This window comes from Pyrgilauda ruficollis, unplaced genomic scaffold (assembly GCF_017590135.1).
Source record: "Pyrgilauda ruficollis isolate IOZ18807 unplaced genomic scaffold, ASM1759013v1 scaffold151, whole genome shotgun sequence".
Classification (NCBI taxonomy): domain Eukaryota; kingdom Metazoa; phylum Chordata; class Aves; order Passeriformes; family Passeridae; genus Pyrgilauda; species Pyrgilauda ruficollis.
Window position 1 is genome coordinate 23705 of NW_024513766.1, and position 72089 is coordinate 95793.

Below are 72089 nucleotides of genomic sequence, written 5' to 3' on the forward strand. Positions count from 1 at the left end.
ACCTTATCCCAAAAAACAGAGTGGGAAATAGCAGTGTTTCATCCCTTTGATTAAACAGGAAGGGAAATTTCAGTTTTGGTCCTGATCACAGGTGAATTAAAAGCTTGCAATTTTCAGTAAATGTTGAAATAATGTTCATAAAAATATTACATGCAATTTATCCTACCTCATGTTGTTTCACAAGTGAAGGCATTTGTTGGAAAAACACTATGTGTATGAATAATGATTAGATAAATTTCATTAACTGGAGGACACTTGCTGTGGTGTTTTTTTTGTGGAAAAGAACAAAATCTGGTATTGTATAACACTGTCTCTACCAGGCACATGCCACTGAAAGGCTCTAGGTGAGTGCATGAGGTTTTGAATGCAGTTTCTATTTATTTTTTGCACCCCTGCAACTTCCAAACTGCACAGCTGTATTCCTACCTTGAGGGAAGGGAATCTGCTTTAAGCAGAACCCACAGTTTTACAAATGCCAATGCAATCTCAGAAATAAGTTGTATTAAAACAATCCTGTAAGAGTGCAGAACTAATCTGTTACTTTCAAAACAGCAACATCTGGTCATATCTTACAGCAAAATCAATAGGAGCTATAAATTATGGAGCATCTGAAGAGCTTGCATTGCTTCTGAAGTTTTAAGATAGAAATTAATGTTAGATTGCACTTTATGCATGGATTTTTCTCTTAGTATAAATCATATCTGTAGTCAGCCCACGTGGCTGTGTTATAAATTCCACTTTTCTCCACTTGAGCATTTTCAGCTGATGTACCTGGGTAGCTTGGCCAGATCACAGTGTGGGGCTCTCACAAAAACAGCAGTGGTGTTCAAAGAGAGAGGCCATGTCTTTGGGAGGTGCTCTAAAAAAAAGTGTGTATTTAAACCATTTCCCTAAAGGGAGAAAGGCTGAGGGTTTTGTTCTTTACTAAGTAAAAAAAAAAACACATCCTTTTCTAATGTTTCTGTTGAATGGCTGCAGTAAGTTTCTGCTAAAACACTTTCAATGACAACTCCAAGACTGACAGATCACTCAAGAAATGGAGAGTTGAATGTTGATATTTAGTAATTAGAATGCATGGTCCATGGGGGTGTGTGAGTACTCTACATTTTTTTCCCCAAATTCCTCTTTTTTCTCTCTTTTGCAGCGTTATTTCTCATCCCAGTCCTCCTGCGTGCTCATTTTGCTGCTACATTCATGTTTAAATCTCCCTTTTGCTTCTTTTTGTATTCAGTTCTAGTCTTAACTACTCTCCCTCTCTCACATTCTACTCTTGGCTTTGTTCTCTGTCCTTTCATTTATTGTTCTCTGCTGTATCCTAATTACTTATATTGCTCCCAAGTTGTAGGTTAGCGTTGTAAACAGTGTTCAATCCTTCCTTGCCATCTTCCTCTCTTCTTTCACTTTCCTCACCTTTTCTCTTTTGCCCCTCTGGAGGCCTTTCCTTCTTTTAACAAGCCACTATAAAGTGATTCCCCATTTATTTGATGTTTTAGCTCACTGAGTTTGTACAACTCAGTGCCATTTCAAATATGTTAGGCTGCTCAGTGGCATTCTTCTCTGGTACACTGTCTTTTTTCTTTAAATACTCCCCAGCTAATGGATTGCCAATTAATTAGAAATAGTTAATCTTCACAATAAAATAAACACGATGCATTTGTGTCTCTCTGGGAGCTCCTAAACTAATTTTTATGACTGTGATGGTAACCATTCTCACTGCTTGGCAGCTTGTCAATGGAAATAAGAGTTCTCTGAGCAGATACCCCAGCCATCGTTTGGAGAATGTTTTCTTTGAGCATGATGCTTCTGCATCTGCTGCCTTTCTTTTCCCTTCCTGCACTGCTTGTTCCCAGCTCTTTAAAGGATGCCAGTTTTGGGGGCGTCATCCAGGTGACTGAGTTTTGCCAGCATAAAGACAGGAGAAAAATCTAACATAAAAAAAAACCAAAAAAAACCAAAACAAAACAAAAAAAAAAAAAACCCAAAAAACCCCCCCCAAAAAACAAAAAAACAAACAAAAAAAAAAAAAAAAAAACCCACATAAAAAAAGAAAACAACAAAAACAAAAACCCCAAAAACACTGTTTTTTTGGGTTTTTTTTCAACTCCTGATTGAATCATTCTGTTATCTGAAGCTTGACATGCCAGTTTAAGCATCTAAGAATGAAGGAAGGAACGTGCCTTTTATATTTTTAAATGCTACAGGATTATATTTCCTACTGACTCCAAGTTGAGGAGAAGGAGAAAAAAAAGGAGGGAACAGAGAAAAGAGGATATATCCCAGCTGTGATATTTACCAAGTTATACACAAAATGAAACAGGCTGAAATTACTTTAATAAAGGCAGCTCTCAAGAAATGGTTACCACAATGCAGATGTAAGGTAAATAATTCATACCTGCTGAAGTTGGGTCCTCTTCAATGGAGGCTGTGCAAAAAGGGGTCAGGAGTGGGGAGGGAGGCAGGGACAGGGAATGGGAAGAGGAAGGAAGGGAAAGAGAGAGAGAAAAAGAGAAAAAAAATACAAATGAAGAAATCCGTGTAATGCTAATGCTTGTATTATTTACATTTTCTTAACACAAAAGCAATTAGATATAACGAAAAACTTTACTCTCATAACCCTCCACCCCTTCTGCTCCACTCAGCTTCTTCCCAGCCTGGTGGGAATTGCTGATTCTGAAACGGGGCAGTTAGGGAGCCAAAGTGGCAGTTTTGGGGTGGGTTGTGTGTACATGTGTGTGTCTGTCAAGCACACAGTTAGCACTGGGCTCCCCATTCCAGATGTTTATTTTTCTGGGAAAAGCAGTAAAACTCCTGTCTTCACCTCTCGCTTTTGTTGACAGATATCCATTAAATTGCCTTAAGTTACCATCAAAAAGCACTAATGGCTCTGGACTATCTATTACTCTCACATTCAAAAGAAGGAAAGAGACATATTCCCAGCAAAAGTGAACTTTAAAAGTACATCAGTGACCTAATTCTTTCTCTTCTTTTAGTCAGTGTGGGTTATATACACATGCATCACAAAAATGGTCTCTTCACAGCCTTGAAAAACTTCTGGATGGCAGTAAAAGCTGAATTAAAGTGTTTCTCACTTGGATGCTGCAAAAAGGACCCAGAAGTGAGAGAACTCTCCATAAATGTGATACACAGGCCCTTTTGAGATATTAAACAGGTGTATCCATACTTTTGCTTTTTCTCTCTTAAGGATTGCCTGCTGCCATTTGAGATGAAAGCTTCTCTTGTTTTGATTTCTTGAAGAACCAGCTCACGCAACACTCCTTCACCCATGCCAGGCATTGATCCACCCTGACAGACCTTGCACATGGCATGGCCAAACATTTCAAACATTTCCTTAAAGACCACCACCACACTTGGTAAATTTCCTTTTTTTTTTTTTCTTTCTTTTGCTATCACCCCATGTTTTACACAGGCAGAATCTAGGACAGAACCAGGGCGATCTTCCCTTTTTTTGGCAAAAAAAACCTGTCAACAGACACCAAGTGCAATTGAGAGAGGCCATAAACCTTGGTTAATTCAGCACAATATTCTGCATGCAACTGTATGTGACAACCAGTGCTGAACACATCAGTTATTCCTAATTGCAGAGTAGCATGGTGTCCTTTTGGGGACTGTCAAATCTAATAGAGAGGAAATAATGAATTACTCTCTCAAGTAATTCAACCATCTTGTCTCTAACCACAGTCGTTGGAGGTAAACAGGTGATTTTTATTTCTAAAGTTTGGCATTCAGATAAACCCTGAAGAAGGCTACACAGAAAAAACATTACATTATGTCAGACATAATTTAAAATGACCTAAACATGGTACTTAGAGCCTTGCCTTCTGTAGTGCCTTATTTAATGTTTGAATGTGTGTTTCGAGACTAGATTAATCCATTATGCATTGTACATATGTAAAGATCACATCAAGCTTTAACATGTTCTTTTACTACTTAAACTAAATTTAAATAAAATGTGTTTGTGGTAGCAGAGGATTTCAAGGTAATGAAAGAAAAAAGGGAAAATACCATATCACTGGTTTTAACTTGAAGCAATCAGCTAAATTATTAACTTAGCAATATGAAAGCTGATTATAAACACACACAAAAACCCCCAAAAACCAAAGAAAGCAACCAACCAATCAAAAAAAGGCCAAAGAACCTCACTTCCCCAAACCCCACAAAAACAACAAAACAACAAGCCCCCAAAGCAGAATATTTGGAATATTTAAATCTTAGAAAAACAGAATCTGAAGTAAATAAACAAACTACAAATTAAGTCAATAAAGTAGGTTGCAATTTCTCAGGGTACCGTGGAAGAGACAACTACACAGACAGAACAGAACATGAAAGCAGGAAGTCAAAATTTTACAAATGCCGCAAATCCATATTAGCTTCCAGCTCTGCTGCTGCTTGAATGAAAAATAATTCACAGTACTGGAGAGTCTGCTTTAAAACTGGTTAAACAAAATTGTCCAATTACACAAGGAATATTTATTCCAGTAACTGTTTCCTCAGCCTGCTATTTGAATAATATTCTGAGACTTAATTATCAGGATGAATAGCAGCATTAGCAATTCAAAGCTGGATTCTGTTGCTACTCTGATGGTTGTTTCAGAGGGACCACTCTGCACTTAGGTACACATCTAAATAAAACAGGATAGCTGAATCTCAGCTGAATATAACACTCAGATGCCAAAATGGCTATGCCAATAATGTTACTTTCCTGTTTATTTAATTAATTTTGGCTACTTGATTGCTGGTTTAAGCTCATCCAGGAATAGACTATGTTCTTTTCCTGTCTCAGTGTGAGTTTCAGTGAGAGCTGCTTTTGCAAAAAGTCCTAATTCTACTTGTCAATACTGCATTTCTTAATCCTGGACAGAAATTAAAGATGAGTATTAAAAATGGAGATGAAAATGTAGTTCTGAACCTGTTCACAATTCAAACAGACTTCTAGAAAAAATTAAATTAACTTAATCTCTTGCTTTTTGTGACAGGATATTTTTACCTCCCTTGAGGTTAATAAACCATGTTTAAAAAACCAGCCTTCAGTAAGATCTTGAGTACTCCAAGAATATATCTACTTTTGCTTTATCATACCAGCTCAAATGCAATATCAGCACTCTGCTTTCCACTTTTTAAGGAAATACACTAAATTACCACACCAAAAATTTCCTACACGACACCACCAATTTTTTTTTTTTTTTTTATTTTTTCCCATCAGCAGTGATTTAAAACACTTAGTTATTTTAAAAATCTATTTATATAGTGACTCATCCCCAGGGTAATTATCTGTAATTTACTCTTTTCTTGTTTCAGAGGAATGGAGAGGGAGTTCAGATGGAGTTGCCTTGCTCAGCTGGGCTGGCAGAAGCTGGTGACTCACTGCTGGGGGTGGTGGGTCCCCATCAGCCTGGTGTCCTCCTCCTGACTCCCACAGGGGAGCCAGTAATTTAACAACAAAAAAAGAAAATAAACCCCCCCAAAAAGTCACAGACATCCCCAAGTCATGGTCTGATTGCAGCACTGCATGATCTCAAGATGCAAATTTCACAATGCAGTTCTTCCCCTTTTAATGCATCGACAAAATATAATAAGATATATGGCAGGAGAGATGTTGGGTTTTGTCTTCTTCAGAATAAATCTGATGTTCACTTGGGGAAACTTAATTCTGTTTTTCCTAGAGGTGAATAATCTAGGATGCATGATGTAAGTGGGATAAAAAACAGCCAAGAAGACACGGGCGGGTTTGGAAAGCCTGTACCAGGTGGCATTAGCTTAAGAGAGATAATGCAGAAAGGCAATGCTTGGATAGTATCTGAACATCTCTGCCAGACTCCTGATTATTCCTGTTACAATGGCAGAAACCTTGACAGGTCTGGAAAAAAAAAAATCTGAATTTTGAAGCATAAATATCTTGGTTTAGGCAGATCCAGTGTCACAGCCTGCTATGCTGTGTCATATCTTATGACACATTACCCTAGATTTGCATTATATTAAAGCTTGTGTTAAGTTTATAATAATGTGAACTTTTTTTAACATTCAAATAAAATGTTAGACTCATATACAAAGGAATGAACTTAGATATATATGGCATTATCCCTACGGAAAATCTTTACAAGAGGTCCACAAAATTATCCAAAGGAACGGTAAGCTCCAAGAGAAAATAACATTTTTCTGAATGCAGATCAAAAATAGATTATAGTCTGCTCAGCATCAAATCTCAGGGGTCTCAGAGGACCTGCGTGCAAGGAAGACTGACTGACTGACTTCCCAAAATCTCAGCTGTAGTTGTTAGGAATGTGATTTTAATGCTGCAGATGTTCCACTGAAAAGATGTGCCTGAGAATCCTGTCTCTCCCCTCTCTCCACATCTGACAGAATTCAGCATCCACAGGCCCTTGGAGCAGCACTTGCTTCCCTCCTGCTTCAGCTGGCCAAGCTGGTTTTGCACTCATTCATGAGAAAAAAAGAAAAAAAGAAAAAAAACCCCAAAACATAACAAACCCCTGAAAAACGCAAGAAACACCCCAAAGAAACAGACAAAAAAGGCACAACAGAACAAACAGAAATGAGCAGAAACAAAGCCAGAAGGAGAACACCAGGCCCCTCACCAGTGCGTGGCAGAGATAATTCTCCATGAACTAATGAAACTCTGCTTGGGTGACAGATGTTCGATGGAAAACAAATATATTAATTAAGAAACCCCAAAAATGGCCCTTGGCACTTAGTAGAGAAGATGTATCACTTCCCACAGGTTTACATCGATTTAAGCACTTAAAATCTATGAAAAAACTTACTCTTTCTTCATTGTTTTATTTCAAGAAAAATAAATTCTAATAAACAAGTGGATTTCTGAGCAAAATGCCATGTATTATTAAAATCTAGAATATGAGTGTCTCAAAAAGACAAACCTAGAAATGCCAATAAAGGCATCTAATCCATTCCTACTGGTCTTCCTTTTTTACCAATCACCAGGGCCATCAGTGCTGAATGAGAATATGTTTAAATATCAAATGAAAAATTTATTTACGTGAAATACTACACTTTGTAGAAAACAAGATTAGATAATGAATTTTTTTTTTTAAGAGCCTTCATATTTATACCTCTCTAGAACAAGGCAGGAACACCCTGATATTTGTCAGGATGATCTTTCTTATGGAAAACAGTGTAAAGAAATTAAGTTTTAAAGTAATTCTTGAGTTCTTAGTCAGCTCCAGTCCTTGCCAAGGATTCCAGTGCTGCCAAAGGCACAACAGTACTGAAAATTGTAATTCTGAAACCAGGAGTAGTCTGCCATGGCTTGAAATATCACAGAATTTTACACACACACTCACGATGCCATATGCAGATTTGAGAATATGTGAATGTTCCGAAAGAGCAAAAAATATAATGAGAAGGTGGCCCTGGCACTTTGGTGTCCAAAAAATAAGTGAACTCAAAAAGGTAAAAGTGGATAAGGCTGCAAATCAATGTGCAAAAGTCTTTGCTTTTTTAAGTGTCAAAGAGCACCCTCCAGCAACCAAATAAATAATCTTAAAATAAAATGTTTAAAAAAGGCTGTAAAATACAGTTACAGAAGCAGGCACCTCCTAGCATCTGTTATTGTGGATGCAAAAAACCTACCTGGGAAATCCCCACAGTCACAGATAGAAAGCTTTGCCTTTCAAGCCAAACGATTTCATCTTTTCATATTGCAGTCACTTGCCTGAAGCTGTTTCACTTGGTTGTTTTGTGTGTTTTAAGGGAAATTTTACTACCTGTTCTTATGTGAATGCAGAATTTTAAAATAACATCACATACCACACTGCAAAGTCATAATGGTGATAATACTTTTTATTTTATGGCTATTCTCCCACCTGGGGGAGAAAACAAAAGACGCAATAAAAGCCCACTCAGATGTTCACTGAATGTTTGCTGGCTCTGGGCTGGTACAGGAGGCTGGATTAGGTCTCTCTGTGTGGTATTTTATCTGCACCACACCACCTGAAAATGTTGAATATACAACATCCAGCAGCATAAAAAAAGGATTCAAAAAGCTATAAAAAAATGCCCCAAACAGGTGAGAAAATAGCAGTTAAGATAAATAAACACCAACTCTATTCAGTCCTGTAGTATCATTCACTAATCTTAATGCATAAGCTTTCTGACACAGTATTTGCTATTTTTAACCCCAAAAATAACTTCAACCAGCTGACCTGCTGCCAGGCAATTGCACCTTGACTGTCCAATTTGCCCTGTGGAAACACATACTGGGAAGTTAATTAAGTACACAGGAAATCCCTTCCAACGAGATTTGAAAGAGACTTTCAAACCCTAAAATTTCAGGATAAATATCAATCCTGAAATTTTCAGTGTTTTCCCAAATGCTTTGTGAGTTTTGGCAAATTACATAATGTGCCAGTAGCAAAGATTGTGCTGGCATCCTTTCTGGGCAATGAAGGTGTACAAACCAGCAGGCCAACAGCAACTTTATCATAAAACCATTAAGATTGGGCAACACCTCTTAAAACACTGAGCCACCAATACTAAAATTCTTTCATTTGAAATTAGACAAAAAGGACTCAATAGCCACAGTTTCACAGAAAATACATCATAATGAATAAAACTGCACAGGACCAGGGGCATACAGTTCTTGGTGGAAATAACTGGCTTCATTATAGGCCCTAAAAAAGAATTAACAGGGTTTTTTTTAAATATATATTTATTCACAATAAGTCTATAGTACCCTGTCCAGCCTGACTGGGGGCTGGCATGCTGCTTCAATAACACAACACGACCTCCATCACAGGAAACCTGAACTGTAAATTGCATGGCGTGCCAAGAGGAGAATTCAAAGGAGCAGATGGCAGATAAAACGAGAGATGTGGTGTTGGAGGGGGTCCTACACAGGGAGACACATTGCTTTAGTTCAATGTGTGGTTTCTAATAGTTTTTTTGTAAATTGGGAAAGAATTTCATGTCACAGAAATTCATTTTAAAGAATTTAATTTCAAAGAAAATAGATAAAGCTGCCCAGCATGAGCACAGGTGTTGGAGAAGAATCAAGTCATGGTGCAAAAAAGGCAAAAAGGATATTCTTAAATGAATAAAACACTATTTTTATTGTTCAGGTGGAGTTTGGAGACTGGAACCTACTGCTTAAGGAATAATAGACACACAAGTACTCTCTTCTATCTTTTCTGGTTGGGCAGAAAGAAAAGAAGATGCTATAAACTTTGCAGCCAATATTGGGTTTATAATCAACTTCAGTACAGCCAAAATAAATGCCTATCTGATTCCATTATTGTTTAGCATTGAAAAATGTACGTTGAAAAATATGTGTGATGTAGACTGGCCAAACAGTGTCAGTAACACCCAGTTTCAATAAAACACTGCCCTAATCTAGATCTCAAAAATTTATTACCGCAGATCTGGGGTTAAAAACAGTAATAATAAGCCATATATCAATTTGTCAAAGGGTATCTGCAGAGGCCATGCTGAAGCCAGAGCTCTTGAAAAATAATACATTGTTCTGCCTTGAAATATGACTGATAAGGAAGTTTACTTCAAAACTTGGCCAATTTGAACAAAATTCTGTGTCCTACACTGGTTTTACTGAACACACAAACTTCTTTGCTCACACCTGTACTTCAACAAACAGGAATGCCAAATGAGAAACATGCTCAAGTGTAAAAGAAGGTGATTTTTTTTCTCTCTTTCTCACATGAGGATGGCTTTACAAGGCAAAAGGACTGTGATAGGACATAGAAAAAATACACCTGCTGTGAGGTTACTTTATTCTTCTCAGAAATCTGCATTTTTCTTCTTAATTTTTTAATCTATGCCATTCTTAACTTTTTCAGAAAAATAACTAGAAATTGAGGTCTTTTCTCATGAAGAAGGGAAGATCATTTAGACTGATTTTTCTCTTATCTTGGTGGATAAAACAGTTGACTAGAAGCCAACACTTTTCCAGCCTCTCTGAATTCACCCCTGAAAGAAGCATTTTCACAGCAGCCATCAGTGAGCACTCTGGTGCTCCTCCATGCCCTTCACTTTTCATTAGTGTAGGAGTCGGGCCTATTGATTTTGAGTTCTTCTCTCCCTTATTTTTTTTTTTTAAAGATGTTTTTATTTCATCCTGAGTGTATGGATTTTTCCGTGTCTCACCCACTTCCCCATACATTTCTCAGAGCACATTTTTATTCGTTTTCAGTGCAGGGTTTTGGGTTTCCAAGGGATGCTTAGCACCCTTTCTCGTGGCTGAAATTCAAAACTGTTCCCAACCAGCACCTCCCACTAGGAGAAAAAAAGAGCTGCCAGGCTCTGGAGTTCTGTGCTAAAATTCTGCCCTTCATTTTGGATATTCCCCTCTTCTGTTCTGCAAACAGATGGCAAAACCTCTCCCTGCTGGAAGGAAATAATCCAGCTGATGTTGGATGGAGTCTAGAAGTCTTCGACACATTCCTGTTTCACCATGCGCTGCCGCAGCCCATCACAAAAACAAGGAGTACTATTATAATCTGTTCTCCTTGGCACTGGAAATGCTGGAAATGCTTTTAACTTGGGCTGTTTTGGGTCAGAACAATGAAAATCAATACTTTTGGTCCTTGCTCTTGGGTTCAAGTAAGGCCTTGTGCTTGTCAAAAAAAAAAAGAAAAAAAGGTGTAAAGAAATGGGGCATGTACTGAGACAGCTGGGCTGGAGCACCAGGACAAGGGGGAATGGCTTCAAACTGAAAGAGGACAGGGTTAGATTGGATATTGGGAAATAAGTCCTGGCTGTGAAGGTGGGCAGGCCTTGGCACAGGGTGCCCAGAGCAGCTGGGGCTGCCCCTGGATCCCTGGCAGTGCCCAAGGCCAGGCTGGACACTGGGGCTGGAGCAGCCTGGGACAGTGGGAGGTGGCCCTGCCATGGCTGGGGTGGAGTTGATTGGGCTTTAAGGTCCCTTCCAATCCAAGCCATTCTGAGATGTTATGGTTATTGAAATATCCTAAATTTAAAGGATTGATTTCCTTTCTTCTTCCATAGTCTTTGTCTCAACTATTCAGGGTAGATACATTAAGTGTGTCATCCTGGAGATCTGGGAAATGACCAGCAGATGCTCCACATCCTCAAGAAAGCCTGGGCTGGAACTTGATTGATTTTCATTACTGTTAAATACACTAACAAAAAAGAAATTGCCACCTTGTTTTCTCCATCAACTGCTCAGTTCAGGACAAAACCTGAAAAATAATCTTTTGTTGTTTGTTTTCCTAGTTTTTTTAGGTTTCTTTTTTTTCCCCCCAACACATATATATTTTTAAAAGTATATATTAAGTAGAAGTGGAAAACTTTTTATTTGGGTCAACCAAAAAAATTTCCATACTTGAAGCAAACTCAACTTCAATCTTTTCAAGAGAAGAAAAAGAAAGACTCAACCATTTTTGAGTAGTTTTAAAAAGTTCAAAATTAGGCACCAATAAACACTGTCTCAAAAAATTAAAATGAAAGTAATACATTTTCATGAATATTTTCCTATTTTTTTTTAGGTTGCACTTCTTTCTGATAGTTTTCAGGTCAAAGATATGTGCTTGTTTTCAAAGTTAAAAATTCCTTCTGAATTTAACACGCGCTCATGAATAATTTGCATGGCCCCCATGGCACTTTCCAGTTAATATTCATGCAAGGAAAAGTTCAGTTTCAGAACTGGGTGATCCAAATGCTAACAGATGCAGTTTCACTGCATTGTCAATTGCTCAACTTTATACAGCATTATTAATGTTAACATTAAATACTGACTTAACTAAGTCAGTGGAGTTGCTGAAACTAACAAGGGCTTAAATTGAAGACAAAGACAAAATGCAAAAGACAGAAATTAATCCCCAACACTAACATTTCCCCCACCAAAACCTTTTTTCACCAGCGATTTTATGTTGATTTCACCAAACAGAAAATATTCCTCTTAATGAAATCCACTGGAATATTAAAATTTACCTTAAACCACCTATTTATAGTCTATATTAATTACTGTATACAGCACTCTGCAAGCTCTTTCTACATCAAAGATTGTTGTGACTAAGTTGAAGGTACGTTGAAGAAATCAGACATAAAAAATATCAGTCATGAAATATTCATCTGCTGAGCAAATTGCTGCACTTCATAAATATTCCATGTTTTAACCTAGTGAATTTTATCCATGACTCTGCATTAAAAGGACACAATGACACACAATAGATTTAAAAAAACCACACAAAAAGCATATACAAACTTACATGCCCTACTCTAAGCTGACAGAGAAAAGTGTCTGCTAAAACTAAACAGCCAATATTTATCTAGAGTTTCTTCACTTATCTGTCTTCTTCCTGATTCTCTGTAACACACAAAGCTCTTTAGGTGAGATGCATTTTGTAAGTATAAAAGTGACTGACTGAATTTATAGTCTCCTGCTGACCTGGAATAAATCAATGAAATACACATTTATATCACTTTTCACTAGCTGTGCTTCTTTTACTGCACTACCTTGCAGCTTGAGAATTCTCCTAATGCCCCTTCACACTACTTTATAATGTAGATATCCACTGAAATCACCCGAGTTAAGTCTAACCAGGACCAAATCCCAGCTTACAACTCCAGGATAATTAATTCCTCTGCAATTAGGTCAGTCTTTCCCAGTAGAAAGTGAGCGTGCAAATTTTGCTGCCATTTTTCCATCGCTAATGCAAACCTCAGTGACTGACAGGCTTAGTGAGGTTGTTTCCAGCTGTTTCCCAAAATATTTCCAATCTCCACTCCACATGCAGCCCCAAAATTCTGGGGGAGGCCAGTAGTTGCTGGAATCTCTACATAAAAGTCATCAGACAGGTCTCAAGGGAAGGGTTTTTTCCTCCCCTATTTGGTTTTCTGTTTGCTTGCTTTATTGGTTTGGTTGTTTTTTGTTTTGCTTTGGGGTCTTTTGTTTGGGTTTTTCATTTTGTTTTTGTTGTGGTTTTTTGGTGGTGGTGAGTTTTTGTTGAGGATTTTTTGGTTGTTGGTTGAGGTATTGATTGGTTGGTTGGTTGGTTTTGTCTCGTTTGGGTTTTGGGTGTTGTTTTTTGGTTGTTTTGGTTGATTGGTTGGATTTTGTTTGTTTGTGGGGCTTTTGTTGGGTTTTTGTTTATTTTTGTTCCTTTGGGGTTTTTAATTTGTTTGTTTTGTTTGGGATTTGTTTGTGGTTTTTGTTTGGTTTTTTTTTTTTTTTTTTTGGTTGGTTTTTTTAATGGGATTTTTTTGGGGTTTATTTGGTTTGGTTGTTGCTTTTTTGGGGTTTTTTAAATACTTCCAGGAAGAAGTTTCTGTTCTCCCTGAGGGACAGGACAGCTGATTTTGATGAACTTTCCTTTTCTTCTTCAGTCTTATACCTGATTTACTAAGCAACTTAAGCACAGACAGTAAATTGGATAACTTGGTAAAAACTAAGAAATAGCAGATGCTCTTTATTTCCAAAGAACATTAAGGAGGAAATATGTTAGTGGTTGTATCCATGTTATCCATAAAAACTGAACCAGTAAACTTAAGGAAAAGAAAGTGTTTTCTGTCCATATTCCTTCTTCTTCAGATTCAAAAGTTCTCTGGCCTTTCTTAGACACCTTGAAGCCTTTAAAGGATATTTCTGATCAATTTTCTTGTTCTCCACTGCATAGTGGCGTAGGGGATGCTGTTTCTTCCTTTAAAAAAAAAATCTGAATTATTGATCAAAAAAAATCCAATCAAAATCTTGAAAATCAGTTAGAATTTCTTACTTCTGCAATAAAATTATGCTTAGAAGTTGCCACAACCTTATATTATGTTTTCACAGGTTGTTTTTCTCTCTCTCTTTTTTTTTTTTTTTTTTTTTCCAGTAAGAACATCACCACCACAGTGCCAGTTGTACCTGGTGTTATGATACCTCAAGGATTCATTTGGACCCACAGCAAGCCCATGTTTAAGAACACCTTCCAAACTGTGTTGAAAACGCTCATCAGTACTGAAAAATTACAATTTCTCGTCCAGTTTTATATTGAATTACAGCCACTGATAATATTTGGGTTTGAATAATGTCTGCAATATCCAGTTGCCTACATGACAGTGGTTCTACTGAGTGTCTGCAGGCCAGATCAACACCTTTTCCTGCTTAATGCCTTTTTCTTCAGCAATTTATGTTGTAAATATAGTATTTTATATTGTAAATATCTCATATTTGCCCACTGATCAAATAATTGCCAGTATCACAAAATCATTTAGGTTGGAAAAGACTTCCAAGATCATAGAGACCAATCTGTGACCTAACCCCACCTCGTCACTTCCCTGGTCTTTCTTTTTTGATACAAATCCTGCTGCTGTTTTATGTACCATCCATTTTCCATCATCTCACCCACTCTTTCTCAATAATAATAATAAATATTGCAGTCAATGAGATCTCTGAATATTGAGATATAAGAGATCATAGGGGGAAAAAAAAACAAAACAAACAAACAACCCCACATAAAATTAGTCTGGTACCTCCTATAATAATTTTTAAACAGATTTGGGTTAAGGTTTCTGGTTCTTGTGTCGACATTTAAAAAAGGCTTGAAAATATCAAAGAAAGAGAAAATTAACAGAAATGTTACCAGAACAAGAAACAGTAGAAATAATCAGTGGTAAGGGTTAGAGTGTTCTGTATGTTGGTTGATGAAAACATAAATAGAGAGGCACCTGAGCACTATTTATATATAGAAAATAAATCCAGTGCTGAAAAGCTGTTTTTGTTTGTTATTTGTTTAATTGTTGATGCTTACCTCAAAACAAGACATGATATTTGTAGATGAAATTGCAACTGCAGATTGTACCACAGTGGCACTCAGATAAAGGAACAGGGAAGGAAAAAAAAATAATCCCTGAAATACTCACAATCTAAACAATGCCATTTTCCAGCTACTTCTAGAGCAGAGGCTGCCAGCTAGATCATGCTAGAAGATGGGCTTCTCTCACCTTATCAAAATCCCTTCTCTAAATCCCTTCTTCTTCCTGGATTTATCCTATTTGTGAGATTCCTGGGGAAAGCAAACCTTGGGGGTGGCTCTCTGGACTGCAGGCAGCAATATTTGGGTGTGAGGGCACGCTGAGATTCACAGGAGGTCACCCTGCATGTCCTAATGGTGGCTTGCTCTGCTCCTAGTGTTGATGAATCCTCACAGACAGCCACAAATCTAACTGTATTCAGGTTATAACCAGTGAATAATGGGCCCTGAACGCCTGTTAAAAATGTTAAAGGGCAAGCAGACTATTTTTTACATTTTTTTGTTTGTTCTAGTCTCTGTGAATGCATGGCACCTGTGTCCTCAGCTCCTCTGCCAAAGGGTTTGGTAACCCTTCCCCGGTCTCAGAGGATATTTGCTCTGCTCCTAAACAGTGGAAATGTGTGGTCCTGCAGCTGATATAGTCCTACAGATCCCGTTAAACTGCCAAAAAACCTCAATTTCCCTGAAGTTTCCCTTGAACTGTGCAGTCACTTCCCTCTCCCTGTCTTGTGATGCTGCTCAGCTGCTTTGCTAGGCTGTTTTGAGTCCTTTTAATCAGTCTCCCTTCATCACTTTGCTCTCACCAGGCAGGCCATCACTGCTATGTTTCACTGTACTGCACTCTGGTTTGCTACTAATCACATCCCCTTTGCTGCCCCAGTTCTCAGCAGACAGGGTGTTGCCACTGTGATTTGGGTACCACACACTGGCTAACAATGTCAAATTTTTTTTTCTATGTTTATGTTGCTAAATTGTCTGTCTCCTATCCAAATATGGCCGTGAAGGCTGTAAAAATGCAAATAAACTAGATTTATAGTGTCACCCACAAGTCCTGTCTCCTCTCCTACTCAACCTGTAGAGTTCTCAGGCTCCAAGCAGAACAGTCACATCAAGCCAAGTGCTTTCAGCACAGAAAATCCAGATTTTAGGGCTGCCAAGTCAAAGCAGAACAGAGCAGCTACTATGGACCATTTTTGAATGAACACAGTTAATGAGAAATGTAAATGCAACACTCCCTGTTACAGAGTATGAAATTAACTGCAGTGGCAAATGAAATTATATAAAAAAAGGCCACTTAATTCAATGCTCATTGGCCAGATTATGGTATTTTTAAAATATATTTTTCTTAAACAAGGGTCAAGTATTTCTCCTAAAGTATTGCCACCCATTTGATTTCAGCCAGACCAGACAAAACCTGTGTAATTTAATTCTTTCTGTATTTTACTGTAAGATGCATGAAAGAAATGCTTGACACATCCCAGTTCTAATCAGTATCAAGATTCACAGCCCGCTAGTTTAATATTTACATTCCTTATTTTAGTAAACTTTTTGTTTCATGGTCTTTGGGCATTCATTTATTCAGCTGCAATGCTCAAAACACAATTAATCTATTTTACTTTGAGTTACTGATTCTTTTAAACTGCTCAGGTTTCCTCCCCCGTGGGAGGATGGCATGAGTGTTTCAGAAGCATCCACCACCTTGCATTCAGATTGATACATTTATTTATTTTGTTCATGCTACATTGGTCAGGATCTGTTGGTTTAATATAAGTGAAACTGATCCCAAAGTCGCCGCCAGTGAGGACAAAGTTAATCCACTGCTCACTTTTGTTGCTGACTTAGGCTAATGTATTGTTCAGCTACAAGCTAATGACTACTGCAGATGTTTCTTATTTCATGCCAGGAAAAGCAGAAGCTGAAATTAAATATTTTCTTTTTATGACTGTCATCGTTCCCCTTATAAATTACAGCCCATTCAGTCATATTTTTGAATAAATCAAATGACATTGACAACGCAGTTTTCCTATCTGCAAAAATTAATCTTTAAGGACCAAATTCTGGCCTCATTAGACTGTTCATAATGAATAATATAACTGATGATTAAAAAGTTGACCTGCCTTAGAAGGAGAGGAAAGTAATAGGAATTTTTAATCAAGACATGCTTCTCTCTCTCAATTGCAGCAAGATTACATTTGTACTTGAATATGTTGGCATACATCTGTCTTCATGTTATTTCACACCCTTACAGCCCTCATCTTAGTTAACACATGGAGAAAACCAAGACATCTTCAAAAAGTGATTTTTGTTTGATTTAATGTCAGCTCAAATTGAATTTGACAGAACTGGATACTTAATATGAACTGGATGCTTTATATTGCTAGATAATGGTAACACAATACACTAAGATTTAGCTCTTAAAAATGTTTTTTCCTACTGGGTTCTCAGGGTTTTAAGTCTTTATCCACAACCAGGATTCTGTTGCAAGCCTTGATGTCATCACTGCCTGTGCAAATGCAGATCTTGTGCTAACACAGGGTTGCAAAAACTTCTCATAGCCTTTTCTCAGGTGTATCTAAGTAGTTAAGACTCTTTAATAATGATGAAAACTCCTCCTTGCCACAGTAGGAATGTTTGTAGTTTGCATTGCCCCAAAAGGAGAAAGCTGGTTAATGTAGCGGAAAAACACACCTGCCATAACAACATGGTGTTGGTGTGCAGAACTAAACTCAAAAACATGGTTTGGAAAACCTGAAAATGGTGTGGCAGTGTGTTATGATATCTTTTAATCACCATTAGTACTTAGACAATTATATTCTGCTGAGTCCCATAATACTCACTGTAGGTTCTCACTGATAATATAATTTTCATCTTATTAAATGCAAGTTGTTTGAAATGAGCTTTTCGTCCTTTCTAAAGCTCTAGTCACTGCAACTGCTGAATAAATTAGGAAACAAGAAATGTTTTTTAATGACATTGTGGATAACATAATAATATGTTAGTATCATGTTGGAGAAGAAATGGACATAAAATACCTCAGTTAAATACCTCAGTTCTTCAGCACATTTCTAATAACATGCTACCTTTTCTTCAGTACATTCATTCTTTTCACCTCCTCATTGATGGCTTTTGCAACAACACATCTGTCAGTCTGGGGATTAACATACTATTTTTTCTTCTTGCTTTTTTTTTTTTTTTTTTTTTTTTTTTTTTTTGTTTTGTTGTTGGTTTGGTTTTATAATGGATACTAAATGTTCGTTCATAACCAATTCACTTAACTTTAAATGTGCATTTGAAGCAACTGGAAGTTGCTTCCAGTCCGTGTTGGAAATGAGACAAAGACATCATCAACAAATGAGAAATTTTATTTCTGCCCTGTTTCTGTCTGCATTGTGAAACACATCAGACTCCATGAAAACTCCTAAGTGTGTTTAGAAGGAAAAGTAACCTTTCCTTCCTTTTCCTTCCAAGGCAGTTACCACAGCAGCAGTGGTTCTTTCCTCTCTAGTTTTCCCTACACCTGCATTTAGAAGGACCAGTTAAGCAAGCAGAGTCAGCAGAAGTCAAATATTAATTGCTGTTCAAAGCCATGAGGAGCTACAAAAAAAACTGACTGGGATTTAGAGAAAAGACTCTGGAATTTACAGATATCATGGACTTCCCCTTTGAAACTCTGAATTCACATGCACATCACTGCCGACCCTGCCTTCCAGAGTGTGGGATCCCACACAGGATAAATATCTGCAAGCCCTGGAACTTCTTTCTGTGATCTTTTTTGCTGGATAAAAGGAGCAAAAAATTGCATTACCCAGAGGACACACCTTTCTGCAACAACCTATGTTTGTGTGGATACAAAAGGAAAGAGCCAGGAAGAATTGTCTATGAATGGAAATGCAACATGTGAAGCATCTCCATGAGGATTTGAAATCTGAGCTTCTTTTGCATTCTGCTGTCTATGCAGAAGATGGCAAAACTAAATATTCCAGGATATTTTGACCACTTCTGTTAGTCTGTTAGGAGGCAAATGTAGGACATCATTAAAGGTGGGAGAATTTGGATTGTTCAGCCTGGAGAAGAAGATTGGGTGTGACCTCGTTGTGGCCTTGCAGGGCCTGGAGGAACCAATGAGAAAGATGGAGAGAGACAATTGACAAGGGCTGGAGGGACAGGACACAGGGAATGGCTTCAAACTGACAGAGAGTAGGTTTGGGAATAGATAAAAAAATAGATATTAAGAGGAATTAAATGAATAGATAATAGATATTAGGAGGAATTTCTCCCCTGGCAGGGTGGGCAGGGCTGGCACAGGGTGCCCAGAGCAGCTGGGGCTGCCCCTGGATCCCTGGCAGTGCCCAAGGCCAGGCTGGACACTGGAGATATATCATTCCACAGTATTTTAAGTGCTTAAGTGAATTTTGAATCTGGATGATGAACACCAAGGACCCTTAAGTAAGTGACTTAACAGAGATTTTAAATCAAAAAAAGGAGTAAGCATAGAAAGGAATCAGATCACAGGGAGTTGCACAGTGAAAAGAAATTTCTGAGCTACTAAATAGCAACTTTTCCCAATTATAAGCATTAAATTTATTAGGCAAAACGTTTGGGTACTCTTATTCTTCTGCTTCTGAATCAAAGTCTTTTTTTTTTGTTATGGGAGAAGAGCAAAAGGGTTCCTGAGATATTTCAGCTATTTTTTTTAGTGGCTGAGATGTATTTCCTTAATTCATTACTTAAAAAGAAGTAAACATACATGAAGAGAGAAAAGTAAAAAAAAAAGTGATGCCAAAACATGATGTATTTTGCTCTGCTTAATGAGCCCTTCATATAAATAGTTTTGAAAAAAAATTCTGGTAAAAACTTAAAGAGGGAAAGGAAAAAATAACAATAATGTCCATCTGTCTCTTGATCCAATATTCAGCTTTTAATTTGTGTTTCTTTTACTCTGGAACCAAATTCTATTTAGAGCTTGCATTAAGTTCAACACCACCAGGTTTTCCATCTGATCATTTTTTCCTAAGAAGTATAAAATCTTCTAATCTGAATTTCCTAGGATGCCAGAATTACCATCTCATTAAAGACCAATTTGCTTTTTCAGCTAAAGAATCAGCTTCCTTCTGGCATTTTTATTTTTTAGCAAGTTGCTTCCATACTGTTGAGTCACATCCTTCTACATAAAAATCCAGGAGAAAGCTATATTATATAAAATGGAAAAACAAACAGAGGTAGTGCTTCAAGTACATTTCTTAAACCAAAATTTTATCAGAAATTATGTTGTCTGGTCTCTTAAAAACCGCCAAGACTGTTTACTTTCCATTAGCCAAGAAGCTAAAGGAACAGAAAAATAAAGCTACTACCCCATTGCTAGCAACACCCCATAATAATTAATCCTTATCATGATGATACTTAGTGATCCCTAATCTGTAAGAATTATTAGTTCCTAATGAGTGGTGTATTTCAAAAGTACAAAAAGTCCTGCAATAATTAATTTCTCTGGAACGGGACAGGAACCTGAAGACCTCTAGTATTTGTCAGTGATAATGGCATACATAAAAAATTATCTGGTAATAAAAACTTTCTTAAAGGCAATAAGAATTAATTAGGGACAATAATATAGATATGGTTTCCATGTTTTAATAACAATAATAATAATATTAATAATAGTAATAATAATTTTTTTTAAATGGTGAGAGACCCATTTTAAGCACCAGGACAGGGACACCAAAGTCAACATGACATGGAACATCACAAGAAGCAGCCCAGAAGCTGTGTCAGCAGTTCTCACAGGCACCTAGACCACTCCAGAGGTACTCATGGATATGAAAATGTGCAGAATACTGTGTACCAGAATATTTTTTTCATTAGATCTTGATGTGTCATGTGCTCTGCTGTTTTAACCCGATGCAGCTGCTGCTCACCAAAGCTGAATTATTTGAACACTTCTCTTTCCAGACAATGCTAAGAGCACCTATCCAAAGAGCAATTTTCCCCTGTCTGTCAGCATGAGCTCTCCAGATTTTTATGTGCAGCCTATTTCACTGGCAGGTCTGACAAAACATAACTGGTTTATTCTACCTACTTCTTTTGAAGCTGGTTTAAAAAATATATAAGGCCATAGACACAACACATTTCTCTTCTTCATTGAACAAAATAGGGCAAAACCTCATGGAAATGGACCTGGCTCGCCAGAGTTGCCCCTTTTCCAGTACACACAGCCCAGGCAGGTGCCAACTCTTGTTTCTGCAGCACCTTGCCTTTAGCAGACTCTGTGTACTTGGAATTTCCATTTAAATAACACCTGGATGGAAAGCCCACACCTCACAGTTTGTCACAGTTCTCCATGACCTGTATCCATGCTTTTCTGAGTACTTTTGCATGCAAGGCTTGGCATCAGTGTTGCAGCTTTTAATCAAAACGTGATGAACTGCTGAGTCCTTCATCCCTCCAGCTGAAAGCAGGGGCTGGGGATGTGTTTTTGCAAATAAACCCACACCCACAAACTTTGTTTTTCTTTGCAAGGGCTCATCCTGAGCAGTAAGCGTACCAACAAGGGGCTGGATGTTTTCCATTTGCCCTTTTAATTAGATGCATAAAATGCATAAAATCTCCTTCAGAGTGGACAACTGCTCACCCTCCAGTGTGTGACCTGCTTACCCCTTGCCAATTTGCATCTCCAAACAAAAAACTGCAGACATAAAAATAGGAAAATGTGATATGAATTCCAGCATGGGATTCATTCAACAGGGCATTGCTCATTCAGGTGTTAAAGTTTTTACTACCTACAAACATTGTGCATGGCCACATTTACCTGTGGTACCACGTACATTTTTAAGGTCTGTCATGTATTTCAAAATACTTTATAAAATAAATATCCTGATGAAACCCAACAGAATATTAAACACCGTTTTTTACAACTGCCAGCAGCATTCTGGAGTATTTAGGAAGAGCACTGCCAGCAGGTCAGTGTGGGTGATCCTTCCCTCTGCTTAGCAAAGGGACACATCTGCAGTGGTGCATCCAGTTCTGGGACTGCACAGGAGGAGAGGCACAAGGGCATTGTGGAGCAAAGGGACACAAAGATGGGGAAGGAATTAACTGCAGGATCTTTCACACAAAGAGGTACCAAAAAGGGGCAAATTAGAGGTGGAGAAGTCATCACCCCACTTTGCTCAGCTGCTGTTGGGTCCCACCTGGAGCACGGTGCCCAGGTGGGGTCCCTGTTATTCCACACAGAGGTGGGCAGGCTGGAGAGGGTGCAGGGAAGGGCCACAAAGAGGATCCAAGGGCTGGGAAGTCTGACTTGTGGAGGAGGAGAGGAGGGGAGGCTGAGGGGACACCTCAGCCCGTGCTCCCCTGGCTGAAGGGTGGCCACAGAGGACCTGGAGACTCCCTCTGTGCACGGAGCCACATGGAGAGGACAGGGCTGGGGGCTCCAGGGACTCTGGGGAGGCTCCGACAGGACACAAGAGGAAACATTCTCACCATAACAGTCAACCACTGGAATCGTCTCCCCAGGGAAGGGATGGATCCCCCAGCACTAGATGTTTTTAACATTCAGCTGGACAGGGCTCTGGCTCATCGTGCCTGGACCATGATTTTGCCAAGAAAGTTTGACTCAGATGATCCTTGAGGTCCCTTCCAACCTGGGATTCTATGGCTCTGTGAACTCCCATTTTTGCAACCTCTTCACCAATTGTGACTCCAAACCTTATTTTCACAATGGATTTATTGGCAATCAACACCAAAGGCAATTTTTTTGGGCAGAAATATTGTAAATTATGACTTTCAACATTTTCTGCCCTGCAATCAATGCCATTTATCAAGCTATTCTGCTTGCATGCATTCAGATCATTCAATTTAGATTTTTCTGCATTACGCACTCTTCTACCCAAAAACTAAACATTAGGACCTAATTTGTCAAATTATTTTTATTAATAGGTATTGATTGCTTTTAACAGTGCTCCAAGACCTATGAGAACATCTTGATTACGTGATAATTTCTGTTTAAAAAATGTGTTTTGCAGGTAATTCCACATAAAGCACTGCTGTATAACAGAACTGTGAAGCCCTAGGGTTTAGGCTTCAGAATAGAGCACTGAGAAATGCCCTCAACATACTGAAGACCTGCAAGGAAGAATTTGTTTTCAATCCCTCCCACACTTTCTCACTCTTTTCCCAGAAGAAACTACACTTTAACCATGGAACCTGATTATTCTTGCTGAATTCAAATAAACACAGGCCCACCTCACCTCTGATATTAATCTTCTCTTACTAACAGGGCTATTGAAATGGTTTTTGGGAGCGAGAATATCAGCAAAAAAGAGAACAATTGCCTTTGCAATTTTTTTTTTCAAATAATGAATCAATATAAAGAGAAAAGCATGACAATTCACTGAAAAAGAATTCACAGTTATATAATAGAGTCTTCCTCTTGACAATAAGAAATGTGGTGAGTAAGTCACTTTACATAAATTTGGCTAATGTAGGAATAAATATAGCTAATTTGGGTGGCACTGCACCCAAAGCAGTGACAAGAGGTGCTGAAATCTGGAGTACACACTCTATTTCCCCATATCCTGGGCAATCTGCAAAGGATTGTGTTGCACTGGGGAGAGGAGTGCCAGCAGGCCAAGGGATGTGATTATTTCCCTAAAATCAAATAGTCAAGCTTGGAGAAGAAAATACAAATAAAGACACCAGAGCCAGGGACTTCTCAGGGGTACCTAGTGACAGCACAATGAGAAAAAACCAGAATTTCACAAAATTACACTTAAATGTATTTGGGCTTTTGGGGTTTGTCTGTTTGTTTCCTTGGGGGTTTTTTTGGTTTTTTTTTTTTTTTTTTTGGCCTGTGAAGGTGATCAAACACTGGCACAGATTGCCATGAGAAGCTGTAAAGTCTCCATCCCTGGAAGTATTCAAAACTCAACTGGAAATTACCCTGAGAAACCTGCACCCCTGGATCATTCATTGAGAGATGGGGTTAGGCTACAGACCTCCACCAGTGCCTCACATCTTCAACTATTCTGATTTTGTGAGGGCCACTGCTGTAATTTGCATTATTCCAGGCTACCTTATTTACAGCTAGGGTGAATACTTTCATATCAGTTGCATACTGGATGCACAAGACAGTGAGCAATTGGAATTCTTTTTTAAGAGTGGATTCCTTTCACTGTTTCTACCTTGGAAAATCCATTAGTACATATGTTCAACGCGTGGTGCAAACAACCCTCCTTAAAAAAGGACAAAACACACATTGTAAGACTATAAAAGCATCTTTGAAATCATTCAGTCATTTCTAATCATGGCATTGAAAAGGATCTGCGAGACAGACAGGAGGTGAGTGACAGGACTTTTATCTGCACTAATTTTTTCCAGAAGCCCTTGTCCTGTCAGTGCAGAGGTCAGGAAAGCAAAAGTGGAGACTTAGGTTGTGCAAATAAAGCCACAAAGCAAAGAGATCAGAGCACTCTGGGCCTAATCCATCTTACTGAATTTTTATTTAACAGCATGAAAAGGGAAGAACTCCTTTGATTCCTGCGTTTCTGGCTGAGAGACAGCAGCTGTCAAGGCAATAGTTTACTTTGGATACTGGGAAGACTGAACTGATATGGAAAACTGCAACGTGCCAAGCAAGGAACCCCGCAATCACTTCTTAATCACTTGGAGGAATAAAGATGCCATGGGAAATTGGCATCTCTGGCTCACCTTTCAACTCTTCTCCCTTCACTCAGCCTCCATGCTGCACTGAAACCCAGCTTCCCTTGATCATTAACCATAAGATCATTAACTTGCCTTTCCACCCTTCCAAAATGCACACAGGCATTTTTCAACGTGTTTTTCAATAATGAGATCCTCTCAGTGAGAGCTGACATAAAAGGTACAGACACTTTCCAAAAGGATGCTGGCAGCCCATTTGACATCTGTTTTTTTTTTTTTTTTTCCACTTAAATAAACTAAACATGTTCACCAGTTTATCCTCTCAGACAGTTATTGAATTTCAGACTTGGAAGATCAAAACCGAGTAGTTTTCAAATGCTCAGATTTCAAATGTGAACATGGTCAACCCATGGAACACACTCTCATTGCCTTATGGCATAATAAAGTTAATAAACTCTTTTTTCTTGTCGTTAAGGTTGTACTTCTCCCCCTGTTTTCCCTTATGCATACACTAAACAAAACAGGAGCAATTTTTATTTCAAAGAAAACTCCCCCCAATGTCATTTTATAGATCCCCTTGTGTGCTGTCCATGGCTAATTAGTCACACAAGTTGACAGGCAGAACATTAAGAGTTTTCCTGAACACAATTCATTAATTACTCCTATTAATTGTCTCTAACAGTTGTTGTTGATTGTGTTTTGATAATTCTCATGATTCCTGAGAATTACTTGTGAGCTATTTAAAAGATGTAAAGCCTGCCAACTACCCTGTAATGCATTTTAATGCCAATATTAATTAATTGAAAATTATTTTGTTTCAATTTGGGTTAAAAGTAGTGTTTCCATATATGTAGGCAGGATTCTGCTGAAGAGTTAACTTGGACCATAGTGTTCTTATTATCTTTGGAAAACATCCTGCAATTTGGAATGTTTGATATAATCACCTTTTATCTGTTTAGCCAAATCCTTTTTCAGCTCGCTGGAGGATGTGCTGTACTGAAAACAACTAAAACATACATTTTCCTGCCTTTCTCTATCTTATCTTCTGCCAGTTTATCAGATATTTTAAATCTGTTATAGCACTGAAAAACCTGGCTGCACAAATAGGGTGATATTACAGATCTATCACCTCATCTCAAGTCTTTTAGCACAACTAAGTTTGGTATAAAGGTACACATAGGAAATTAATGTGATTGCTATTAACAGACGAGTAGGGTCAGAATGGGAATAGTAATTTAAAATATGCAAATTACTCTCACAAGTATTGTTTAAAATTTTGGTTTAGACACACTCAAAGTTACAGGGTCAGAAAAAAATTAAGTATGGCAGAGAAGTAATATTTTTCCCTGAGTAAATGTATAAAAATGCATAATTAGTTAAACTCATTAGCTTGAAACTGGTTTTATTATGAATATCAGGTTATTTTAAATTTTATTTCTATTAAAGTAATAAAGGAATTTGCATTCTTGAGAATCCTTGCAGCTCCCAAAGTGTCTGGAGTATTTGTTGCTCTATTTGGGGAAGACTTCTACCTAAATGTTTGATCTTCCTGGGTGCTTGTATGCATCTATTTTTTTTCTTCCTCTCCACAGTTCATGACTTGCTGTCTGAATGGGACTGCCTTTTATTTACCCACATTAATGCATGATTAAGTAAAATCCCCGTTGTCTTTTGCTGTGAAAATCCTCCTGTTTAAGGTATGTCCCTTGAAAAATTTATGACTTCCCAGCAGGTGCCCAGAGTTCAGCAGTGCATCCTGTCATCGCACAAAGTCTCTAATGAGGGGGATGCAGACAACACCAAGCTGCTTTTAAAATCTTCTGTGCAGCCCTTTTGAGGGAGACAAAGTGGCACAGGCTCTTCTCTGTGGTTTTTTTTGGGCTTTTTTATTTTATTTTATTTTATTTTTGGAGTTTTTGGGCGTTTTTTTTTTTTTTGTTTGGTTGGTTTTTTTGGGTTTTTTTTTTTTTTTTTTTTGGAGGGGGGGTTTATGTTTTGTTTAGTTTTCTTTTTTTGTTTTTTTTTGGTGGCTTTTTTTGGTGGTGGTGGTTTTTGTTTGTTTTTTTTTTTTTGGTTTTTGGGGTTTTTTTTGTGTTTTGTTTGGTTTTGGCTTTTTTTTCTTCACCCTCCTCTTTTTTTCGTACACAGTACCTCCTGACATTCGAAACACTAATTTTTAACTTAGTGTTTTCAACTGCATAGAAAATTGTCAAGAAGGCTTTTTTGAGATACAAGGGATTAAGAGATTAACTTTTGGGCAAAAACTCATTAAAAAGCCAAAGAGAGGCAACCTTTGCTAGCATTCCCTCTTAAACCATACATTTAATAAACACTCTTAGTAAAAGTGATCACTCAGGGTCTTGCACTCCTGGACTCCTCTAGACACTTCTTACAACATTATTTTACTTTAAGCACTTCAGTGTTTGAATTAATGGAGCTGATTGACTAAGAGCTTACACTAATCACCATCATTTTCATAGGAAAAAAAATCAAATTATTTTCTTGAAATGTCATTTTTTTTCCAGTGGCTTATATGACTGTGTACAGGGTTACATAATGCAAAATGATCTTTTACTAAGAAATAAATTATTTTAAAACCTATTTTTAAAGTTTTTAACAACACTAGACTGAATCCATACATGTAGCAAACAAGATAAACACAAATTAAATTAACATTCTGGATTTTAGTTACTATAGGAATTTTAATAGTTTCTTTATTTAACCAATATTGTCCAGCAGATATTCCCCATGGATTACAAACTAGAAATGTAACATCCTGCTTCTGTAAATGCAGTGATTGCCACACATTGTCAAGTTATTTACTTATGCTTTAGTCTGTTTACCAAACTGAGTTTTTGTTGAAGTGCTTGAAGATTTTAGTTAAGTATATGTGTATTTTTTAAAGCCCTGTTAATGCTCATCTGCTAATTACAGTGACAATTATCATAATATGATTTTTTTTCCTCCAGATTCAGTCATGTCTGGCATCCTCCCAGTCATGTGCAATGCAATTTCCTGCCAGTCAAGTACACAATAAATCCAAAATTTTCCTGAAGTGAAGGCATGTCTAGGCTTTTTTAGGGTAGCATGACATATATCTGCAGGATATATTCAAGCACTGATAAAAATTATAGGGAAAGGGATGGAAAATAAGATTTGAGGCAGTATCTCCTGGCTTCTTGTGTGGCCCCACCAAGGCAACAAGCATCTCCTTGTGCTACTCAAATTTTAGCTACAATGACATTTTAGAGTCAGAAAAAATTGCAGTTGGTGTCTGAGGTTGATCATTCTCCCACAGGAATTAGCTCCATTTCTTTGCAGAAAGTTTAACTTAAAATGAATCAATTTAAATCCAAATTCCCTTAAAATTGCATTGTGGGCACTTGGAATTCACTCTAAAAACAGCAGTAGCAGCATTTTCAGGAAAGGAAATGAACAAAAAAAGCTCATAAACAAAACAGTGCTTTATTTCTGGTCTAAGTTTTGCTCCCTTTATCCCATGGCAGAGACATACTTAATCCACAGAACACTGAACCCTGGTTCTCTCTGTGTAGTTTTTTAAAACATATTTATTAAATAACATAATTATTATTAAAAAATGAGAACCACACAGATTTAGGACAGTTGCATGTTGAGCTCAGCTGTGGCAGTTCCATCATTTTGCTCTGTAAATGTATTTTTGTGCCTTCTTTGGGATAATACAAGAACTCAGTTAACTTTCAGTGAGATATCTACCTCTATCTTTTCCTTCAGGTTCTGATTTTCTCCTTCAATTTTCTTAACATGGAGGCCTGACCTGCTGGATGTTTTGGATCTACCACTCAAATTTTCTGGTTTACTTTGAGTCAAGCGCACATCACAAAATTTCAGTACATTTGACTTGTGCTCTTTGCACCCATCTAATGATTAATTAGAGCCCCAAATGTGTAATTATTTTGAAATTCAAACAAGTAACCACTATGTGTTATTCTGGTTTTCTCCTATTCTGTTCCTATCTCTTCATTTGCATAAGAAATTAGTCTTTACTCTGAACATTGGCAAAAAACTACCAGAAATGAAGATTTGAAGGATACTGGTTGAAGAAGGATACATAGAATTATCATAGAATTATCTAGAATTGATCTTTGAAAAATGTTGGTGACGTTGAAGTCACCACTATGGACTTTTTTGTGAACGACTTGACTTTTTGTTGAGTAATTATGTTCTGCAGATGCCGTTTGAACTTAACTACATAACTTTCAACTCTTAATTATTATTAGAGATGCTTATGGCAGAGATATAAGCTTTAAAACCCCAATAATGATCAACATAAGGACCCCACTGACACCTTCAAATTTTAGCTTTTATAATTTTCATACATTTGTGATCCTGCAGTTCTTTGGTGCCTAACTCCAAACTCCACATTCAGTGTCACTGCTGCTGTCCCGTTCTGGGCAGACACAACAATTCCTCTCCAGGCCTGGCAATCAAGGACACCTCACTGCCCCAGGGCCAGAAATGGAAACAAAAGTGAGTTGTGGGGAGAAACCTGGGGTAAATGCCTTCATTAGCTGAAGGTGGAATTGGAACATTAACCCCCAATATGCAAATGGACCAAACTTATGAAAGCGTGATAACCTGTGAGTCCATTTTTACGTGTAGCACATGGGGGGCTTTGCCTGCCCAAATTTTTCCTGAAGGCCCTTCAATAAATAGAAATGCTTTTTATTTTTATTTAGTCTGGCCTCTGTATTAAGTTAGCCCCAACAAGGCACCACCATCACCACATAAAACACCGCGGACGGGGTCACTGCCACAGGCTCACAGGCCACTGGAGCCATTTCAGCAATTTAATTTAGTTTTCACTTACCAACCTCCACAAGGCTGGAGCAGTTGGGATCTGTGAAACCCTGGGGACACTCGCAGGAGTAGTAGTTGTCGTTGAGCCCTGACAGGCAGATGCCACCATTCTGGCAAGGGTTGGAGTCACACACGTCAGCTGTGGGCACAGGGAAAACAAAGTTTTTGTAGAAAAGCCACCAAAAATTACCCACAGGCTCTAAACACATCAGATTGTTGGTAACTAAGCACAGAAAGAAATTACAAACTTATGTCCTTTGAATGGCTTTTGGCTCATTCAGTTTTGTATTTATTTAACAGCACAATGCCAGGTAATCATCTATCCCGAATCTTCCACCCCATAAAATGTGGTTGTTTTAAACTGAATCCATTTGCAAAAGACAATAGCAAATGGTAATTTTTTTACTTTTTCTAACCTGAAGACTCTGAGGACCTCTACAGATTTAATTCTGTCACCAATGGGATAGCTGGAAGCAACCCTAAACACACCCTAGACTTTGGCCAACTTTAATTTAATGATTTTTCCCAGATAGTTTGTCTTATATTTACATATATTTTTATCTGTCTCAATCTTCATCTTTAAAGGCAAGTTTGTGCTCTCTACTGCTCAGCATAGCATTTAAAAATAACCATATTTTCTGCAGTAAATGCATCTGAAAGAATGGTCTACATATACACAATTATTAGAAAACAAGAACATTATTTTCTGTGGGTTTTTTAAATGAAAATTGCCAGGGTTTTTTTTTACATGTAATTGAAGAGATTTAGGGAAATTAATTTGGTTTATGTCAGTAATACTGACATTACAGCATGTTTTGGATTATTTTGGTGGCAAACTCAGCTCAGGATTTCAACACCTTTCTTGCACATGAATTTCAGATTAATCCTTAGTGTGAGAATTTACATTTAAACATTGGTTATGAAATGTAGCTGATGCACAAAAATGCCTTTGTGAATTTTGTGCATCAGTTGCACAGAAAAACTGGAGTTGTGCAGTAGTTTTCTGGGTTGAGTTTTATTTCATTTTTTGTCAGCTTTAGGGTCCCTTTATGACACAGAAACCTGCCATGTACTTGATATTAAATTTTGTCCAAAAGACTATCCAGCTGATGGAGAAGCAAAGCTATTTTTGAGAACAGTAAATGATATTTTCTATCACAATTTACATAAGCCAAGGCTTCTCATTTTCTGCTTTTGTTGCATTATTGGGGTAGCAAAGGATGCTTGTTTATTACTTTATGGGGATTAGGCACTTGGTTGTGAAAGAATAGCTACTATTAAATGAATTCTCTGACAACTGTATTCCCATACCTCTAATTAAATTAATAAACTAAATAGCATCAGGAGCAGAAAACTTAGTATGCAAATCCACATGGATATTCTGCTTAAAATGAGAGAGGATATTTTTGCTACGTATTTCCTGATTTGGTGGAATTCTAATATTAATTATGCCATTGGCATAAAAGGCAAAAAGACAAAATACTGTTTGTATTTGTAAATTCTATACTGAATGACAAGCAGAATTCACACATAATTTTACATTGTATTTCCAGAAACTGAAATCCCCGAAATGACCAAAGCATGGACAGTCAGCCGCGTGGTTTTAATTTGCCTGAAAATTCATGTTGGCTTTTTCAGCCTGAAATAAAGTGACCCAACCTGCAGTTTGGGACTAATAAAGCAGATGTTCTCCTCTGTTAACAGCCATTTATTTCCATGTTCAGGAAATAACTGCACTAATTGCTCTTTTGACCCACCACCTTGGCCTGTCAGTCAGTGGTGTAATTTTTGTAATGTCATTGTACCACAGAAACCACAGAACTAAAAGGAATAAAGAGCACATCTAAAGAGAATGGATTAAAAAACAACAAAAAAAAAACCCCAAAAATGAAAGCAAGCACAGGGAACTGAAAGGTTCAACCAAAAACAAAACAAAAAAAAAAAAACAAACAAAAAAAGAAGATAAAACAAAAACAAACAAAAAAAACCACAAACAAAATAAAACAAATAAAAACAACCAACCAAAATACAACAACAAAAACAACCAAACAAAACCCAAAAGAAACCAAAAACAAACAAACAAACAAAAAGCCAAGGAAAAACCAGCTTATCCTGTCTCATTCACATAATGTTAATGAGGATTAAAGAGGAAAAGTCTTTCTGTAAACAATGATTAAATTACATCACAGTACAAAATCAAATATGATACAGTCAGAAAAATGAGAAGCTGCACAATTCTACTTAAGAGGCTGTGCAAATGTTGAAACTTAAATTATCAAAAATCATGTAAAATGTTATCTCCGTTATTTATAGTTTATTGTCTGTGAAATGGTGCTGAACCAAATAACTATCACCTTTGAATCAACAAAATCTTCCTCAATTTCCATTCTGTGCCTCTTGAGAGGACGTTCATGCTGAAATATTGAAATCTAATTTGTTATACATTCCACTGGGTTTGATGAACAGAATTTGATTTTGAAGGCTCTGAGTAAGAAAAGCTAATATGGGTACATTTTGTCTTAACACAACTGATAAAGGGATTTGTTACCATTAAAATGTGACACAGCTTTTAACACTAAACTGGTTTTTTAATTTAACCTGAGAGATTTTGTGAATGGAAGAGTAAACTGAACTCAAGAAAGGAAATATGTACTTTACAATCAGTATTGCAGGAGTCTGCTCTGTTGCTGATGGCTTTCCATGGTGATTGACAAGACGCTGTTTGTGTAACAGACTGTGTAATTTGACAAATTTCTGCAAATTAAACCAACACTCCAGGAGAAATTCAATTATTACAAAAAAAATAAAATCTAAATAAGAATTACTATTGCACTTTCATTAAGATGTTCTGAAAGGATTCCAGTAAGATTCAATGTCGAATAAAAACAGCCCTTCTTGTTTGTCTGTCCTGTGTCTGACTAACTTTGTGCTTTTCTTTACATGACCTCTGAAGTGTAAAAGTGTCTGAAGACAGTACATAAACCTTTGATACTTGACGTAGTATCAAAGAGTCCTAAATCTGTGGGATTTTAAAAATTATTATTATTTTTCTCCTCATATTTAATTTCTTCATAACATTTTGAAGTCAAATTAGTTCTTGAGCAAATTGTCCATCCTCTCTTTGGAATCCATGGCTGGTTAAGAATAAAAAAAAGCATGACAAAAAGAATAAAATCAAAGAGATCCATGCAAAATCAAAATTTTAATTTTAATTAAGAACCTTCCCTAATTCTCCTAGCTCAGGAAAAATTATACAGCAAAACGGAAATAAAATGCTGATATACTTGCTCTCTAATAATACCAAGGATTTTTTTTTAAGGAATATGATGGTTTTTGTACATAATGAAAAACTCAACCAATGAACCTGGCTCTTTTTTAGTAGAAGCACACAGAGAAAAACTGTTCTGCAAGTCAATCATGCTCTTTTCTGTATGTTCATATATCTACTTTTAAGCCACATGCTTTTCAATAAAATACTGAATATGCAACTATTGCTCCTTTCCACAAGCAGGTGGCTTAGAGTTGGGTAGAAGTTGTAAACCTACTCTTTGCAGAACTTTAAACATTTATATAACATATTTTTGATCCCATAAAACCCCATAGAAACGAAATATTGTGTGATTCCTGACTGAGGAGTTTAATTCTTTGCTTGACAGCAAAGGACAACCTGAAAGAAGGAGCCCAACCCTTGTGTGTATAAATAATGCAGCACTCTGTGATGTTAACAGTTAGCCCATCAATCCTTGTCAAGAACAGAAATTCACAGTTTATGAAAACAACTTTTGTGACGTGAAGGCTGAAGGGAGATGGGCAGAGGGAGAAGTTCCATCCCACAACCACCTGCACCTTCACAAAGCACTCATCCTAAAAGCAGAGAGACCAGCCAGCTGCCCTCATTCTACACTAATTAATTTGCAATGAAAAAAATTGAAAACATGATAAAGAATTATGTAATCCAACTTAAAGCTATTCACTATTTAATGTTACAGTTTCTGAGGCAGAAATACCTGCCAAAAGGTAAGGTATCCTGAATTAGGCCTGAGAGAAGCATTCCAGTCCCCATGCACAACATCATTAGCCTGAAATGGAGACAATTTCCCTCAACTATAACACCTAGAATGATAACTATTAGGGTTTCTGGCAGAACTGCTGCTCTGAGAGACATTTTATTGAGACAATGATATGACGATAAAGAAAGAAACCTGCCTTAAAGAAATCCTGTGGATTCACATTTCAAAACTGTAATGATAGAAGTGATTGAATAAAGACTGTTCTGGTTCCTGGGCCATGTTTCCTTCTCTAATTTAAAAATAGAGCACATTCTGTGAAACAGCAAGTGTGCATGGAAAAATTCAACCCTCTTAATTCTTTCATGTAATGGGCATTAAATATAAATATGAACACATTGAGTATACATTATATAATGAGGCAGTGAAATTCACAGCAGCTGATACTGAATGTGCTGATGCTGTAGCTGCAAAGAGAATGGCATATGAGTTTATGATGTTAGACACACTGATTTTTAGGGAGTCATGATGCTCTTTTCTGGTATTCCATACAGTGTGTGTTTTAAAACTCAACTTTTGGTTCCACCATTGACGGGAAGAGGAGGGCCATCATTTCTGTCTAAAACAGCAGCCATAATTGTACTCAATTTCCTATGTGGCTACAGGAAATATGGCTTATTTTACAAGCTCTTTCAAAAGAAATTAAAATAATGGCCATTCGCTTTCACGAGAATAAAACTTGTTCCAAAAGAGAAATCTCCAGGCAGCACCAAAAAATGAACAGCCCAGGAAACAGGCAGTCAACAGAAATCTGGTACAGATCTAGAAAAATAAGTACCAGTTCTGAAGCTAAGAACAGCACCTAAACTCCAGAAGAAGACTGGGAAAGTACTTGCCACCTGTAGCATTCTCATGTTAAAATCAATTTTAAGAAAAAGAGCTTTAATAGTTTCCTGATTTACAGAATCATCTGCACAGTGCCCAGATTCACACCTATTTCTCCACAGCTGAAGCAGAACCATAAATCATGTTAAAGACACACCTGTGCAGAGATGCAGAGTGTGAACACAGAAACAGATGAGCTCTGCAGTTCTTTTTAAGAAATTTGTAAGCTGTTTCTTCAGATTTAATGGCGAGGCAGTTAATTTGTGTCTCCTAAGGTAAAAAAGACAGTTGGAATAATTAAATTGTCTCACTTATTATTTGAAAAATAAGGTTTCTAGATACCAATAGCTCATCTACCTCCTTCTGCTTCTTTCCTAGGCTAATTTGCTTACTATGCAGGTAGAGATTTCAGCTAAATTTCTAGCTAGAGGACTCCTGGCAGTGTGTCTAAATGTTTTTAGAAAATGCATCAAGCAGTAATGTCAACTTTCAATGTCCACTTGCTGGACAAGAAAACTACAGAAGGATGTAAATATCAGAGTAAAAGAATCATTATTTCATCACAGGTCTCATGAAAATCACAGAGGTTACTTCTGAAAGCATCTGTGCTCAGGAGATTTTGTGCACTTAAGCTGCAGCTTGTAGTTGTGGTGGAGAACTGCAATGAACTTGAGCAACACCAGGTGTAAAAATTTTTTTCTAATTTTAACTTTTTCTGGTCTCATAATCTGAGGAGATGCACCAGCTGATTTCTCAAAACCTGAGATGGCATTGCAAAAAGAAAATCAGATTATTCTAATCAGAGAATTACCGTTTGATTCCCACTCTGGGACTGGGCTGAAACTTTAATCCTGGGTGCAGATGAAGTGCTGATTTAAGATTTGGATTTAATCTAATGGTGCAATACTGTGAAAGTGTGTCCTTACTTCAAGAGTTAGAATAAAGCACTAAAGTAATGTCTGCAGAGATTAATTTCTAGCATAATAAATCCCCTTCTGCCTTAAAAAAAAAGTATAATCTCTTGCCTTTCTAAAGGTCTACACTATGAGCTACTTTATTAATTTGAATGTGAAAGAGCAGCAGGTCACTGCACTTCAGCCTGCTGTGTTATAGACCTTTCAAGCATCTGATGTTTGACAATATGAAACACAAGTAGAAACAGAAAACAGCTTAAAAAGTAAACTCTTCTCTTTTCCATAGGTTACAGAGAGTTCATTTCTATGCCAACAGTCTCTGCAGGGAAAAAAAAAAAATGAACTATTCCTGTCATTTCACATCTTCATTAGTAAAAAATGGATCAAAAACGATTAAAGGGGGAAGGTGGTTATATAACACATCTCTGAATATTTTTTACAACTTGTGGGAAATCTTTCATGCACAGGCTGCTGTGCAGATTTGAGGAAAGCTGCCATCAGTCGAGACAGTGTTTCATCAAAGGAAAATGAGAGATATTCCCCTGCCTGCTCAGCTGACAGCACTGGTGACAGCACCCCCAGCACCCAACCCCAGCCAGCAGCAGTGATGCTTCCTGCAGAACCAGGGAGAGGAAAAAAAATTGCCTTTAATGAGGATACCCTGGTCCTTATCCACACAGCCTCTCACATCTCTTCTCTCTGCATGCTCAACAAAGCTGGCAAAAAATTACCCAGGCAGTCCCTGCACACTTTGTTTTGGTTCTGGTTGTTGCCCACCTCAGTTGTGTTCACACAGTGGATTTTTGTGTTCACACAGGTTTTTTTGCCACTTGCTAAGACTCAGGTGAATAATCCTGCATTTCTGCACCTGTTCACATTTGTGGGGTGAAAGAAGTTTATGAAAAGGGAATGAATAAGACCTTAACTTAAGACTTTCTGCACAGGGGAATTAGTCTAAGCTCTCTCTCCATTAGTTTGTTTTGTTCAATTAAAATTTTCAGAGGATATTCCAAGCCATGACAGTAATACCTGATCATTTCCAGTCACTCGTCCTTTACTTTTAAAGCTGATCATGACATTTTTAGCATTGTGTTCACTTGAAATGTCTCAATTAATAAAATATTCATATTTCTTGCCCATCCCATTTTCCACAGAGGAACAATGAGTGCACATAGTTTAATCATTAGCACAGTCCTTCAAAATTAACAGTTCTAAGTGATTATGATCTTCTCTAGACAGGTGACATCTTTCCTTCTTGTCCTTATAGACTTAAAAACTTTCAGATGCACATATTTTTACTGGTCTTGACTGTTTTCTTCCCAGTTTCTACTTTCACTTCATCAGTGAAACAGGACAATTTAAAACAGAACCCAAACGTTTACTGTGGATTTATCACTCTTAAATGAAAATTCCCAATTTTCGACCACATCTTAGATATTGGTTTTGCCTTTCCATTTCTTTTTTTAATCATACACAGCATTTCAAGTTGGCAATTTGGAAGAACTAGGGTGTATGTTTATGTTTTTGCATACACACATATATTTATTTCCACACTTTTATATTTATACATACTTTATATATATGGAAATGAAAGTAGTTTGTTCTTCTTTTGTTTTCCCTACATTAGATGTATTCATTCTGTGGTTGCTAGGCAATCTTTAATCTCAGCACTGTTGCATTTATCTTTTCCCATCCTAAGCAAATCCAAATTTGAAAGTTGAGCAATTATAAAGTCATCATTAACAGTTTCTAAAACTCTGATTATGCTTCATTATACCCTTCTATCTGCACCAAAAAGAAATATTGTAGAATATAAGTTCTAAGCATTTTCTCATTACACTTTGAAAAGTATTCATTGATTTCTAGTTACTTCTATTTTTGGATATCCTAAACACCTTATTTGGCGACATGTTCTTACAAGAGATGCCAACACTATTGAAGTGATGATGGTTTTCATATTTACACTATAGGAAGATTGTGGATTTTGCTTCAGGTTTAATCACTTCCCTCCATGTGATCCCAAGGTTCTCTAATGATTGGGCATTGGTTCAGAATCAGAACCTCCACTTAAATATTTTGGGAATGGATCCAGCTCATGCCCACCAAAATCCATCTGCAGGCAGGAGTAAAAGATGTGTAGGATGTGGAGGCAACCAGGGATTCCCTTGCAAAACCCTAGATGATCATTTTAACCCACAGGCCAGCACTGAACCTGCTTTTCTACATGGACAGCATCAACAATGCCCTCTTTTATTACACAAAATCCTATGCATAAAGAGAATAAAGCAAAATATTCTGTAATTTTTCATCATTATAGTTACTAAGTCTTACTGCATTCATTTCACACATCTTTTAGTTACATGGATTTTTAGTTTTTTCATTACGGAAGTCCTGCCACTGTCAAAAAAGAAACGTCACCTAAAGAGATACAAAAGAAGTGCCAGTTTTCATCATTTTCTTTCTGATTTTATAGGGAGATGATGTTACTGATCACATTCAGAATATCAATTAGGCACTGCAGATATGATCCTCTTGTGTGAGGGATATGAAATAGTAAGGGCATTACAGCTATCAGCTGCAATAAAGAACTGATTCTGTTTGTTTTGGACAATGCAGCTGGCAGTACCATGTAAGCTCTGTGGATGAGTGATGAAAATCCTCTAGGTCATTTTGCTAAGAGCCTCTGGAAAGGACAGATGCAATTTTTACCTCATTTGTTCCAATTTGTTCACAAACAGAACGAAATATGAAACTTTTATGCTTAGTAAGAGCCCTGAATAGATTCTACAAAATACTTGTAAATGGCGTCTCTTCTTAGACTTTTCTCAAATATGGTATAAAACTGGATTAAATAACGAATCTACCAGGTTCATTGCAACTAAAGCCACCAGGCAAGAACCCCAGGATGGGCCAGCTTGGCAGGGGCCGCAGTGCTCACCTGGTGCCACCTCCCTGCTCCAGCAGGGCCACCCCGAGCACACGGGATTGTGCCCAGGTAATTCTGGAATATCCCGGTCCAGGGAGGCCCCAGAGCCCCTCTGGGCTCTGCCGGGGCTGGCTCTGCCCGGGGCAGCGGCTCTGCCTCCCGTGAGGGGAGCGCTGGGCCCAGGCCCTGCCCGGGGCTCCGGGGCCATCGCTGGGCCCGGGGCAGGGCTGGGCCTGCCCTGACCTCTGCTACAGGGACGGACAGGGGGACACGGGACAGACACAGGGACACAGGACAGACAGGGACGGACAGGGGGACACGGGACAGACACAGGGACACAGGACAGACAGGGGGACACAGGGACAGACACAGGGACACCCAGGGACACAGGGACAGATAGGGACACACAGGGACAGACAGGGACACACAGGGACAGACAGGGGGACACACAGGGACAGACAGGGGCACAGGGACAGACACAGGGACACAGGGACAGACAGGGACACAAGGACAGACCGGGACATAGGGACAGACAGGGGACATGGGGACAGACAGGGGGACACAGGGACAGACAGGGGCACAGGGACAGACACAGGGACACAGGGACAGACAGGGACACAGGGACAGACCGGGACATAGGGACAGATAGGGGACATGGGGACAGACAGGGGGACACAGGGACAGACAAGGAGAGACAGGGAACCCAGGGACAGATGGGGACACCCAGGGCCAGCCAGGGCTGAAGCCCCTCTCAGCTGGGGCTCCTCTCCAGGCTGAGCAGCCCCAGCTCCCTCAGCCCTTCCTGAGATGCTGCAGGTCCTGAATCACCTTCGTCCTCCTCCTTCCTTGGACATGTTCCAGGAGCTCCCTGTGCTCCTGTCCTGAGCAGGAGATGGACGCTGCACTGCAAGGACTGTGAACCTCTGAGGGCACACAATCCACGCAGCAGCATGTGGCATGAAGACCCCTAAACACAGATTTAGCCAAGGCGTAAGCTGGACTATGATAAATTCATTTGTTGCTCTCATGTTGTAGGCGCTGCCTTGCACTGTTACAGCCACTTTACTACGTGGTGGTTTACAAGAATATTAAGTGAGGAAACAGTTTATATATGTCAAAACCTCATCTCAGTATGGCCACACTGCACAAACAAACCGTATTCTTGGCAGTGGTTTTTAATTTACTTTTATTACCTGCTGTACATTGTAAACCAAGCTTAAAAAAGCCACTTGGAAAACCTCACTGCTGCTATGAAGCAACATTTGAAAATAAAGAGCTGGGAACAGTCATTGAGAAAGGATGAAAAATGAAGAAGTCAGACAGAAAAGAGAGTAAATTACAGATGTTTACAATTGGAGTGACCAAGAATGTAATGCTTTTACTACACTCTATTGTAACAGGGAGCTTAAATGTTATTTTAATATTAGTACATATAGATCCTGGACTACTGAGCCAGACAACTACTCTCTTTCAGCTTCTGATCACAGACAAATATTCCTAAAGCAATCAGTTTGTTCTCTGGGCATCACAAGATGACCAAAATGTGGAGGAATGAAGTGCATGGTAACTACTTCTACTCACAAGACCAAGTCATTAGCATGCCCTTGAACATCCCAGACACATCCCAGAGGCCACAGCAGACCTGGAAACAAACTTGGTGTCCCACTCTGACTTAATAGTGGTGAAAAAGCACAAGGAGGATTATCTAACTGGTCTCTATTTTTTTGTTTGCTTGTTTTTGTGGGTTTTTTCCCCAGCAGCTTTGCTTTATTAACTGCAGGTGATGTGGTGTGGTTGTAAAGCAGTGCAATGCAATGTAAATCCTGTTAATTAGAACAGGATGCCCACATCATTTCATGTTTGAAATGCAATTGCTCTTCTTTGACACTTAACACAGTCCTGTATTTGCACGCAGAGTGGGTATTTTTAAAATACAGGACTAAGCATAAAGTAAATCCCAAAGGGAGCGAAAAATACTAAGGAGTATAATAATGACTATTATGAATACATATTCACAAATAAATTTAAGCTTTTAACATAAAAATAACAAAATTAATTCCTTCCTTCATCCAGTGTACAGGAACAAAGAGGAAGGCGATTACAGTTAGATGGGTACAAATAAAGTTGTAAATGTGCATCAGTGCTTACTGATCCTTTTCCACTTTCCACATGTGTGAACATAGGATGTCACAGCAGAGGACTGTGGTTTTTTTTTCAGATTAAGAACAAAGTCTTTACATGGATTTGTATGGGATTAGCACCAGACCAGTGGAATATGTGTGTTATGTTTATATACTTCTGTGCTCACCTCAAGTCTCCTACTTCCTGTCCTTCTACTTCAGCTTATTTTCAAATTAACTTCATTCAGTTTTCTTTCTCCCTTCACCCAAACCACAAAATTCACACCAGTTCAGCCCCCACCTTACACTTACAAGTGTTATTTTTTTATTTTGCCATTGCTGCACAGCAATTTATGCCAGCAACAAACAACACAGTAGTTACAGCACAACCAGGTGATTACAGAAACCTCATTATTCACCAACAGAACATATAAAAGAGCTGTTGTGAGTGCACAAATATGTTGCTGCAGCCTGATCTTGACAAAGAAACCACAATTAAAATGACTGATAAATAAATTATAAAATTCCAGTCTGAATTTCAGCGTATTTCTTCTCAAATGAAGGTATTAAATACAACCCAGAGGCTCATTAGGGAATTCCTTTTTCCCCTCTATGTGTGAGCCTCATTAAAGGAATCACCTGTTATTTTCTTGTATGTTGTAGTTATGTGTTTCCTAGTTGAACTTTTTATTTATTGGAGTACAGCAGTACAGTGTTTATATATATATATTTCTGTATATATATTTTAATTTTTTTTCATAGGTGCTGATCCCTCCCTTTCCCCAAGTCAAATTATTGTCTGAGCACTCCTCTGTATTGCAGGGACCTACAAACATTTTAATTGCTGCCATTTCCATGCTTTGATATCTTGACCTCAAACTAACTGTCTGAAAATTCATTTTCCAGTGAGCTGTCCCAGACCACGAGGCAGTTACACCCACAGTTAGTCACCGCCGTGGGGCTAGGACATCACCCTTGCCCTAAATTCAGTTTTTTGCCCCAAAAGATGTTCGGCTTGGCGCCAGGACATGGCCACTGCTGCGCCAGGTTAAGCTGCCTCAAAGACAAGGAGTGAGCAAGACTGAACATCCTGGATGATAAAAGCACTGTTCGCACAACACTTGGCACCCCTGCAGCTCTAAGGACCAATAAATCTCCCAGAAAAGTTGGAAGCAAAAAGACTCTTCCAGGGAGCTGGATCAGAGCGCTGGTGCTGGGCCATGAGCTGTTACACAACAGCTTCTAACGAGATCAGCAGAATCCATTTAAATCCAAAGGGTACCTGCCCCACGCTGGTGCCAGCCCAAATTAAATCCATTAACTCCACGGTGTTGCTCCAGCTCAATATTGTCAACAGCAGCAGCATTTGAATTGTTTTTATCCATTAATTGAACCACAAATTTTTAAGACAATTTCTCAGGCTTTAATGTCCTCGTAATATTCCTTCTATCCTTTCCTCCAATTTCCTGTCTCGTTTTCAATCCAGCAACATTTAAACCACATTTTCTATTTCTCATATGTTTCTGATTAGTTCTTTACTTTTTAGCCAGATTTTTTATTTTTTATTTCAGCCTCGGTCGGTAGTGTTTGTCTTTCCATTTTTGTACAGCCTTTTATGATTTTCCCCTCATTACTTATCTGCCACAGCTTTCTTGCTATGCAGTTTAAAGCTATTATTTTTAAGAAGCATCCAGAAACACTCGAGTCCTTTAGTGTATTCTAGTGGCATATCAATTGTGTCTCAGTGGTGTTTCAGAATGCCAGGTTACTAACCCAGAAATTGCTGTAAATGGCTCCTTCTAGTCTTGCTGGAAACCAAATATGCAAGAGGTATGCAAGACAATTTGGAGAAATCAATAAAAAACCATTTATCCCCTGCTTTTGTTGTACAAAAATAAAGCCCAAAAGGAAGCAGACATTTATTACTCTGGACAAAGGTATTTGCTGAATTCTCCTCCTATGTTATTCAGAAATAAAATTATTTAGGTTATGAAAGCTGCATTTGAAGTACCAGTATATTTTATAAAGTTCAAGAAAAGTCAGCTCAAGCAACAATTTCTGCATTCTTCAACCTGTTTCTTCTTTATTCACCTACCCTGGTAGGTGACTGAAAGGAAGACAATGTGATATGAATATTTTCCTTTCAGCAGCTGCCAAGGAAGGCTGACAACACTGTCTGAAAAGCTCAGCTATTGAAAGCAATCTACAAGGCATCACAATAGAAACCATCCTGAGTTATTATAGATCAAAGCCAGGCATTATTGCCCTCCACTACAGCTCTATTGAAACATGCTATAGATGAATAAATAAAACTTAAACATGAAGTAAATTCAGTAAGTCTCATTGTCAGGAGTGAAATGAAGACAATGGGTCTTCCCAGATAAAACATATTAGCATGAAAATAGATTAAAAACCGGGATCAAAGTACTTAAAAGTAAACAAAACCATGAAAAGCATTGCATTTATCACTGCTAGAGACCTCTGTACTTATCATCAGAATCACTGGTTGTAGATTGCAATTGTAAGCATTTTTGGAAATGCTAATCTATTCAGCAGCATGAGGTGTAAGTTCCACAAACTTTTATTTCCTGGGGTCTTGCATTGCTTCTATTTTTCACAGGAAAATTATCAGTACCTCTTCACAGTCATCCACCCCCTCATCAATCCGTCTGATACCTGGACCTATAGAAATCAGGTACTTTGTAATAAATCAGGTCCAAAGAGTATTGATTTTGGTGTGGGTTTTTTGCCTTTTTTTTTTTGTTTGTTTTGTTTTTTTTTTTGTTTGTTTGTTTGTTTGGTTTTTTTTTGTTTTGTTTGCTGTGGGGTTTTTGGTTTTGTTTTGGTTTTGTTGTTGTTGTTGTTTTGGGGGTTTTGGATTTTTATTTTTGGAGGCATTGAGTTCTTTTGTTTGTTTGTTTGTTTTTAATGTAGGTTTTTTTTTTTTTTTGCTGTTGTTGCAAAGCCCTGCTCCTGCTGCAATTCCAATCCAAGTAAACAGAACCAAACACAGACTAATAAAAATGGTGTGTGGAACCAGCAAGCGCACTTCTGCTTATGGCCATCCCCAAAACAAAACAAACAAACACAAAGAACAAACCCAACAACAACAAAAAAAACCAAAACCACAAAAAAAACCTCCTGCAAAACTACAAAAAATCCCACAAAATCTATATGAGGCCCATAACTGAGTCCTCATATGTGATTTATCTAATCATTCTACTGCCTAGTCTTTAAATCCCATTGCCCACCAGTCTGTATAAAATATTCAAATATTGCCCAAGAGTTGATATACTTCTGATACTCAAAAGGTAAGTGCTTTCACCCAGCTCTGCCAAGAAAAAAAAATTAAAAATTAAGCAGTAGAGGTTGTGATTGGATTATGCCTGGCTGTATGTAATGAACATTAACAAAACAAAAACAAAACCAAAACCAAAACAAAACAAAAAAACAAACAAACAAACAAAAAAAACCCCCCACCAAACAAAAAAAAAAAAAAACCAAAAAAACAAGAGTGACAGAGATTCTCTAGATTTCAAAATCCCCTTTCTGTGATATCACCGTCAATAACTGCAAGATTCCACCTCCAATTCTTGCTGCTTTTATAATGAGTGACTGACAATGCCTACATTCCTCTTCTAGTGGTATATTAAGCACATCTGCTAATGAAAGTGGTTTTTAGCTCTCTGAACAAATTTGGCAAGAGCCTGGATGTTTTCTGTTAGCTTGAGGGTTTAGGGTATTTTTGTGTGTGTGTGTTTTGTCTTGCTTTCTGCCTTACTGTTGCCATGTATGTCAAAGTTCCAGGTGAGCATAAAACAGAAGCAAAAGTATCAAACATCCACCTTTTACGTGGCAGACTACAGCAGAGAATCTGAGCAGGGCATTTCTCAGGGCAGGACAAACCCAAAAGATCTCAGTAGCCATAAAAAAAGGAGATCAACCCTTATGCATGGTCTCAGTTCCTCCTGGGAAAGTGAAACTTTGTGGTTAAAGTGATGGTAACTGGTTTTTACTATTGTTCTGTGGAAGTATTGGAAAGTTCAGTGGACTTGTTTAAATTTTGCTTTGTTGTTTGGTGTTGCTTTGTTTTGTTTTGTTGCTTTGTGGGTTTTGGGAGGGGTGGCTTTTGCTGGGTTTTGTGCATGTTTTTGACTTATTTTCTGCCCTTTTTTTTCTTTCCCTTTCTTTTTGTATGTTTTGTTTTCTTTTTGTTTTGGTGTTTGCTTTTTTGTTTGTTTTTTTGTTTGTTTTTGTTTGGGGATTTTTGTTGAGTTTTGTCTTGTTTGTTGGTTTGTTTGGTTTTTTTGTTTGCATCATTTTTGTTTTGCTTTGCATTTGTTTGTCTTTTTCATGTGTTTTTTTGGGTTTTTTTTTGGGGGGGGGTGTTGTTTTTGAGGGTTTTTTTCTTGCTAAGGGGAAAATACTAATAATAATAATTCTAATAATACTAATAATACTAATATATATATATATAATAATTAATACTATAATATATATAATAATTCTAATAATACTAATAATACTAATAATTCTAATAATACTAATAATTCTAATAATCCTTATTAGAATTAAGATCTAAAAATCAGTCTACCATTTCCATTCTCCTGCATGCCAGAGCATTTTGATATGCATTACTGCCCTGACAGAATCCAAGCAGGAAAAGAGGCATCTTGTCAATTGCTAAGAATTCACAGAAAATTTTAAAAAATCCCAATAAAAAACCCCAACAACATCCAAACATGTACTATTTTAGATGGTTATTTAAAGAATGCTGTTTGTCATATTGCTCTTTGAAGGTCTGCAGTTCAGCATTTGAGAAAAGCCACTCTAACAACTTTAGATTTAGATGTCTTGACAATCAGCTGCAAAGTGGACACACAATTGATTCCTAAATGTGAAATTCCAATTCTAGATCTGCTGAATGAGAAGCCTCACAAGAATCCTAACATTTCAGACATATACCTGAGTTGAAGTGCAATTTGTTCCATGGACATCAAAGGGGCATTTGAAAGACAAAGCAGCCTCCCTGCACTGAGCATTTTGCAGGTTGTGTGCTCCTAGTCTTGAACATCAAATTAAATGGACATCAGGCTCACAGGTGCTCCCAGATCAAACCACCTCTATGTACACATAGCTGATTTTTGTTCTGACATGTGTAATCCTTCAGAAATGTGGTACTTATTATCATTTTGGCATTCAAGATGCTTAGCTAATGCCAGTGTGTTTCTCAGCTGTTTGGGCACAGGAATTGTGTTGCACTGCTCTTCTCACTTCCCTCCTTCCCCTCACTTCTTATTTTCAAACAAAACTGTGAGGATGTGTCAAGATCTCCTTTAGATGTCCATGTGGCTAACATGTTTCACAGAATCACAGAACCAATTAGGCTGGAAAAGACATCCAAGATCTTGGATGACCAGGCTGTGCCCAATGCCCAGCTTGTCCCCAGCCCAGAGCTCTGGGTGCCACCTCCAGGTGACACCTCCAGGGATGGGCACTCCAGAGCCCCCTGGGCAGTGCCAAGGCAGTTCCTGAGCCCCCTTTCCATGGGGAAATTCCTGCTGTGCCCACCCTGAGCCTGCCCTGGCCCAGCCTGAGGCCGTTCCCTCTTGTCCTGTTCTTGGTTGCTTGTGACACCCACCTGGCTGCATCCTCCTGTCAGGTAGAAAGCAGGTTGTCTACCTGAAATGTTTTTGCTTATTTTAAGTTGGACTGTGTTCTGAACTCCAGCTTACAAACCCAAAAATAGTGAGTAACAAATTGGTGAGCAGTATTGTGGGGTTGGTAATTTATAGGATCACTGATTTAGAGCGTCTCTGCTCCTCTCTGGAGCTGCTCAGAGGGAACACATCCATTTTCCCATCTTTCTCCCTGCGTCCTGCTCTTCTCCTTGTTCTTTTAGCTCCCTGCAGTCCAGCTGGGAACCACAAGCACAGGAAGGGATTGTGCCTCCTGGAAACAACACACCTCACTCTCTCCCTGCAATATTGTGGAGTGGATTTGGAATGTTCATTACGTGTCTAACCTGATGCAAAAACTCCAGCTTGAAATAAACACCAGCCCTGCTTCCTGGCCATCCTCTTTCACAATGCTGGCACTTCCACAGAGGCTTTCCGCTCTGAATTCCTGGCCTTTCCCCCCTTTTCAGAGAGAATTCCAGGCCATCTTTAATCTACAGTGCTCTGCCCCCATGTAGTAAATAGGCAGTAATACATTGCACTTAATTACATGATAAATGATACCAAAAAACTCTCCTGTGGAAAACACCAGCAAAGCAATGGCTGATCCTGTGTCTCCTGCTGCCTGGCCTTCCACAGACAGAATTTCTAAATCAGGTAAAAAGAAAAATAAAAAAAAAAAAAGCAGACTGCCAAGCCACCAAAGGAACACCTCACAGTGCAAGAAATGCTGCCACTTCTCATTGTCACAGCAAAAAGTAGTAGGTGTGAAATAACACCTCCTGCTCCAGGGCTTTCCTGGAATTTTGTGATTAGCAGGATAAAAAAAAAAAAGGAAGAAGTCATAATAATTTTAGTTTTAAAACATGAAATGCATTGAGATGCCAGTGCTTGTGTTTTTATTACTTATTTATGAGGCTAAAAACTGACTACAGAGTTTGCAAGGCTCTCTTAAAACCTCTTTTTTAGTAATGAGCCTCCTGTGAGACTTTCTTTCAGTTATGTAATCCCATGGGACACATTTTTACATTAAAATGGCAAAAAAAAAAAATTGTCACTATTGCCACCACATGCAGAAAGTGTTAATTATACATGATAGATTTTAAAGTCTGTTGTTACTTTCTACTTCAGGGCCAAAGAGATTAAAAAAAAATGAAAATATGGGGAATGCACCACTGACAGGTTAGTGATTCCTTGGTTACACACCTACAAGCCAAAAGCTTGATTTAATTAAGTTATAAATATGATGTTTATTCTATTATGAAAAACTCAAGAACTCCTTTTCCATGTGCAATAGAAATCCTTACTTACTTTTGTTTCAGAGTGCATAAAGACACATGCACTGTCTACACTCACCCATATCTTGCTTTTTCACATGTTCTATATTAAAATAAAAAGTTTAAAATCCCATCAAAGTCATCAGAAGATACTTACACAGGAATAAATGTGGTGTGAGGAAAATCATTGAACTCATTCTCTTCAGACTCACAGATAAAATGAGATGTTCAGCAGTGTAACTGAGCACATATTTATTGCAAATAAGCCACCATGCTCACACCTGGTCTTTTTTTCAGTCCATCCAAAAACTTGCCTGGCAGAATCTTAAAGTAGGAAAAGCATTATTTGAATAATCCCTCCATACATCTCATGTCATGAGCCAATAGCAGCATTTCCACCCGTTACACATCTCTTTCATCTCTAGTCATATCTCAAATTTCAATTTTTCTTCAAGCACACAGAAATTAAAAAGGGAAGAGAGAAAAAATAAGCAGAAGACAGTAAAAGATAACATCAGATAAGCCAAGCTCTGAATACCAATGGATTTTCAGGCACCCAACAGGTTTGCTGTCATTATCACCCTCTCCATGGCAAAAATCAAAAGGGATTATCTGGGCCATAATTAGGGATAGATTCCAAAATTGTTTGCTTTTTGCAATCAGATCTTGTTGTTCTGTTCCTTTAAAAGGTCAATGAGGATTATTCAAATAAAAAGAAAAAAAAATCAAGCTAGCAGTGTATAATAAAGAAGCAGGTGGGAGAATTCATTATGAGTGAATGGCAGCTTGTTTTGGGATCTTGTTCTGGCAAGGGTATGAGCGTTGCTACAACACAGCATAAATATAATACTAATTCAGTTTTCAGTTCAGTATTGCTCAATATACCTCACATACAGTCAGCATAAAGTCCCACATGGAAATGATTTGGAAAAGAGGGTTTCTCCCTTAAATTTTGACATTAAATTACCATTGCTTCATTTTGGAGTTGAAAAAAAAAAAAAAAAAAACAAAACCAAAACCAAACCAAAACAAAAAACCACAATGTCTCACTGTAAAACTTCAGTGGATGTTGTCATTAGTTCAGTCTTACCATGACAAAAAAATTCAGTTAGAAATCTAGTTAGATGACCCTGCTAAGAAATTAATTAAATTAAAAGCACTATTGGTATGTAAAGAATATGAATTCTCATAGCTAGCAAAATTTAATTGCATTACAAATAGACTGCATTTATACAGTGCAAAACTGCATATATTTAGTTATACAAATAAATACATTGCTAGTTAAATTTTCAAGAAATCTACCTGGCTTTCCATTTGAATTAATAAAATGTCTGTATTTCACAAGAAACTGCATCACTGCGAGACATAATGAAGTATTTTAATAGAACCTAAATATTTATGTGGCTCCAGAGAATGTAGAAATGTTGGTCTTATGTTTAAGCTACTCAAATATGGTCCTTCAGGATGCCAGCATCTGGCTTTGATTCAGGCTACAGAAACTTTCAAGTTCTTAGTTTTCTCCAAATTTTAATCCTGTGAAGAGTAGCTTGTGTAAAAACAAATCACTGCAATGAGTCCCAAATTTAATTTATCATTAATACAATAAGAGGTGACAAGTGACTTTCTGTAAGTAATTGCATCTTCAGTGAAGTCCAAAAAACATATAAGCTACAGCTGAAATAATGAACAGAGTAATTTATGATGAAATACGATTAATATGATGAATTGTGATCATTTATGATGAAATTCATAACTCTCCAGGATTGCCATGAGAGCCTGATCTGTGAGATGAAAGCACAGCATTAACTACATTTTTTAAGCTATTCAAAATGCTGCTTATGAGCTCTTAATCCTTGGAACTCTGCACAGCACACACAACTGTGTTTAGTGAATACAGGTGTAGAACTCTTTAACTATTTGGTTTTTTCAGGGTCTGTTTCTTTTTTTTTTTTTTTTTGGTTGGTTGGTTGGTGTTTTGGTGGGTTTTTTTTTTTGGTGGTTGTTGTTGTTGTTTTGAAGAGACAAGCAGGGACAGACAAGGAAATAATTGATTGTGTTCTGCATGTGAATAATTCTTGCTGATAATTCATCACAGACAAAGCATGTGGACTACTAATACAAAAATCCCAGCTCTTTCAATGATAACCCAGTGCCACCCAGCCTGAGAGAATAAAGTATTGTATCCTTCTCTTACCGGTACACTTACCCAAGATATACTTCTAGGTGACAAAATTATAATGTATTCACATTATTTTGTTTTGTTGGTTTTTGGTTTTTTGTTTGTTTTTTTTTTTTTTTTTTTTTTTTTTTTTTTTCTTTTTTCTTTTTGGTTTGTTTCAGGTTTTTTGTGTTGTTTTTCCGGGTGTTTTTTTTCACACATCATCCTACCACTAGAAACATTTGCATTAACATAAATTTAAAATAACTTTTTCGGTCATCCTGTCTTAACTGGACCTCTCAGACAAGCCCATTAAGACAGTCTTCTTATAAAGAATTGGAAACTGGTGCAATTGGATGAAAAAATATAAAGCAATTTCTGAAGTTTGCCAAAACTAAAATACAGCTATGACTCAGTTCTTTGTCAGACAGACAATGAAAGTCTGCTGTGGCTGTTGACTGTCCTCCCACACAGCATCAGCTGAAATGTTTGTCCCAAATTTTAGAGGCTTCAGTGTTTTCTTTAAATACCTCAACACAAGCAAGGAATTGAGTGCACCTCTCAGGTCTGGAAGTCATCTTTAGGACAGTAAATTTATAGCACACATGTGAATTTGGAGAAGACAGATGGTCCTAAGCAGAATCAAGACATTAAAGAAAAGCAAGAGTACTGAAAATGCTTTTCAAAATGAGAAGAGCACATAAGCTGAGTCATCAGCTGACTCAAGCTTGGGTCATGCTGTGAAACATTTTATGATTTCTCAAAAGCTTTGAGGTAGACAATACCATTCCATTCCAATTCCAGATTTTCCCAGAAACACTGGTGATGTACAATGTATTAAGTGGGGATTGAACTTTTTGGGTGCTAATTAAACACAGAAAGAAGCAGCAGTGAGACAGCAGCCATGTGCCAAAGGGGCAGGAAAATACCCAACCTAAACACCCAAAATTAAAAAAGTATTAACTTTTTTTTTTTTCTTTTTTCAGACAAAAAATAATTCTGAAACTTCCTTGTTATATTTACTAAGGCCCACAGAGTCAAAGAAAGAATAAAGTTCACAAATATAATTTATCTAGCAGCTCATCCATCCCCATTAAACAACAGATTGAAGGAATGTTATACAACATTAGTCACAGTAACCACCAAGAGTGACAGGCACAACAGACACCCCTTCCTGGGTGACCTCTTCTTATTAATTACTTTGCAGAAAGAAAGCAATTAATTTTTATACTTTTTTTTTTTTTTAATGAAATATGCCACACAAATATGTTACTGAAACTGCAGTGAGAAGGGTGGAGGAAAGCAAAATATATTTACAGAATGCAACTTCTCTCTTCAGATACAAGATTGCCTCAGCATTGTAGTCAATGATCAGGAAAACAGATGGGGTGAGGACAAATAAAAAAAAAAAAAAAAAGAGTTTAACTAAAATTAAATAATTTACAGCTTTACTGGTTGGCTACTCAAATTATCACTTCTCATTTTGAATCAGAGGTTCCAAATTTGGCCAAAACAAAGCTCTGAGGAAAAACTGGGAGAATTAAGTTGCTCACATCCTGACTTCTAAATCTTATAATGATGATCTTTATAGGGCCCATATTTGATTTCACTCTAAATCTACAGAGGACCCCTTGGGATTGATTATGCAGAGCTCATAATTATCCAGCAAATATTACAAGAGTTTCCAAGGGGGAAATTACAATATTACAATTATATCATGCTATTTGAATCAATTTAGGAGCACACGGAATATAATTTGGACAGACACAAACAAGACACAAGCCCCCAGCAGTTAATCTGATCCCTAGGCAATCAGGTGCATGGCAAAAATATTCCTCCAATTGGGGGTAAAAATAAAGAAAAAAAAAAAAAAAAAAGGAAGAAAAAAGTGAAGTCCCATCTTCTTAATAAAAAACCCTGTCAGAACAGGTTGTGGAAAGATTAATGTTATTAGTAAGTTGTCATGCAACAACTCTGTATTAATTTGAGCCTCAACCCTACAATCTGTCTCCTAGAATGCATATTATAAGTCTCATTAAAGCTAATGAGGTTTTGATGAGGCTTCAAACTTGTGGACAGGATTTTATGATTGTGCCCCAGACATTTCAATCAGACTGGTTTAAATCCATTCTAACTTTTGCCAGCTTGCTTTGGGGTCTGCATCTTTCCCCTCATGAAACTATTTTTTTGTGGTGAATTTCAGGGATCTGTGTCTTTAATTATGAAGTTATCTTAATCACAAGTAGAGGTACTGTAAATTCATGCTATGATACAGCATTTATTTTGAAATGTCTGCTGTAACTACAGCTTCTTGGGTTATATATGCAAGATAAAGACCTCCAAAGGTGGACAGGAATGTAAATGGAGCATGCAATTGTGCTGGACAAAATGCCTTCTAAAGAACTCCCCTTAGTAATTGGCAATTAATATTAATTCAGGATTAAAGTGTCTCCTTCCAAAAGAAACAATAAAGAATCCCCTAACAAAATAAACCAAAGGAAACAGAATTCAACATTAACAAGGAGAAAAGACATCCAAAATGCACAATCCACATGGCTACATCTATGTGGCAGTACTACTCCTCAAGGGAATGAAAAAATTTGCCACAGTCAGAATACCAGGACTTTGAATACCACAGTGCAGGAGAATCCACAGATTCAGGCACTGATTTTTGCTATCTTTGTCCGGGGCAATCACCACTAAAAAAAAAAAAAAAACCAAAACCAACCAAAAAAATAACAATACAAGTATGCAGATTTTCTCATTAAAGCACCTCATTCTGGCTTTGAAACTGTCATTAAAACATGGATTTGAGCAGTTAAAAAAAAACTCAGAAAATAGCTGTTGAGGATCATTGTTCTCAAATTCAGTGAAGGGAGAACTGCATTTACTCAAGTTATTCTGAAAGCTTCCATAATTCTTTCAAGACATGAAACATATTCATGGAAAATGAAGACGTGATCCAGAGTCCTTGTATGCTACCACAACTTCTAAAAGAACATTATTTAACACAGACCTGGGTGCTCAAGGAGCATGACTGACTTTCTGACCTTACCCTCTTCTTCAGGTGACTCCTGAGGGAATTTTAAATGGGATTTCCACAGAAGTGAGTACTCACCCAACAAAATTGTAATATTGTTTGTAAGGAATTCTCCACAAATAAGAACCTCCTAAATTCTAGATTCTGGCATTGTTTCAAATTGTCTCAGCTCAGCCTGAACTATTACATCCATTTAAGGGCTGCTTTTAGGCTGAGCAGAGAGCAATTATCACTCAGTGGAATTAGGAAGACACATAGGAAAACAAATATGAAATGGCCTCAAGGTCCCACCTGCAATAATGACTCTTTGAGCTATGAGACTTTCCTTTAAAGCAGTCTGGATTTCAGGCAAAGTTCCCTCCATGATTTTGAGGTGTTATCCATCTCACCTGACCTCAAAAGTTTTTTTCTGTAATGTTTACAGCTAATTGCTTGCCTGTGTTCTGCCCTCGAATAAATTTTGCAACCAATAAGACTCGCAAAATTCAACTGATTTTTCTACTGCAACTTAGATTTTTTTTTTTTTCTTTTTTGTGTTAGAAATTTCTTTATTTAGCAAAACATTCTTTCCAGAACTGACAGTAAATATGACAACTTGCACAAAACCTCCTGGCAGAAAAAACCCATGTTGCAGAGTGCTGCATCCAGCATCCCACCTGTAATAGTCTGGCTTAGAAAAACACCCAAATGTGCCAAAAAAAGCATAATTTACTCTGAGTAGGTATAGGCCATCAGATTTTGTGAGCCTTTAAGAGTTACTTAGGTCTGAATATGCAAAACTAAAGTGTCCAAGGCCAGATTGGATGGCACTTGGAGCAACCTGGATAGTGGAAGGTGCCCCTGCCTATGGCAAGGGGTATCACTGGAGGGGATTTAAGGTCCTGTCGTGGTTTGACCAGGAAGTGAGTTTCTGGGAAAGTGATGGTCAAACCAATTAGAAATTGGCCAGATTAGAAATTAGCACCTGGTGTGGCCACTGGGGACTTGGATACGCCTCTGAGAACACACAGGGGTTAAAAGCAGAGCATTCCCAGAGGGACTTTCTCTTTGGAGTCTGGCAGTGAGTTGCTCTGACCTCTCTCCTGCCCAGCTGAGTCTGGGTGCGGGAGGGGAGGCCATGCGGCTTGAGGGAGGGGAGACCATGCGGCCTGAGGGAAGGGAGACCATGCGGCTTGAGGGAGGGGAGACCATGCGGCCTGAGGGAAGGGAGGCCATGCGGCCTGAGGGAGGGGAGGCCATGCGGCCTGAGGGAAGGGAGACCATGCGGCCTGAGGGAGGGGAGACCATGCGGCCTGAGGGAGGGGAGACCATGCGGCCTGAGGGAAGGGAGGCCATGCGGCCTGAGGGAAGGGAGGCCATGGAAGCAGACGGAACAGAGACTGGGGGGAGGGTGTGGTGGAACCCTCGGCCTTCAGCGAAGAATCTCTGTTCCTGAGCCCCAGGCCCCAGGGGAGTGAATATGGGGGGGACAGGTGTCCCAAATGGTGGGAGGCGGCCACGTCTTGGAACTGGGCGAAAAGCATTCTTAAAAAACCTAAGGAGTAGTTTGGATCCATGGACAGTGGTGAGAGCACTGGACATGGAAGGAAGATGGTCACCACGGCAGATTTCTCTTCGAGCAGCTGCCGTGTGTGACATGGAAGCACAGAAGTTCTACTGTGTTTCCAGGGGAAGCCTATGGTGCAAGAGGGCGACTCCTCTCTCCTGATGGACTGGGGGGAGCTTGTGTGAAGGAGGGTATTGGACTGAGAATTGAATACTAGAGGAGATTTGAGTGTTAAAGGGGTGGGGGGAGGAAGAGTGCTTTAGAAGTGTTCCATTGTAGATTGTTATGTGTGTTTTTTTTCCTTTTTTCCCTTTTGTTTTTGTGTTATAGATTGATAAAGTGTTGTCTTTTCCCTTCATTCCCAAGTAAGAACCTGCTTTGTTCTGTTCCCAGATCACATCTCACAAGTAACCATTTTAAAAAAATACACCTTTCATGAGGACACTAGCACTGTGCCAGAGTCAATCCATAACAGGTCCCTTCCAGCCCAAACCAATCTATAACTCTTTGATTCCAGGAATTGCATCAAATCCTGGAATAACTATATTGCCATATCCACAATGAAAGATTACGCATACATTTCCACAATTTGATTTTTTCTGTTTGTTTTATTTTTTCTGTAATTAGAAAACTAACGTTTATTGAAGTATCTGCCCCAAATTCATTTGTGTAACTCACTTAAGGCAGCTGCCTACATGCAGACAAGCACAATGTGAAAATAGGTCCCAGGTGCTCAGCAAATATTGAATATGTAAGTTGTACAAGTTGTTTTGTACTAGAGATTAATTGCTGCTTTTTAGAGTGTGAATATGCTGCATAAGAAATAAAAATATGTAAAAGGGTAAGTAAGTGAAGATCAAAATATTAAATCTGAGATTCATATGAATTATATAAATATTAATTACCTCCACTTAAAAAAAATTAAATATCTAACAGCATTGAAGCAGAGAAAACAAATTTATATCTGTTTTCACAGAAATATTTTGAACTACCTGATGTTATCCACCTTCTTTAACGGCAAATGAAGGATTTATTACTATTTTGTGGTCATTAAGTGGAACAAAATATATTACCTGTAAATAAACTGAATTTGGGATATTTTTCTATTTTGGTAGGTAACTAGATTCCATTGAGAATACTCTGGAAAACAGCGAGAAAGAAACAACAAAAATTACAACCCAATCCATCATAAAATCTTGGGCACAACTTTGTGGGTGTTTGCAAGAGCAAACGAAAGGAGCATTTAGTCTTCACGTGATACTAAACAGTTTTCTTGTTACTTTGATGTGAAAACCCATATTTTAAATAAAATTCAGCCATTATGAAAAATGGTTGTAGAGAAATTACTTCAAAAATCCATACAGCACTGATTCCCAGCTAACATACAAATGTTAGCATATAAATGGTACTGATGTTACGTGCTTTAAAATGTTGCATTGCATTTGAAATAACAAGCCTGGTAAATTTGTACGAGCTTGGAAATTTCAAGTAGAGGTGCAGCAGTTATGTTTTTTAATCAAAATGTACAAGTTCCACAGAACCAATGACTGTCCTCACCCAAATATCTTAAATATGAGGTTGGATTCACTTCTCTATTTTTAGTTTTCCACAGCGTCTAACCATTTACTCCCCAGGAGCTTTCCAGGCTTGCATAAATAAGCTTAATTAGCAGATACCCAGCTGAATTGTATTCTTTGTCCACTTTTCACCTTTAAAAACAGACAAGGACTCGTAAAATGCACACACAATGTCATTTCGTCTAGGTGGATAAAACCTAACGTTTTCTAAAATGCAATTCCTAGTAAGTCCTTATTTGACCTATTCACTTTTGAGGGGTATATCCAGATTGTGATGGTGGGACAGCTCTAATTCAGGAAGGACTGAGCCTTGGGATATCCTGGCTTAAGTTACACCAGAGAAATAAATCACAGCCCTACCTCAGTTAAAACAACTTGGTCCTCCTCTTTCATGGCCAAAAATTGCAGGTGAGAAGATCAGGTGAGGACTGGCTCATCAGTACAATTTTAATTATTGTTACCACTGTCATATTGAAAAGTTTCTGAAATTATTTATTTCCCATTTAAATCTCAATTGGGTTTGCCTAGATTTCAGTTTCAGGTATTTTTTAAAATAGCTTCTACACAAGAGTGTGACTGCACAAGTAATGACAAACTCCTTTTACTAACACAAACTCACAAAGGTCACTGCAATATGAGCAAAACTCTGTGATTCAAAATAAATGCCTGTATTTCTCTCAAAAAAAATCCTACTTGATAGAATTCTGAGATGTCTGACCTTCTCAAGAGAGCAGATTTACAGCTGTGTCACTCCCCTTTGGCAACATTGCTTTGACTTTTCAGGGATATTCTTACCAGCCAAAACAAACCTTCAGGTGCTGCAATCTGAAAAACCGCTACCAAAAAATCCATTTATTTGGTGATTATATTGTGTGTCTAAGATTTTCCACCTTGTAACAACAACAACAGGATACAAATGTCTGACTTGGAGCAAAAAAATCCCCAAGCCATACGTCCAGGAACAGCACTGAGATGGCAAGACTTGCTAGAGGAACTATTTACTATAAAACCAAGAAATAAATTACACTTTCTCCACCAAAATGTTATTTTTTTCAATGCTGTCAATAAAGTATTTTTCAGGGTTTCTACTTATCAAAATAGTCTTCAGGTGATTGGTCAAAGCATAGATGGACATAAACCAATCAGCTTGCTACCTAATTTCCCTCGTTCCATTTGTCATTTGCAAGAAAGTGCACAAATATGAAGGTATAAGCAGAAAACAGTCTAAAACTGAAATCAGATAAAATTATTGGTGCATTGGTGGCATTAATTCAAATTTAATATGCCTTCAATTCAACAGATATGCAACATTCAAAGGCAAAAATAATGGCACACATAATAGAGACTACAATCAGTGGAGAGAAAATAAAATTGCACAATTATGGTAAGAACATAAGAATATTTGCACAGATAAACCATTTTTACAAGCAAAAAGTTTCTCTGCAGTGGCCCTTGCTTTTGAATCACACTGATAGCAGATTCACCTTTCCTTCACCCTTTTCCTCCTAATCATCTTGTTTCACTACTGTTAAGGACATATTTGAAAGAAATGTTTCTCCTGACATGAAAGTAAGCCAATTTTATAGAATTTCTGTCTCCAGGAGAAAAAGCAGCCATCCAGAGTGCACTCCACATTCCTTTTGGGAACAAAGATTTTAGAGAGAAGAGGGTTATCCCACATCACACCCAGCGAGCAAAGAGCAGAAGTCCAATACTCAATCACGGAATCATTTACTCTTCTTTGGTCTTACTGTCACTTATATCAGCAATAACAGTCCCAGGTAAAAAAGGGGAAAAAAACCCAAACACAGACCTTCCCCCACAAAACCCAATACGGTAATGGGGTGGATGGTAAGAAAAAAATAGACAATCAGTTAAAACAGTGTAGTAAGTGCAAGACATGATTGGACAAATCAGGGTGCAAGGTCAGTAAACCACAGCAAAGAACATTCCTAAGGGTGTGGAGACATGGAAGAAGCACAAGCCCTTTTCAGAATACAGCCAGATATCTTCAGGTTTGTCAAACAGCATTCCACAAGGCTGAGAACCTGAATTTACAGATTCCCAGAAACACAGAATATTTGGGGCTAGAAGGTTCCCCTGGAGCTCCCCCAGCCCAGCCCTGGCTTGTTCTCTTTATTCCAATCTTCCTTACTTGGAAGATCAGCAAAAGGGCACAATTATTTTTGGTTTGGTTTGTTTTTTTTTTTTTTTTTTTTTTTTTTTTTTTTTTTTTTTTTTTTTTTTTGTTTTTTTTTTTTTTTTTTTTTTTTTTTTTATTTTAAATTTCCGCACCCAACCAACTTGCGTTACCTACTTTTCTTTGAAACTTTAAAACTCTTGCCAAGTAACTTAACTTCAAGACACATAATCCAAATAGGCAGGATATTTAAGTTCCCCCATTCTTTCTTTTTTTTTTTTTTTTTCAGATATAAGGTTATAAATATATTAACAATGTGGATTCATTTCCATGGTCATCAAAATTTGAAAAGAAACAATACCAGTTTTCTCAGAAGCTGCAGTCTACTGAAGGTAAAAATTTGATTACATACTTCAGTAGATTATATTTTGCTATCTATGCTGATTGTGCCTTCTGGGAGATCCAGTTTCCATTTTAAGAGATGTCTAGCAAACAGCTTAAAGAGTATCACTGTGTACCAACAGATGCTCACAGCAAACAAGTAAGAGATTTCTACCAGACTGTGGGGAAAAAAGCAACTACACAATGCTGAATAGGATTGTGGGATGTAAATCTTATGTCTTTGGGATGTAAATTAAATACAGATACAATGAGCCAAGGATTAGACAATTCTGGGCTCGGGAGCTGATCTTTGTGGTTTTTAGCTACTCCTGGTGACAAATATTTATTGTGGGGCATAGGACCATTATTTATAATTTTCTCATGTGTTGGCAGGCTCTAAGTTGCGAGTGATTCAGCTACCTGTCCTTCTGGTAGAACTTCTTTTTCCCCTCTTGCAATTAAGTCAGGACAGGGGACTGTTTGAAAGCACGATGCTTTTTCACTGCTTCGTGGAGACAAATGAAATTTAGATAGTGTTTAGGAAAATGGAAATGTTCAAATCATAAAAAGGGTCTTGCTGTTAATAACTTAAACTTGTCTAAATAACTTCTTGACTCTTACACATAGCTATCACATCACTTTCCAGCACTGGCAAAAACTTGAATGTCTCCAAATTGTGTCTTCCTGGACACTTGATTTTAGTATTAAGATATCTCTTTCAGAAATTTAGGCTCTGTCTTGTGGTGGTCAAAACTGTGTACTTGCACTCACTATAGATTACTCATTACTTGTCATATGAATATATCTTCCTAACAACTTACTGTGATAGTTTAATCACTGCTGGCTATTCAAGAGTGCAAACCTACTCTGATACATCTGCTTTTTAAAAATGTGTGAATCAAAGGTTGATATTGTTAGAAATTTTTTCTGCATTTAATCCATATCCTCAGTTCTGTGTGATGAAAAAATCCATTAAGGGCACATTAAAAAAAAAAAAAGGCTTAAATAAAAATTTCTCTGAGCACTTCTCAGATCTGAGAAATTCTCAGATCTCATCCCTTATTGTTTTAGTCTCAGGATGTGAAATGGAAACAGACTCACTAGTCAGTAATGCCTTGCAACACTGCTTGTTCCCACTCCCCCTTATTCTGCCACATTCCCTAACTAACTCTGAAATCTCTACACAGTTGTCCACACAGAAGATTAAACACTAAACCACCCAAACCTCCATTTAGGAGAGTAAATCAGTGCTCAAACCCATCCCTGCTGATATCCCTGAGCAGATTGCTTCCTCCCTTCCTGCTCTCCCTCCTCATGGGTAGGACTGGCAGAACTGCTCCTCAGAGAAGAAAAGGCACGGGGAGAAAGAATATAAAATATGAAATACAGAGGGTGTTTGCAAGGTAACCTGATTTCAAATAAACTGCAACAAGCCACTGTGGTCATTCTCATGTTTCTGTCTGGGCAACTCCTGTCATCAGAGACAAAGTGATGAGGAGAAAAAAGAAAATCCCAGCAGGGCAGGCTAAAGAAAATAATATTGAGAGCAGAGTAAGACCTCTCCATCCCCATGACTGAATCTTTACAGAGAGACAGACGCTAGTGAAATCCTTGGAGGAAAGAAAAATGCTTTCATAGCTTTTTTCCCTCAGATTACTTGTTCTGCTCTTGCCTGCTGTTTTTTTCTTTTAGTAAGGAGTACATTTGTAAAGGAAGACTGGTCCTCTGCCTTAGAGGTTATCACAAAATCTATATTGGACACTGCACCCTCAAGCTTCCAGATATTTACTATTTTTTTTCTTTCCTATCTCTCTAAGCAAATGACATTTTTTTCCTATGTTCTTCACACCTTCTCTTTTTTTTTTAGTGCAGCAATTTTTTTTTTGTTTTGTTTTTCTTTTTTTTTCCCCCCCTTTTTTTTTTTTTTTTTGCAGCAATTTTTTTTTTTTTTTTTTTTTTTTTTTTTTTTTTTTTTTTTTGCTGGTAGTGGTGGTAGAATATACAAGAATATACAAGAAATCCTTTCAATCCTGACTCCTGGATGAGTGAAAGAGCGTAAATTAATCCTGGTTTCACTCTAAAAGCATCACCTCCTCAGCAGAGATCCTTCTTGGATTGTCTTACATATTTCAATTATCATTTCAGAACCTCCCTGCATCCCTGGGAAATTAGTAAGACAGAGGAGTACATGCTACACCTGAGTGGCTGACAGCCATGGCAACACTCTGAATTGCCACCTGAGAGCAGAGCAGGGGATTGATTGGCACTTACTCATGAACCAGCCAGACTCTCCCATGATTACTTTATCTAAATATCATTTTCCTCTTTCACAGTGCATCACCTCCCTGAAATTTCCACAGCATTCACTTTTAAGAGATAACTTATCATACCCACTGCTGCAGCTTGCAGTTTCTCCACACTTGCACATCCATCATGGGTTTAATTGTAACAGATAACTCCATGCATGGGCAATTTCACGCATTTTAGATTAACCTGTAAGAGATATTGCTGTACAAGTCCATGTGCAGAGAACTCCTCAGCATGAGACACACAACAGCCTTTTCCTACTCTCTGTGCTCTTTTTCTCATGTTTAATTTGATGCTATAATTTGTCTGTTGTGAGCCTCTGAGAGAACTTTTTTGTTTTTTTTTTTTTTTTTTTTTTAGCAGATGAAGCAGAAGTAGATGGTTATGTGACTACAGAAAAAGAAGTTCTGATTGCTGCTTGGTTTTGTTGATTGTATTGTAACACCATGACATTTAATAAAACAAAATAAATGCAAAATATGCAGCAGAATTTAGCAGATGCGGTTGGAGATAGAAATTTCAAAGTAATTTTACTGTGTTTGTGCTTTCCCTGGTGTTTCTACCAGCTTTGCTTGCTGATGCCCCCAATAAAATCACAGGAGAGGTCTTTGTCTGTACAAAATCTGAGTGCCCAGATTCCAAGGTCTCAGCACCCTTTAACCAGCTTGGTTCTTTCAATATCTTCCCTTCTCAGTACTGGATGGAAAATATGGGTTATTTTCTCTCTGTTGAAAAGCAGGAGTTTATTACTTTCTGGTACCACATGAGTAGAAAAAATAAGTGTGTATATCTATATGAAAGCCAGCATACTGGAAGATATAAACTCTTATTTCTGGATTTAGATACTAGAGCTGCTTGATATGGGCAGAAACATTCTGACTTCCAAAATCCTGCTCTAAAGCTTTGTAACAATAAAAGAGTGTAAGATTTTAATACCCTTTTACACTTCCTGCTAACTCACCATCAAATAATCCAAATGTGTACTACCTGTCTTCTGGTATTAGATAACTGTGGGGATCACAGTCCCCACAAAGCCAAAACACCCAGCATTTCTGCCAGCTGGGAAAGTGGAAAGGTGAATTAAAATTTTCTCTTACTCACTCATTTGGATGAATCAACACAAACTGCCTTCCACGAGACTTGGATGGAGCTCTGCCATTTGCAGAAGGATTTTTTTGGGTTTTTTTTGCCATTGTTTGCTATTTTGAAAAGCCTGAAAAACCTGAGAAGTCAGAAGTTTTCTACCCTTCTGGGGCTGTTCTGTCTGTGTGCTGGTACACAGTGAGTCTGGAAGCTGGTGGGCATCTGTTGAAACATCTCCAGAAAAAAGTACCACAACCTGAGAGAGTGTCAATAATAGAGACAGACAATTCTCACCTCAGGTGTGGAGTTCTTGACAGTGATATTCCAGGGAAACACAGAGAAATACCCTGTAAAAGATGGGGTAGGCAGCAATAAAGTAAGTTATAATAATAATGGATTTAAAAGTTGTGGATAACAAGCATCACCAACATTAACCTAAGGGATGATTCTGGCTGACTGTGGAAACACTTGGAAAAGCTATAGGTTTCTGCCAAGAAAGTACTGATAAATAATATTTTAAAAGGAAGTCAGTCCAGATTTTTAACAGGAAAAGTCTCAAATGTACATGGAAGGAAGCAGAACCTGCTTCCTTCAAGGGTAAGGTGCTGTGACTTTAATGTCCTTGTTTGTAAACACTGAAATGCAGAAGCACTTACCAAGAAGTTGTGCAAATTATTCTCAATCTTAAAATAATTTGAATGTCAAAATTAATAGAGGAAATGACCCCCAGTGTCTGTATCAACAACAGCTCTGCAAGGATACATGATAAATATGGGTTTATATTTTCCTTCCTGTTGTCTCTGGCCAGGTCAGCCACTCATTCACAACCACAGAACCTTGCTTTCTGCTGGACTGAAGTCTTACAGGTTTTCTACTTCAGACAGTATTTAAAGGAAGGAAAATATTGCAATCATCTATGCCAATGAGGCGAGTGAAAATATGTTTTGTTAATTCATGGTGGAAACACAAACTGGAGCTCCCGTGCATCATAGCTGAACAAGCTGAGTTAAACTGTAATAGAAGATTAGCTGCTTGTGGAAAAACAGAATGGGCTGAAAATTGTCAATTCCAATTGAACTTCAATAAGAATTTGGACTCCCAGAGGAAAAATCTTAATGTTTTCAAGATGGCATAAGTATTTCCAATTTGTATCCTGAAACAAGATTTCATTTTGAAATGTGATTGCTGTGGTTTCCTTAGCAAAGTGAAAAACACTCCAAAACCACAGAATGTATTATTACAGGAAACAAAGACCAACATTTTCAGTTTGGAGGGAGAACTTTTTTTCCATTTAGGTCAGCAAAACAGTTATTCACAAAGCCAACATCATGAATCAGTGGTGAAAGACATTGGAGATATCACTGAGTTTATATTCACTGGAAGTGCCACATGATACAAAATGATTGGCACAGGTAATCACAGGAAAAGGAAAAAATTATCTCATGGTTTAAAAAGTTGAATGAAACCTCAGTTACCTTGTCTTTAACCCAGACTGCTTTGTAAGGGTTGCTACCTGTGATGCTCATTTTGTGAACTCCAGACAAAACTGATGAGAACGTGACTCCCCTGCAATACTTGTTAGCTCTGTTAGCTGAACTTTTAAAACTCTCCTTAAAGAAGAGGAATGCTGTCACAGGTGAGGAATGCAGCCAGGGTGCCCTGCCTCAGTTTCCTTTTCCAGCAGATGCAATTACCTGTTCTCTTTTCAGGGAGTTGTTATATAAATATTTTCAGATGCATTCAGGAGGATTGCAAAGAGACTTTTACAAAGATGAACACTGATGAGGCCTGCAAGGAAATTAATCATTCTATTCCACAAGCAGGTTTTGAATAGTGTGCAATAAATAAGGCCTAACTCTACTGTGATTAGAAGGTAAATGGGTTTGGAGCCACAGCTCTGAGGTGAATACCAGGGAAAAGAAGCCCTGTTCCATGCAGGTTTGGGCTCTGGACAGGTATTGTCCCAGCCTGCCAACCAGAATTGCACAGAGTGGTCTGAAGGGCAGCCTGAGAAGCATTTCTTGATGGAGCTGAAAAATCACTGCTCAGGTGGAATGGGACTAAGTGTTTGGCAGAGAGAAGCTCTCAGCAGAATCAACAGCAGTTTAGAGCAGAGGTTTACAAAATCAGTGAAAAGCAATACAGGACTTGGAAACTCTGAGTTTCCACCAATTTGCAGTTACAGACTTTCCTTGTGTGAGTATGTCTTTACTGCTTTTTGAACCTAAGCAAAACCTGTGGCAATAAAACATGGCAAAAGACCACTTTTTTTACCAAGACACTGGATTAAGAAATACTTCTATCTGCTTTAAACTGAGACCATCTTGTCCAGGGGCAGGGGGAACTAGATGTATGCCCACTCTGATATTTTGTCACCTGTCTCTATTTCCAAGTCCTTTATGTTCTGCCAGAACTTTTAATCAACTTCCATCCAGGAAAAATTATTCAATTTCTATCCAGGAAGAATTTTGAGTGAGTTTGAACTTTCTTTTTTTTTTTTTTTTTTAATCACCAAACTGACAAAAAAAGTTTCACTCTACCTGAGCAACAGGTACATATGCTCACATATTTGAGAGGACGGGAGAACAAAAATATCTGGTTGTATCTGTAAGTATTTTACACAACTGCTGTCTTCTATTCTTACATTCAAAAGAATTCTGCATTGCTGCTGAGATAATTTCATGATGAGTATAATAACAAATGCAAGGAGATGCTGATGATGCTGAACCTGTTACTGAATGAGGAGATGCTCTGCTGAGTGAAAAAACATCCACCTCTGCCTTGTGGCATAACAAAAAATATCCACCTTTAAGACAGAAAACAGCATGGAATAATTTATTTCATCACAAGCCAAAGACAAGCTAAGTAAAGCTATTCATTCGACATTAATTTTGTGTTTATTTTCTCTGTAGTGTTTACCTAACTCTGAAAATTTAATATTCCTTTAGGATTTGTCTAGATACTTTGCAGCTGAACAGGAAGGAGGCATCAACTCAGACTTCACCAAAATATATAAAAGTTGAAGAACAGCAACAAGCAGAAAACTCTTTCTTCTAGGCACAGAACAAGTTAAAATTTATCCTGTTACCTTTTAAAATTTATTTAAAATTTTTAAAATTTATCCTGTTAACCAAAAAAAATTGTTTAATTTGGTAAGACTTTACTTTAGACTAATACTTAAAAACCATTAAAATAACCTCTAAAATTTACTATTATTGTGTGGCTCACTGGGAATGAAGCACTCAACTGAGAACACATTTCTGAAGAGAAGCAAATTGAAGTGGAGAGCAGGAACAGCCCAATGCTCAATGATTTTCAACATCCTTCAAGGTGGCGTCATCTAACTAATTAAACTGATTACATTTGAGAACTTCAGAAGCCTAGAGATAAATTCCTAATCTTGAGTAGTCCTAAAAACCTTGATTATTAATCTGCTAATTGTGTGAAAGAACTTGCTATTAACTTCAGCAGCTCAGGAACAGAAAATAAAACAACCTTTGTCTATGGCTAAAAGCCTTGTAAAATAATAATGTGAATTTTTAGACTGATTCCCACTGCTACCACAGATAGAAAGTAATTGCATTTTTTATCAGAAAGAAAATTTAAAGTTAACAGAAGAATAGTTAAAACTATCCTCAGACATCCAAAACCTGGTTTTTTTTTTTTCCTTAGTTTCCATTCCAATATAGGAAATATTGTTCATCATGAGACCTGTGTAGGAAGGAATCCATCCCACTGTGCTCCTCCTTACTGTAAGGGAAAGCATTTTATGTTTTGTTTTTAATGTTTTATGGTTTTAACCCTATTTGTGACAAAGACTAAAGAAGCACCATTACCACTGAGCAAGGAGTATTACCTGAGTTAAACAGAAGTGACAATGATCAGGAGCAGGGGGAAGAGGAAGAGGAGGAGGAGGAAAGTACCAAGAAGAAGACAACAGGAGTAAATTATGGTTGTGGATACCTCACAACTGAAATATTCCATTACTTTCCACTCTATTCCACTCAAATGTGAGCTCGGGCCCAGCTCTCCCAGCTCCTTCTCTTTGAAGGGGATTTTCTTACCTCCTTGCACAATTTCTCTTCAAGTTTCAAAGGCAGAAATTTCCTTCACACAGACCTGCCACATCTCTCTGCTCGTAAGGAGGATTGTCCCTTGGTTCTCCTGCATCAAGCATGAGCCGGGGAAAAAGAGAGTTTTGATTTTTCTTTTTTTTTTTTTTTTTTTTTTTTTTTTTTTTTTTTTGAGTACACCACAAAGAGCTGTGCCCTCTCTTCCCACACAGTTCATCTTCACCTTCCATCCCTCTCTTCCCCCAGGGCTGACCTGCCAATAAACCTGTAGATTAGCTGTATATTCCTTCTGGGTGTAGCCCTCGTTCCTGAAGGATGAAAGAAGGATGGAGGAAATTGGACACATTTTCATCATCATACAGACTAAAGCTGCCTCTTCCAGGAAAGTTTAAGTCAAAAGGAGAGAGGCATATGTACAGAATTGGCTCAATTTTTTGTGCAGTGTCCCCTGCCTACACAAATATCTAGACCTTGGATCTAGAGCTTCTTTTGGGTGTTTTCCCTCCCAGGCATAAATAGCACCTTTCCTTGGTATGGTTGGCCAGGCACTCCCACACCCCTCTGATTTCCAAGAACTGTTTTCATCTGCTTTCCTAAACAAAAATATGTATGCATTTTAATTGGATTTATTTTTAAAATGTGCATCAGTTCACTGAGTGGAATATTAGGAAATTCAGAATAGTTACCTCCTTAGGAGGTGAAAATAGCTGGCTCTAGAAAATTTATTCCACATCGTGTCCCATTCCATGCCAAAATATACAGCCCAATTATCCATCATCAGTTATCAGCCATCCCACTCTATAAATATGCTAAATACCAGTAACAGTTTAAAATCTGTTCTTGCAATCAAAATACATAACTAGAAAAGTTTTCACTGAAGTATTTAAATATTTTAAGAACACTTTTTTGACAAGCCAAATGTGATTTACAGTGGGGACACAGAAGAAACACGCACTATGAGCTGGTTAAAAATAGGGGGAAGAAAAGCTAGAAAATATATTCACATTTGTTACTCACAAAGTGACATCTGAAATGATACAGTTATTCAAATGGAAGAAGATATGCTGCTGGTACCTAAATGAAGGAACTAAGCCCCATGCAAGCTCCAAACAAAACTATGGCTAGTTACCAGCTCTCTGTCAAAGGTCTGTGAGGTGCCAGACAAGGGTTGTGCAAGAATTCTTAATATCCTCTCTTCATTTTTATTAAAATGACCAGAAGCAGATTTTCTCAACCTGCCAGTCTTTTCAGAGCTAAATCAAAAGGTTCCTTCTGACATCAAGCCTTGGAAACCTCTCTGATGGAGAACGGTGCCTGCCACATGATTTAAATTTTAAAAATTAGTTACCTCATTAAGAACTAATGTGTGTTCAGCAGGAAGACAATCCTACACAGTGAGGAATGATATGGGCCAGATGATTAAGATGAACAGCCAGCAGGATAAAATGTGTTCCATTCCAGCAGGTAGAATTCCTGAGCTAAAGTTTTCAAGTTAATTGTTCTCTTGCTTTTAAATCCCAGTTTTCACTGAGGAATCAGCACATAATAGGCCAGCTGACACTGGAGAGGCTCCAGTGAGTAGGTGAGAGAATTAAGGAACAGCACAACTCCCGAGGCAGCTGAATGTGCAGGGCTAGAGAAGGAAACAGGGAAATAACACATTCCAACATCTCCTCTGTAGTTATCCAACATCAGGAGCCCACAGATACAAGCTCCAAGAGAGCTGGAGAGGGACCCTGGGCAAGGGATGGAGTGACAGGACAAGGGGAAATGCTTCAGAGGGCAGGGCTGGCTGGGATCTTGGGAATGGGGAATTGTTCCCTGGCAGGGTGGGCAGGGCTGGCACAGGGTGCCCAGAGCAGCTGGGGCTGCCCCTGGATCCCTGGCAGTGCCCAAGGCCAGGCTGGACACTGGGGCTGGAGCAGCCTGGGACAGTGGGAGGTGTCCCTGCCATGGCTGGGCTGGGATGGATGGGATTTAAGTCCCTTCCATCCTAAACCATTCTGGGATCATTCATGCTCAGCAACCTCACATCAATCACATTCACAGCTCAATCTGTTTGTTATGTGAGTGGGGCCCTGCAACACAGCTGCTATGAAAATAACTCCAAAACCCACACCAGAAAGCCAGGAACCAAACAAAGAAGACTGTTATCCATAAAAAAAATTAAAAATGCAAGTATTAAAAAAAAAAAAAAAGGTATGTTCAAGCATAGTCCAGCAAATGTGAGTGCAGAAGATAGAAGTCTGTTTTCATGTGCTTCACTTCCTGAATCTGCCCTGACTATGTGTTCAAACAGTTGAAGGGGGAAAAAAATGCTGAAAATTTACATCAAAAGTGAAAGTCACAGACACAGGTTCACTGCTGTTCTACCCTTTCTGAAATACATTATTTCTTTCTGCAGTTTATAAAGGGGATGTAAGGAAGCAGAGTCTGTAATACTACAAAAAAGAGCCCAGAGTACCTTGGAAATACTTTTATCTTTCCAAAACTCTGCCCTTGGAAATACCAAAATTCACACACAAACCACATACACATAAAGAAAATCACATATAGAAATATATTTTGCACCCATAGGCTCATTGGGTCCAAAACCCCCCTGTTTTTCCTATAGTAAACATAATTTCCTATATTAATAAGGAATACTGTGATCTCTGTTATGTCTCTATGTCTGTTACTGTGCAGTCTTTAAATATAAGTATGTGGTACCTTCTAAAAAATGTCTGGCCAGTCTATTCTCCATACTGTTTATGCAGTTTGAGTGTATTAAACCACTATGGTTTAATGGAACATTATATTTTACTTCCACATGTACAAACCCCATGACTGTGCTCCAGAAGCTGCCAAATACCAGTCCTCTGTGGTGCAAGAAAAAAACACAACCCAAAAACAAACAATTTTGTGAAGTTCAGGAACCCACACAAATGCTAATACAAATGTGGGGTTTTTAGAAAGAATGTGCTACACCTATTATTTTATGGTTATTTTTCTGTTTTTTTGTTAATCTTCCCTCAGCTGTTAAAAAAAAATAGTGTTCTAATTTAAAAGCTGTTAGAGTCTAATTTAAATAATATTTCTACATATGAAACACTCTCACCACTACTGGTTTGTTGGGGACTTTTTGCAGCCATGAAGAAATAAGAGGTGCAAGAGATTTTTTTTTTCCCCCAATCCATTATGGGAAGCACTGAAAGCAGTAAATGTTTTCTGACATCTGAAAGCCTTCCTACCATGTCATTGAACCCAGCAAGACCCTTTACAGCACAAGAAGCATGCTCAGGATTAGGTTTAAAGTGGGAACTCATTCTACAGAGATCTTTAACACTGTTTGTGGCTGTTTTGTCAGCCATGCTCCATGGGCATTTGAATTGTTTAATGTTTGCTTGCTGACATAACCCGTGGCTGGATCAGGAAGATACGGAATAGAAGAAATGCTGTCAAAAAGGGGGGAAAACCTGCCTCACGTGAAATTTTGCAATATTTTGCAGTAATGCCATAAAGGAGTAGGCATGGAAGAAAAAGAAAATTAATCAAGTGAGAGAAATATTCCTAATGAGTGATGGAGAATGCTATGCTGATTCTGCTTGAGAAAATACCTAAGCTAAATAGGTGTTTTTTAAGAGGACAGAGTTGTTGATAAAATGCAGTTTAATCTTACCATTTATCACTGTCTCAAAGTGAGGCTCAAAATGATCCAAATGAGAGTGGGTGAGTATCTGCCACTTCCCCTGTGTACTTTTTTAAGCTGAAGCCTTTTTTTGCGCTCTCAACCACCTTCCACCCAGATTTTTTTACTCTTCCACTTGGAGAGGGAACACTATTGTTCTACCTCCTCCTTCCCACCCATGACTTTCCTTCACCAAACAACAAATTATTAGACAGAGCTAAAAGTAAAACCACGCTGAAGACCAGAGAGACATTTTACTGTATCATGAACATCCCTTCAAAAACACCTCCAAGGAAATCTTTCACTGTGGTAACACATTGTGTGTTGACACAATTCCCCACTGAAATGCAGATGACAGTAGCATTTATGAGCACATCTGCACTGCTCTTTTAGGTTATAAGTTGTATTTTTTTTCCTACCAGCTCTCAGGCTGTGTCCATAATTGCAGTGGACACCTGGAGGGACAGCCATATGTCACAGATGCTTTCTCTCCCAGAGCCATCAGAACCCTCAGCTTTGCCCCTCACATCCCAGATATCACAGGCATGCCGACACCCATGACAACAGACACCCTGCCTGTGCCTCCCAGACTAATTAGAAGTGTCACTTTTCTGGTCTCACACGCTCTGCAGTGAAATTCTAATGAGTCTAATGCGTGTCTGAAACCACCATCCTCTACAGCAGACCCCAAAATACATCATTACCATAACAGGTCAGCTCCATCCTTGTTCTCCACGTGATTTAATTGCAGCTGCTGCTCTTTGTGTAAGATTCTGGAGGACTTGCATTCACCAGCTCTGTGTTAGCAGGGCCTCCTGTCAGCATCATTAGCACAGGAAATGCAAAGTGAATCCAGACTCCACGTGGAAAATGAGCGTGCTGGAAAGAGTGGCTCCAGGAAAGAGCCACTTGCTGCTGATCCATGCCACTAAATTGGTGTTTTAGCCTTTCCATTATGAACCTTGCTGCTGATACAAAGCTGGGGAATGCTGTCAATACATTGAGACACAAGAGGAATATTTGGATGGACTCAGGGAGCACAGTAGTACAGGTGGGACAGCATTTAGAAGAAAAACGAGCCAGTTCTCAGACATTCATGTCTCTCCAAGCTCTGGGCTCAAAGATTTAATTGATCAAAGGATCCATACTGATTTTACCCCATGGAAAAGGCAGGTGGCACACTAAGGATGGATTAGATGAGGTATTTCTGATAGAGATCCGAAAAATCTGATTCTGGAAGATCTGAATGAGTTCCTGGATTACACACAGTCATGATCACTGATTAAAAGTGAATTTAGGAACACACAGAGGGCTAGACAGCTTACCACAAACACAGAAACCTGAATAAATAGATAAAGCAACAACACCTTCTGATGAATTTCAACCATTGTTCTTTCCTGATGCTTCCCTTCCATGTTTATAGCATCAGTACTGACATGAGCAGTCCTGCATGTAAATTATTCATACTTAACAGTCTGACAATTGGAAGTAGTTTTTGCATATTCTTTCAATGATTGCTAATACCCAGCTCAGGAACTACTGGGTTATTGCTCAGTACACACTTCAACCAAGTCAGGTGAAGAGAGGAACATATTTCTCTCATGTTTATGTGAAACACACTGGCAAAAGGGGCTGACCTATCAGGGCATTATTTGATTCAGAGCTGGGAAGCTCTGATTTGTAGCAAAATCCTCTAATCTTGCATTTGCTGTGCATCCAAAATTATGTTACAGTGGTTTAGATAAAACAGCTTGACATCTGGAGTTATATGAGCAAAAGCCTTCAAAACTTCTGGTGTTAAGCAGTCTTAATTTTGTTGACTTTACAAGAAAAACCCACCCAAAACCAGCAAACCACTAAATAATAATAAGAAAAGATGTATATATTAGCCATGTAATGAGAAATATATCCAGTGCAGGTCCTACAGCCCCTATTTGACATCACAGACAACTCTAGAGTTACTCTGTTCAAGGTGTCTGCAACTTATCTATGTCACATTCAACTTAATTAAATACATGTGCCTGTTCCACCTTCTCAGTCTTCTCTGAGCCAGTTGATTTTGATCAAGGGCACACATTTACATTTTTTTTTTTTGGCTCATGAGCAATCCATCTGGGTAAGGACAGCAGAGACCTGATTGTTACTTCTCCAGCAGCAAAGGAGGAGAGAAAAAGGGGTGTGTGTTAAAACTGTATGGGTGGCTTTCATGAACCTGTCAATTTAAGGACTGATGGCAAAGCAAACTCAAGGCATTTTGTACTTCTGCTGAAATTATAGCTCTCAGAATGGCTCCTCTCTGTCCAAACAGAACACACAGAAAAGACCTTTAAGAGAAATTTGTCACAAGGCTATCACTGGGTGCTGTGGTCAAATACAGACATTTCCATGACCTCCCTCCATATGCATATAAAAAATCCCTGAAACAGATAAAACTGCCCTGCCAAGCTGTTTTTCACTGCCTGGAATACTGTACATAACCTATACAGTAATGCTTAGAGGGTTTGCATTTTCAAAAACAACTTTAACTTGCACTTTGGATTACTTAGCACTTCTAAAATAATGTTTGTTCTTCAGACATGACTAACAGGAGCAACTAAAATTCACTTAATGATTTTCATAATTAAAAACAAAACAAAACAAAACAAAAACAAAACAAAAAAAAAAAAACAAAACAAAACAAAAAAAAAAACCCAAAAAAACAAGAAACCCCACATGCTTGAAAGTGGAAAATTTTACTGAGAATTTACTTTATTCACTTCAAACACTCCCACATGAGACCAAAGAACTGTATGAGAAGCACAGCCAGGCTATTAAATTCCTCACATGTTTTTGACATCTCAGCCCCCAGGTGACCAAGACTATCAGATTATGAAAAGGGCAGGAACAGGACAGTGAATTCAGAAGGACAGTGAATTCAGAAGGACACAAATCAATGAATTGCTTCACTACAAAGAAATGAATAATTCAAGACCAAATTTATCAGATTAAGTAATTTTTCTTTTTTTCTAAACAAAGAAACCAATCTGCACATTTGAAGTTTAATTTTTTTTTTGTTTGT